The following is a 72089-nucleotide window of genomic DNA, read 5'->3' on the forward strand; positions in this document are numbered from 1 at the left end:
GCTCAAGTGGCCCTAACTTTGCTTCATCACTAGACAAAGACTTCTTTTATCTTCCTTTACATTCTTTCTCCCTCTTTGTTTTGCAAAAACAATTTTGTAAAGGAAAGGAAAAGAAGAAAGGTAAGGAAAAGCATTCCAAGTCCATTCTTTGGTTGTTGTTGTTTTGTTTGTTTGTTTTTCGAGACAGGATTTCTCTGTGTAGCCTTGGCTGTCCTGGAACTTACTCTGTAGACCAGGCTGGCCTCGAACTCAGAAATCCGCCTGTCTCTGCCTCCCAAGTGCTGGGATTAAAGGCGTGCGCCACCACAGCCCGGCTTCCAAGTTGATTCTTACACAGATCATGAAAGAATTTTCATTTCTGTCACAGAGGTGGAGCTTGAGTCTATCTAAAGAGGCACTGCGGGGCCATGTACATGGGCCAATAGTTTAGGAATCCGTGTGGGTGTTAACAGGTAAACATAGCTGCAGATGCCTCTGGAGAGGGTAGGGCAAAGAATTGCAGGTCTTGTTGTGAAAGTTAGTCAGCTATTTTTCTGTTGATGTGATAAAACACCATAACCAACATCTCCTCAAGGAAGAGAGAGTTCATCTTGACTTAGGGTCCCACAGGGAGTTTCCGTAATGCTGGGGAGGCGTGGCAGCAGATGGCAGAACCAGGAAGCTAAGAGATCACATCTTCAACCTCTAATACGAAGCAGAGACAATGAACTGGAAACGGGGCAAGGCCTACGCACAGTGACATACTTCTGCATCTTAAAGCATCCATAACCTTCCCGTACTGCACCAAAACTTGAGATGAATATTGAAATACCTGAGCCTTGCATGGGGGGGAGCGCATTTATTTTGAGATCACCACAAGGAGATATGAGACATCCTTCAATCTCTAGTTTTTTAATGTTTTTTTTTTCTAATCTGTGGATAGAATAGGGTAAATATAGGTAGCCAATCCTTTGGTGAGTCAGAATCTGCTTTTGAAAGTCAGTGCCACTTTTCTGGATGCTGTGGCTAAGAAACAACTTAGAGGAGGAAGAAAGGATTTATTCTGGCTTGCAGTTAGAAGGGAAACAGTCCACCACAGCTGCTTGTTTACATCTTAGTGGGTCAGGGAAGCAAGGTGTGGGCTAGAAACAGACTGGGCTGAGCCCCTACTAGGAGCCCACATCTACTTAGCAAGGCCTTACCCCTTAAAGGTCCCAGCACCTTCCCAAAGAGCTTTACCGCCAGTCAACCAAGCATGAAACACATGAGGCTACTGGAGACATTTCACATCCAGAGTACAATGTCTCCTTTTGAAAATTAGTTCTCTATGTAGAGAACCCACATTATAGGTTAGTAGTAGCTAAAGGCTTAGAGAGCTTCGCAAATGCAGCTTTATGTTGTAGTTGTTGTGTGTGTTGATGTTATTTTATGGAGAGTTTCTGCCTCACTCTTTCCAAATTTAGCTCCCGAATAAAAGACACAGAAACCTGGTATCTTATTTACAAGCTTCTGGCACTGTGCTGAGAAGATTCTGAGCTATTCTAACCTGGCTAGGCAGTTAATAACCAGATAAGTGCCCTATTGTTTGACAACAACTGAGTCTTCCTCTGCTTCATGTGTGTCTTCAGTGTGAGCTTTCTTTGGTCACGTGCTCATGGTCCATCCTCATGATCCGTTCTACCTCATGGTGATCTCCTTCTTCCCCGTCTCTCTTCCCTTTTCTGGTCCCTACCTGGAACCCCCTACTCAATCCCCAGTCCCACTTTCCTCTCTCTTCTGCCAAGTCACAGGCATTTATTAACCAATCAGGGACTATTGGGGAGCATTCTTTACAGAACATTGGTTAATACAGTGCACCAAGATTAGACTGCAGTCTGGACAGGGGCACAGAACTCAGCTTCTGAAAATACAGAACACAGGACTACCCCAACATCTTCCTCATTTTAATCCAGTAAAAGGCTCTTTCTCTTATAATAATAAACTATATACAGTAAAAACAATTATGAAACAACTATGAAAACTATAACGTAAGAGTTTCATTCATAATGTCCAATCCAATTGTATTTGGCAACTTAGGAGAAATTACACTATTTTCTATTTTATCTTAGAGAATTTAGAGTTCTTTATATAAGTCAATCTCTATCATAACTTGCATTACTAACATAAAACATCTTCTTAGACTTTAGAACATTTTCTTAAACCCTAAACAACATAAATTTTTATGCGAGACTATACTATCTATTTTCCCACCCCATCAGAGACTTGAGAAGGGATATTATCTGAGTATATAAGAAGTGCAGAGCAAGAAGCTTCCAACAGTATAGAAATGACAGAGAAAGCTGGCTGCCTGAACAGTTTCTCTCAAATCCTTTGTAACATTGGGACACCTATCTTTAGCCCTCTTGCCCAGACTTTTCTATGAAGCAGGAATTATGAAGGGCTTACCTTACTTTGCCCTTGCAAAGCTCAGAAGTTGATCTTCCTGTGACCAGTTTTGTCCATTTTGGACAGCTTTTGTGTGCAGTTGAAGCAAGAACAGTTTCTTGCCCAGTGGCAGCTTGCCACGTTTGAAGCAAATCTCCATAAGGAGAGTCTTTGATGCTCATCATGGTCTTTGAAGTGGAATGGGGGGTACTCCCAGGAGCTGACATGTCTCATTGTCAAAAAATCCTTTTAATAAGAAAACATCTTGCAGTGCCATATTCTGTAGGCCTGAATACAGAATATGTATTCATAGTCTGAGGTTTTGAAGACCATTTATCTATCTAGTATATCTGAATTGGCAAACATTGCTTGTCACTAGCTGTTTACTATCTGTTTATTCTAGGAAACCTATTTCTGTAATAAAATATATGACCATGAGTTTGATTGCCTGACTGCTAACTTGCATTTCTTAATTATCCTAAGAAGTTTGTAATAGCAACTTTTAAAAGGATTGGAACTTGTGGTGGTTTGTATACGCTTGGCCCAGGGAGTGGCACTATTTGGAGGTGTGGCCTTGTTAAAGTAGGTGTGTCACTGTGGGCATGGGCTTTAAGACTTTACTCTTAGCTGCCTGGAAGTGTGTCTTCCACTAGCAGCCTTCATGCTCTTGCCTTGATGATAATGGACTTAACCTCTGAATATGTAAGCCAGCCCCAGTTAGATCTTGTCCTTGTAAGAGTTGCCTTGGTCATGGTGTCTGTTCACAGCAGTAAAACTCTAAGAGAGAACTTAACATTGCATTTTAAAGAATGATATAGGTTCAAACCTCAAATGAAAGTTGAAAACATATGCATAATATATTGTAGCAAAATATAACCTCAATTTTGTATTACTATACAAACATCTATATCACTGTAAGATTTTTGGCTTGTTAATGCTTTCTAGTTTAAAAGTAGATTCAATAATCTACCTTTTTATTCCTAGTATTTCTATATCATCCCAGCAGCCCCCTTTTATTTATTCTTTCTCCACCTACATAAGAAAGAAAGGATTCAGAAAATAAAAAAGAAAGAATAAGAAATCTCTGAGTCTAACATCCTATATCTTGTTTTTTTCCCTAATCAACACCATTTAACAACTTGCAGCCAGACCCTTTTTAATGACAACCATCTATCACCAATAGAATGACCCCAAGCCATCAACTGCTTTTGGGAAAATGGGGCATCGTTCTTTTAAAAATACTTTATGCTGTTTGGAGGGCAAGATTTCTTTTAGCTCCCCCCCACACACACACACTTAATATTGGGATATTGGTCAATCTTAAGAAAGCTAGCTGCAGCATTTGCTGTCCAGTCTTTGCATGCTAAGAGAGTTCAGGGCTTAGCTGAAGTCCTGACTGGAACAGTCTGTGATGTTGGACCAGTTGGGGTCAGTAGCTTTCTTTGAAGCTTTCCTGGAAGCAGGTTTTGATGAAACAGCTATTAAGGCAGTCAGTCTGAGGTTGAATCACCCGGGTTACTTCTCCTGTCTGCTTTGGTGTCCAGTCCTTTTGTTCGGCAAACATCTAAACTTTCAAAGGTATTACACATTTCTGCAATAATACACGCATGGAAAGTGCAGAAGGCACAACCCAGTCAAAGGTGACTCTCTGCTATCTGTTTGAGCAGGCAAGGCATCTGTCTTTCTTTATAAATTAGTTTGGATTATATGACTAACTGTGATATAAATTTCCATCTATGTCATTTGAAAGGACAACAAGTAATAGTAAGCCATGAGAACTCTGTAGCTAACAAGACTTATTGGCTGTGTGTCGCTGAAGTCCTGGCTGAAGACACTTTTATGTCTCAGCCAGTCTTGAAGCTATTGTAATGCAGAGGGATCAGTGATATTTGCCTAGTTTGTCCTTTCTCTTGATTTTCTTCTCATCTGTAGCCAAGATCTTCAGGTCTCCCCCCACCTCCCATCATATCTGATTTTTATCAAGTTGGAAGGAATCCTTAGCTTCTCATTTTCTGTGAAAACATATACAAAGCCTTCTCCCCAAAGTAACATCTTTTTCCTTTCTTCCATTCCAAAATTAGGATTTCTATAGGCTGATCTAATTCAGTAGTCCTTTCTAAAACAGTGCTTTTTCTTCCTTCCTTCCTTTCTTTTTTTAGCGGCTGTGCTACCTGTCTCATTGACATTTAAAAAATTTAACAAATCATTATTTAATCTATCTCTGGAGATCCCCATTGCCCTCTGTTTTATGGGCATTTCTTTTAAAGTCCTGTCAGATCTCTCCACAATTGCTTGCTCTGTATTATTGCAAGATATATATGTAAAATGTCTAAAAATTATTGTTGAATTATAATGGTTACACATATTGAAGGACTATCACCCTCAGTGTGTAAAGTCATTTATAAGATAGACATCATCTCGGATAAATGCGTAGATCTCAGAATCATCTTTTTCAGAATTCAAGGCAGAAGGCCATTGGAATTCTGAATATGCATCAATAATATGATGCATCAACATATGTACGTATCTTGATTCTCCAAACTCTTCAAAATGCAATACATAATGTGTTTATGCCATTGCTCTAAGGTAGCATCATAAGTAGAATATGGATTCTTAACTCAATGTGTTGTGGTTTTATGGGCTGTCATTCTAATTCTTGATGAGTCTGTGGATTTTTGCTTGTCTGGAACTATCCTCTCTGATGTTACTGTGGATTCCAGTTCCTCCAATCTTTGTTCTAATTTAGCATTCCATCTTTCAGTCCTGTCATCATCTAAGCCTGTTTTATTTTGCTCTTTCTTACAAAGGATATATAAAATTGCAATTATGATTGAGAAAAATAATTGGGATCCAGATGCATTGTGTTATTGAAATTTCCTCCATGTTTAACATAGAAAATATTTTACTTTTTAACCTCTTCTCCTTTCAGAGATTTTATTCTTTTATTTTTAAAGGTAAATATCTCTTTCTATGATTTTTAATACTTTTTTTTTCTTTTATTGCTTTCATACTTAATACCTTACAAATCCAGAAGTCTGAGGCTTTTCGGTCTTACTGCAGCTCCTGAAGGTGCATAGTCCTCTCCCCTTGGCAGATAGCTTTTTCTGTTCTGCTGGCCTTTGTGCATCGTGGGTTCTCCAGACTTCCTTGCTTGTCTCAGAGACTGTGTTGTTAGTAAGCAGCATCTGTTCCCTGCTTTGCCTACTGTTTTGGCTATTTTGTCTGGCTAACTGGTTGGTCTCCGACCCTATGCTTTGATTGTTTTGCCCAATGTTGGGTGCCAGATATTGATGTTATTTTATGGGGAATTTCTGCCCGACTCTTTCCTGTTTAGTTCCCTAATAAAAGACACAGAAACCTGGTATTTTACTCACAAGCTTCTGGCACTGGGCTGAGCAGGTTCTGAGCTATTCTAACCTGGCTAGGAAATTAATAACCTGATAAATGCCCCATTACTTAATAACTGAGTCTTGTTCTGTTTCATGTGTATCCTCAATGAAAACTTCTTTTGACCATATGGTCATGGTCTGTCCTGTCTCATGGTGACTTCTTTCTTCTTCCTCTTCTCTCTTTCTCCCTGGTCCATACCTGAGACTCCCTACTGAATCTCCAGTCCCCCTTTCCTCTCTTTCCTGCCCAGTCACAGGTCCTAGACTTTTATTAACTAATCAGGGACCAGTGGGGGAACATTCTTTACAGAACATCAGTTAATTCAGAGCACCAAGATCAGTCTGGTGTGTGTCTGTGTGTGTGTGTGTGTGTGTGTGTGTGTGTGTGTGTGTGTGTGTGTTTGAGATAGTCTTGCAATGTTGGCTTAGTACTCACCATGTAGGCTAGGTTGGCCTTGAACTCATGGTAATCCTCCTGCCTCAAGTTCCTAAATAATGGGATTACTAATGTGTGCTTTTATACCTCAATACCTGTGTGTTTTAAACAAGATTCTAATTTTTTTCTTTCTTTCCTTTCCTTTCTCCTACAAACCAATCTACCCTCAAAGTTACTATGTAGACAAGGGTGACATTGAATTCTAGTTCTCCTGGCTCTACCTCCCAAGTCCTAGGATTATAGGCATGCACGATGACACCGGTTTTATGGGCTGCTGGGGATGGAACCAAGAACTTCACTTGAGCCAGGCAAATACTCTCCCAGAAGAACTATATTCCAGCCTCAAGTTTCAGTGTTTATGCAACTTACCTCATAATGACAAAATCTAAGTGCAGAAAAGTTTTTTGGATAGATTCCACTGGTGCACAAAGTTATAGCTAAGGAAAAACTCGAGTGTGTGTGGAAGGGAGGCTGGAGACATTGTTCGACAGTTAAGAGCATACACTGCACCTGTAGGTTCAGTTCCCAACACCTACAAGAGATGTCATACAACCTCAAGTTCCCATGGAATCTGGCCTCTGGCTTCCACTCAGGTACACATACCTACACACACATAAAAACATACATAGTTAAAAAATACAATAAACAATTTAAAAGATTTGCATGTAGAGATTTTCTTTATATGTGTGCATGCTTACCCACTCTTTTTAAGACACTCAGAGTGTGTTTTGTTGGGCACACTTCATTTCCCCACCATTTGCTCTGAGCTGCCTAAGGTCAGGGGTCATGTGTGGGGGAAACAGAACCCTGGGTGTCTCTTGGCATTATTAGGTGAGTTTACAAAGATATTGCTGCCCCACGGCACCTCTGGAGACTGATGTAATTGGTAGGTAGAACATTCTGGGTTTGGGGAACTGTAAAGAAGAGATAGGGAAGGACAGGTGATTCTAATTTGCAGTCAAAATTAGGAACTACTGATTTCAGGAATCAATTCTGCAAGCACAGGAAAGTTGGTGGCACTTTTCTGAGACATTATGAGTGCAGGGCAGAAGAGGAATGCGACAGACACAGAGACTCTGTGGGACTTGCTGGTAACCCTGGGACAATCACAAGTGGCATGGGTGATCCAAACTAGCTAGCCACAGGTCAAAGAAGCATATGAGGACATTAGCAAGTTCTAGAACTTATAATCTTTGTCATTAGGTTACAATCATCACATAATTTATAAAAAGAGAAATAAATGTGTGTGTTTGAGAGAGACAAAGAGAGGCAGAGAGAGAGAAAGCAAGAAAGAGACAGAGAGACAGGGAGAGAGAGACAGAGAGAGTTATATACAGAGGCCATAGTCCATTCTTTTGCTAAGGAACACAACCATTAGTGAATTATTGTTAGTCACACAGCAAACCACACCACAGCCAAACAAACAGCCAGTCAACATTTGCTGAGATAGATGCAGATTACATTGTAGCAGAACACGCTCAGTTTACTATTGGCTTATTATTAGAGATGATTAAAAGTTGAGGCTAAAGAGATGACTCAGTGGTTAAGAGCACCTGGGTTCAGTTCCCAGCACACACTTGGCAGTTCACAGCCTCTTAACTTTACTTCTAGGGCATTTGACACCCTCTTCTGGACTCTGCAGGCACTGAATGCATATACGCTACACATAAATAAAAGCAACACATAATTTTAAGTTATTAAACTATAATTTAAAAAGTTAGTCCAAGTTTTCTTCTACGTTGTAGACTGAAATTATAATGAAAGTGGAGATGGCTTCTTTAGGATTCCTTTCTATGAGAGAGAATGGAAATGCTTTACACATATGAATGCAGCCCCTCAGAATGTAGCAACCAGACCGTGGACCTTATGACTAATTTATATTCATGTGTGTATGAATATATGTGAATGAATGTGAATATATGTGAATGAATGTATGTGTTATGTCTGTGATTGATAAAGAAAACATAAAATGTATCAGCCTCATCTGCTACATATAGACATGCTGTGTAACATGAATAGCCATGTATACTATGTTGCAGGACTCCAGAATGAGCCTGTGATTCCTGGGACACATCAAGCCTTCCTCCTCCTCCTCCTTGTCCTCTTCTTTTTCTTCCTCTTCCTCCTCTTCTTTTTCTTCCTCTTCCTCCTCCTCCTCCTTCTCCTCTTCCTCCTCCTCTTCTTCTTCTTTATAACTTATTTGTAACGGATAAGATAAGCACTTATTATTTCTTTCATTACTTGTACTTTTCACAGAATTGTGTTTCTCCCAGTCACTGGTGGGGAGAACCCTGGAGCTGCCTTTGTCTTGCATCTGTGACAGAAAGGACAACCACATCACTCTCTCCACCTTTCCAGCATCTTTACCACAGTTGACTCTAACCCTCTGGGGACCTGACTTACATGAGAATCTTTTCTTCCAAGGCCCTGGAGCCTCTTCTTCTGACCTTATTAAAATACAGTTTATAGCTCTCGGTGCTACTTGCATATTAAAATCAATGGGGGAACATTTTAGAAATACTCCACTCCCAGGAATTCTGATTCACTTACCCTGAGGGTGAGCCTGAACATCTACATTTTTTTCCTTCCTAAAGGATTTAATAAGTGGCCAGGATGAAGAATTGTCTACCCTGGACAGTCATAGCTTCTGCCAACTTGACTGCTGTAAGAGGAAGACACCGTCTATGGAGAAGAGAGACGGTACCAGAAACTCCCCAAAGAGCAAAGAGTTCAACAGCTTTGCAAGAGGAAATATTTCCCTGAATAGAAAACTCAAACTCTGAGGAAGATGCAAGACTACAGGGAAGAGAAGGCCATAACATATTCCCTATATGGGAAGCCAGGGTTAGAGGGAAGAAGATGTCTTTCATTCACTTGTAGAGTTTGGTAATTGCCTGAGACTTTAGCCACAGTCATGAACATACCTCTCAGGTACCCTCTGTCTCTCCACAATCCATCCTGACTTGCCAAGTATAGAGCCAGCTTGCTATCCCCAGGTCTGAGATATTTGGAGATGTCTGCAAAGATTCTGTTGGCCTTAAATCCACACCCTCTGGTACTGGCTGCAGCGATTCTCAGTCTAAGGTAAGCACCAGTGTCCAATCAATTTCCATGCCCAATGCATGGATTCTTCAGCCTTGAAGACTAGACGGCTCTGAGGATCTGAGTTACTGTCAGACTCCCAGATGCCCCACTGCTGGTCCAGGACTACACTCAGAGGAGCCCTGTGACTTCCCTTAAATACAAGCACCATCATGTGCTGCCCATAACCCTTGACTGTTTTACAGGATACAGCTCGACCACCGAGCACAGTTCTTTGCCATCTCAGCATCTCTGCCACACCTCATCCCTGGTCCCACAGACACTTCCCCATTCTTTCGGCTTTCTATGTCCTTCACATCTCCAGCCTTTGTGCACACAATCCTCTCCTGGGGTTTTTGTTGTGGTTGTTGATTTGGTTTTTTGTTTTTGTTTTTTGTTTTCTCCAGTTTCTATCTTGGGTAAACTCCTATCAGCCACGGTTCTGCTTAAATGTCACCCTCTCCGTGGAACCTTCACAGAGCCCTCACTGGAGTGCAGTTTCTCCCTCTTCTCCCTAGGCTTCGATTCTGGGTGCCTTTCCCTGTTTGCCTTGCTCTCTCCTCTTTGAATAGATGCTGGACACCTACAAATTAAGTCAAGTTTAATTGTTTTTGTCTCCATCATTCCTCCATCTCCAAGACTCCCCACAGTGGCCAACACACAGTACTTGCTAAATAAACATTTATTCCACGAAAGACTGGATAGTCAAGACCAAGCTACATAAAGAAGGGGTGGCTGCCTTTTTCCTTAAAAAGCAGATCCACTCCTTAATCAATTTAGCTGAACTGGATGTTGCTTTTAAGGCCGGGTACTATAAAAAGGATGACTGTATCTCAAAGCAATTTCCTTAGGCCACATATCTCTATGTAGAATGAATATGAGTTTCCTATTTTCTATACCATTCCCCTCCCCAAATGCTAAGCATTTTAAATGTATTTACCACAAGAGACAATATGGCACTCTTATGAAGCAAATAAACTGGCATGTCATTTCACCTGACAAATAGCAGAGCAATGACTTAATGAAACTCTTCAGTTCTGCAACATAAGACACACTGTAATTTGGAGGGTGGAAAACGCAAGGCATCTCCTTTCTATTAAGATGGATGCAAGTATCTTAGGGCACAGTCACAGAAGAGATCCAGCATGATTAAACATATAAATTACTGCCATCCATTTCCAAGTGTCTAAAAACCAGGATCAGGCTGAGGAGAACTTAAATTCATGGGTGATTCTGAGCATTAGAAGTTTTGCTCGGTCTCCAGATGGCATTTTATAAAACACATCTTTCATTTTCAGTGTTGAAGAATTTAAGGCATTAGGAGTTGTACATTCAGATAGAAATTGGCTGGAGGGAAGGCACTTGTTGGCAGTGCGTATGTTCGTAAATGATTTACAGAAGCATATGAGTTGGTTTATTCTGCATTTTAATCTTCTCCTTCAATAAAACATTGACCAAGGACTTGGAGATCTGCCTGTGTTGTTCTTTGGAAAGACAAGGCTCTGCATGTCACGGCAGGAGTGATGGGTGATGTTGTGTGTGCCGAGAAGACTCCTGGGATCCAGCTGCTAATTCAGTGTGGTGTAATCCTTCATTAATTCATTCACTTAACAGGTTTGCATGAGGGTCAGTGCCATGTGGGTGCTCTTGTTGGCCCAGGCATGCAGCCATGAACAAAACAGACACCAGTCACTGCATGGGTCCTGTTCTCTAGTTGGAGAGGGATGGGCAATGGGGCAGTGCCGATGACGGTGGAGAGATGTGAATTCAGCTAACAGAATCATGGTAGAAGTGAGCTCGTGGGCAATGGTTGGAGTGTTTTTGAGGATGGTGGCGGTGGTGAGATTGTGGCCTTAAACTGGATGGTCTGAGAAGAGTGCCTTGCTCCAGAGGAGAAAGAAGAATAGTCTGTGAAGTCATCTGGGGAGTGTGAACCCTGGTGTGAGCAAGGGACATGAAGGCTGGAGTGAGTGGCCATGAAATCTGTCCAAGCAAAGCCCTAGAACAGGGGCTGGTCATGCATGGCCATATAGCACGAGGGCCATTCTGGCTTGACCTGGGAAACTCTGGTCTTCCAGACATTTATATTTCAATAAGATGCTGTGGCTGTCATATTCAGAGTAGATGGAAGGAAGTGAGGCAGGGTTGGCAGATGAATCAGGAGACCCTCGTGATAGGCCAGGAGAGAAAGGGTGGTGACAGGCACAAAGACCAGAGGTTGGAGGTGGCTAAAAACACGCATTATGTGCAAATACAATTTTGAAAAAGAGCCCTGGCAAGATTTACTAAAGCCAGAAAGTGTGGGAGAAAAGGGGCAGGGCTGGCTGCTCAGTCGGCAAAGGGCTTGTCCTGAGGTCCATCTCTCAGAATCCACATTCTGAAATTAAAAATAAATAAAGAAATAAAAAAAAAAATCAAGAAGTCTGGAATGGTGACAAATGCTTCTAATCCTAGCAGGAGAGAAGCAGAAACAGATTCCTGGGCAGACAGGCCAGGCAGCCTAGTCCACTCTGTCAGTCACCAGGCAATGAGAAACTATGTCTCAAAAACAAATAAGGTGGACCATACTCAAGGAATGGCATCTGAAAGTTCCCTCCACTCATTCGTACCCTCACACCCAGGGCAGAGAACATGAGAGTGAAATCAAAGACAGCATCAAGGTTTTGGTCCTGAACCAGAGGGAGCTTCTGGTTGTTATTTGTTGTGAGAGAAAAGCCTTTAGGAGAAGCAGAGAGCTGTCCTACAGGCACATTCTATTGAGATGCTGATGAAGAAGCCAAGAGGAGCCTGGGCAGTATGTGTGCAGGGTCATAAACAGCAAGGAGCCATTGTTGTGTGAATAGTCTCTCCCATCACACTGCTCCAGCTTGGGTAACTCATAGACAGAAATGGGGAAATGGAGTTCAGGGAAGTTCAGGGGAAGGGAAGTTTGCGGGCTGATGACCTGGGACCAGTGAGGGGCGGGAGGTGAGTTTTCTCTGGTGGCATGAGCAGGGAGGAAGGAACAGAATGAGGTCACAAATACAGGCAGGTGGGTGGATGTGGGGGTGTGAATGCCATCTTCCAATTGCTTCTGTTTTCTCTATGAAGTATGAAGCAAGACCATTGAGCTCCAGGTCTAGTGAGTCTCAGTAGAGTGAGGGGTGGCAGCAGCTTTGAAGTCTGCACCATTCTGCAAGTAACATGGATGGAGTTGTAAAAGCAAACTAGGGAAACAGTCAGGCCCTGTTAGGACCCACTGGCCTTTAGCAGTAATCAATTTAATGTGATATCAGTCCGTCCAGGGAAGCCTTGGAGAGTTGACAGGAGGAGAGGATATAGGAAAATTCAGACAGAGAACTTGGGACAGGTCATGTAAGTACTAGGACAAAAGAAGTGTTGGTGACTGTTAGCAGTGGTCCAGGAGCTGAAGTAATCTAAGGATGGACTTAACTAAGTGAAAAGACTTTAAATGCTCTCCTGGGGGACTGGCTCAGTGGGTAAGAACTTGATGTGCAGACGAACAAACCTGAATTCAGAGTCCCAGAACCATTGTAAAACACAGAAATGGGACTGTAAGCACACTGACTGTAAGCACACTACTCCTATAAGACAGAAGGCAGAAAAAGACGACTCCTCTGAGCTCTCAGACCAGCTAACCTGAGGTATGCTACAGTGAGGAAGAGATCCTGTCTCAAGCAAAATGGAAGGGGAAGGACATCTAAGATTGTCCTCAGGTCACCACACATGTATTTACACGCATACGTGCTTACACACACACACACACAAGCAAGAAGAAAAAGAAAGAAAGAAAAAATGCAAAATGCCACAAAAACCAAATAATTTTTAAATGTATTTATTGTCAAACCACAGAACTGATTTCTATTCATTGTCCTTTGGCACCACCTGCTGGAGACAGATCCCAAGAGCTAACTGCAAGGAACATTTCTAGTCGCTGACTATATCATCACAACAAATGGGGACAGAGAGTAAATCTCTCCATGGATTGGGATTCGTCAGAAGAGTCACTTGTGAATTTCACTGTATGGGATTCTTTCCACAAAGCTTGGTTTTTCAATGGTCTATGGAAAACAGAAGAAAACAGAAACTTGTAGAAAGAGAGAAATGGAGTTATAGGTTTCTTTGAGGAATGGTAGTGGTGTTCTGTACCTCCAATGATGCTGGTATTATTTATTTCATCAGTAGGCCAGGGGAAAGTGGCAGCAGGAAGAGGCAGACATGCCAGCACACACCTGTAATTCCAGTGCTCAGGGGCAGAAAAAAAAGAATCTGAAAGTTTAAGACCAGTGTGGGACCTCTAGAAAGATCTTGTCTTAGAAAAACAAAAGAAGTGAGAAAGAGAAGAAAGAAAGGGAGGATGGAAGAAAGGAACAATATGCAATATAATTACTCTGATAAACACTGAAGATGCATTGGGAAAACTCAAATACAAATGCTGTCGTTAAACAGCAAACAGAAAAATGTTTCTAAGCCACCAGGGACATCTTTAGCATTTGTCCTTTGGAATACAGTGATTTCTCTCTATCCCCGTCTTGGCTAGGGTTTCATTGCTGTGAAGAGATACCATGACCACAGCAACTCTTATAAAGGAAAACATTTAATTGGGGCTGGCTTACAGGTTCAGAGGTCCATTCCATTATCATTACAGTGAAAAGCATGGCAGCATCCAGTCAGGCATGGCACTGGAGGAGCTGAGAGTTCTACTACTTGTTCTAAAGGCCAACAGGAGGAGACTGACTTCAAGGCAGCTAGGATGAGGATCGTAAAGCCCATGCCCACAGTGACTCACTTCCTCCAACAAGGCCACACATCGTAATAGTGCCAGCCCCTGGGCCAAGCATATTCAAACTACCACAATCCCCAAATACACCCCATATCTTCTGAGCATATGATATTTGGGGTCCATAGAATATGGATGAAAGCAAAGTCTTAGGGTTACCTAGACCCTAGGAAAGAGACCAGGACAGCTTGCTCTTCTAGAAGCTGGGTGATGACAGCATAGAGGCTAACATGAGATCAGAATCTAACATTGATGGATATCACAGTGATGAGCATCACAGGAAAAGGAGCTCTGAAGAAGAAGCTGAAGAGGCCAGCTAAGTGTACTGGACTGCATGTGGGGTTGTTGAGGTAGAGAGAGAAAGAAGTGTCAGGGCACCTTCCTCCATGAACACCAGACAGAGACTGGCAGACTGACTTCTCCATGTTAACTGCTTCCAAGGGAGCTTCATTTGCCTCCTTCTTTCCCGAACAACTACATTTTAGGGAATTTAAATGACCTTACCTGGTACTCCAATCAAACATCCAACAACAAAATTACACTATGGAAGATTCATCCATCAAAGGATGAAACTGGAAATGGAATTTTATGTCCTGAAAAATGGAGGTTCCAGCAGAAATAACATTTTAGTGGGAAGAATGATCAAATATAAGGAGTCTTTACCATGTGGAGAAAATTTTTAAAATGTAATGCAGCTCCAAGAACCAGGAGCTATGGCACATGCCTATAAACCCAACACTTGGAAGGCAGACCAAGAGGATTAGATGTTCATACCAAGTTTGGAAAAAAAAAGCAGAAAACAAGAGGTTCAAGACTTAAAGATGAGGTTTAAAACAACAGCTTCAGGATTAGAGATATGGCACTGCAATTAGAACATTTGTTGCTCTTGCCTGGGACTGGGGTTCAGTTCCTAGCACCCACACACATTCCTAATTCCAGAGGATCTGATGCCTTCTTCAATCTGTGATACCAGCTACTTGTGTGATGCATATACATAAAGGCAAAACTCGTACACATAAAATGAAGCAAGTAAAAATGTAAAAATCACAACAATTAGAAGAAAAGACAGCGTATCAACATACGAAGACAAATGACTCTGTATTTGGAGAACAGGCTAAAAATCAAATCCAGTAATCAAGCTTTAGGAGGTCAGAAACAATACTTAAAAATAGTACAAGGTAAGTTTAAAAATAGTGGCCTTTAGGCTGAAGAGCTATACTGATTTCCATATAATATTGGTGAAATAAGATCTGGGCAAATCCCAATACAATTCTTGAATTCAAATAAAAAATGTCGTAAAATCTTCAGGCATAAAGAACAAATTACCTCTTAAAGAAAAAGACACAGATTGATATGGAAATTCACATATCTGGCAATAGAAGCTGGGAGAATTGGAACTGTATATTTCTGAGAGAGAAAGAACTACAGTTTTAAACCCAGCCAAGTTATCCTAGCTCAAGTGCAAAGAAAGTAATGTGAGAGAATACCACAATCCATGGATGACTACAAGAGAGATTTGTTAAAGGATATATTGCAACCAAACCACGAACTCTCACAGATGTTCAACAAGACTAACCTAAGCATGGTGGCCTATATATTTAACCCCAGAAATCAGGTAGCAGAGAGAAGAAAATCTCAGTGAGTCTTAAGCCAGCCAGTGTTACATAGTCAGACTCCATCTCAAAGGGAGGAAGTAAAAGAGAAGGGAAGAAAGAAAAGAAGGAAGGAAGAGGGGGAAGGAGTGAGAGAGAGAGAGAGAGAGAGAGAGAGAGAGAGAGAGAGAATAAGGCAAGAGAAAAATGAGAGCAACAAAATGGCCAAGCACTAATATTATAATACTATCTGAAATTATAAAAGTAGATTGTTGAGTCATTGCAAATATAGTTACTAACTGACCTCAAGGAATAAAATAGATTCTATGGGTACTTTAACAGTGTTAATGGGACTAAGAGGGTTGGTGTTACAGTTTCATATATGCTGCTGTGATAAAAAAGTACCCAAAAAGCAACTTAGAGAAACAGGAATTTATTTCAGCTTAGAGTTTTGGGTCTATCAATGATGGGAAATCAAAGGAGTAAGAACTTAAAACAACTGGTTGGTTCTTTAAAACAGAGAAAAATAAATGGATGTATCTTTACCCACTTATAGTTGGCTCAATTCATCTCTTCTTACACAGTCCAGGATTCCTTGCCTAGGGAATGGTGCCTCTCATAGTGGGCTGGAATTTTCCAAATCAATTATCTTAATTAAGACATACCAACAGGCCAACTCTATATAGACAATCCCTCATTGAGACTTTTCCTAAGTGATTCTCGATTTCTTCAAGTTGACAAAGCTAACCATCACAGATAGTAGATGAAATAATTCCAAAATTTTCAACTAAAATAAAGGAAAAAGAATAGTTAATTAGTAGTCACTTGTGGGAGAACTCATGCTGGCTTGTTGCTAGAAGGCTCTCTAGGGGTACATCTAGGATCCTTATATTCCTCAATAAAAGCCTAAGTTTTCTTCCTTTTCTTCCAAATCCCAGGAGTAGACAGCTTATATGGGCCTTGAAATGCTCCTGGATAATGTAAAGCAGCAGGCAGTGATTAAGGTGAGCAAGATGCAATTGCCAATGTAGCATTTCAACCAAAATGGTTCAAGGATATTACTTTTCCCATTTTCCATGCAACGTGTTGTGATGGAGATGCGCATCTTCCCTGTGATGATGATGCAGACTAGAAAGTGCTTCCCTTAGCCTAGATGCTTTCTTGGAATTTACCTCAGCTGTAACTAGTGATGGTTCCTTACTCTGTTCTTTGTGTGTTTCCAAGGACCTTGCTGCAGACAAGTATAGAAGGACAAAGGCACAGATATCCATTTCTTGGAGAACTGAAAGGATAATAGCCCTATATTTCTACATTTCTCACTTTTTACCTACCTGTATCCAAGTACCCAACAAGAAGTAACTAACTTAAATGAAGAAGCCTTTATTCTGTTACATAATTTGGAAGTACAGTCTACCTTGGCAGCTGGGCAGCTCACATCTGAAAGGATCAGGAAGCCAACTGGGTGGAATGCTGGTACTCAGCTGTTTTCCTACCTATGGTAGGTTGCTGCTTGCAATTAGGGGTATCCATGCCTTTCAGTTAATCCCTTCTGGAAACATCACCCACCACAAGATATGTAACATCAATGCCTTGAGTGTTTCTTAATCCACTCAAATAGCAATCAAAATTAACAATGACAGGTTCCATGTCATCTGGGCTAATTGGGCAGTCACTCACACTGCCAGAACATTTTTGTGAGGATAAAAATTCTCTAGCAATGGTAGACATCAGAGTTCAAATTAAAATTTCCATTTCATTTACCTCATAGGGTCCAGAGGTGTGTACAAAACTCTGGGTCTTCAATTTATTTCCATTGATCAATCTGTCTGGGGTGTGTGTGTGTGTGTTTCCATATGAAGCTGAAAATTGTCCTTTCAAGATCTGTGAAGAATTGTGTTGGAATTTTGATGGGTATTACATTGAATCTACAGATTACTTTTGGTAGGATGGCCATTTTTACTATGTTAATCCTACTGACCCATGAACATGGAAGATCTTGCCATCTTCTGACATCTCCTTTGATTTCTCTCTTCAATGTCTTTTAAAGTTTTTTTTTTTTTCCCATATAATTCTTTAGCTTGCTTGGTTAGAGTTACCCTAAGATATTTTCTATTATTTGACGCTATTGTGAAAGGTGTTGTTTCCCTGTTTTCTTCAATCATTTGTCATTTGCATATAGGAGGATTAGTGACTTTTTTGAGTTAGTTTTTTATCCAGCTACTTTGCTGAAAGTATCAGTTGTAGGAGTTTTCTGGTGAAAATTTTAGGGTCACTTATATATACTATCATATCATTTGAAAATAAAGATACTTTGACTTCATCCTTTTTCATTTGTATCCCCCAATCTCCTTCATGTGTGTTGTTAATTTACTAGTGTGAGATCTCTCCATTTTTTAAAAATGTAGACATTTAGTGCAAAAATCGTCTCTTAGAGCCACCTTCATTGTGTGTTCTATAAGTTTGGATTTGTTGTGTATTCATTTTCATTCAATTCTAGGAAGTCTTTAAATTCTTTCTAAATTTGTCTTGACTCATTTTTCATTCAGTACTGAGCTTTCAGTTTCCATGAATTTGTAAGCTTCTGTTGTTTCTGTTGTTGGTATTCAGCTTAAAATCATGGTCATCAGCCGGGCAATGGTGACGAACGCCTTTAATCCCCAGCACTTGGGAGGCAGAGGCAGGTGGATTTCTGAGTTCGAGGCCAGCCTGGTCTACAGAGCGAGTTCCAAGACAGCCAGGGCTACACGGAGAAACCCTGTCTCGAAAAAAAAAATCATGGTCATCAGATAGGATAGAGGGTACTATTTCAGGTTTTTGTATCAGTTGAGACTTGCTTTGTGTCCAAGTATGGTTAATTTTGGAGAAAGTTCAATGAAGTACTAAGAAGAAAGTATTTTTTTTCTGTTTGAGTGAAATGTTCTGTAAATATATTAGGTACATATGGTTTAGAACATTTGTTAGCTCCAGCATTTCTCTGCTTAGTTTTTGTCTAGATAGCATGTCTATTGGTGAAAACTGGGCTTAAAATCACCTACTATCAGTGTATGAAGGTCAGTACGTGATTAAAGCTGTGTTAGTGTTTCTTTTCTGAGTTTAGGAGCCCTTGTGTCTGATGCATAGATGCTTACAATTATAATATCCTCTTGGAATATTTTTCCTTTGATGAGTGTATAGTATCCTTTCCTATCTCTTCTGATTAGTTCTGCTTTAAAGTCTATTTTGTCAGATATTAAAATGGCTACCCCAGCTTGCTTCTTAGGTTCCTTTGTTTGAAATGTCTTTTCTCCATTTTACCTTGAGGGGATGTCTATCCTTTGATGTTAAGGTGTATTTTTTGGATACAAAAGAGGGATGGATCCTGTTCTCACATCACTTTGTTAGTCTTTATCTTTTATATTGGGGAGTTGACCATTGTTATTGAGAGATATCAGTGAGCAGTATTTGCTGAATCCTGTTATTTTGTTATTGTGTTGTGTGTTTTTCCTCTTTTGATTTGCTGATCTGGGATTATATTCCTTGTGTTTTCTTGGGTGTGATTAACCTCTTTAGTTTGATGTTTTCCTTTTAGCACTTTCTCTAGGTCTGGGTTTGCAGATAGATACTGCTTAAATTTGGTTTTATCTTTGAATATCTTTCTCTCCCTATATTTTGTGATTGAAAATTTAGTTGGCTATAGTAGTCGGGGCTAGTATCTGTAGTCTCTTAGACTACAGGCTTTTCTGGCTTTTAGAGTCTATATTGAGAAGTTGGGTATAATTCTATTAGTTCTGCCTTTATATGTTACTTTATATCTTCCCCTTACAGCTTATAATATTCTTTCTTTGTTCTGCTTGTTTAGTGTTTTATTCTGTGCCAAAGGGACTTTCTTTTCTGGTTCAGTCTATTTGGTGTTCTGTGTGCTTCTTGCATCTTGATAAACATCTCTTTAGGTTAGGAAAATTTTCTTCTATGATTTTGTTGAAAATATTTTCTGTGTCCTGTGTTTCTTCTCTTGCCTCTTTTTATATTATTTTTAGATTTTTTTCATAGTGTCCAAGATTTCCTGGATGTCTTGTGCCGGGATTATTATTATCATCATCATTATTATTTTAGATTTAACATTTTCTTTGAGCAAGGTAGTCTTCTATCATGTCTTCAATGCCTGAGAGTCTCTCTTCCATCTCTTGTATTCTACTGGTGAGATTTGCCTCTGAGGTTCCTGTTTAAGTTCCTAATTTTTCATTTTCATATTTCCCTTAGTTTGGGTTTCCTTAATTGATTCTCTTTCCAGTTTTGGATCTTGAAGCATTTTATTCATCTCCTTCTGCAGTATGTGTTTTCAGAGATTTCTTTAAGGGGCACATTCATTTCCTCTGTAAGGACTTCTATCATATTCATAAAGGCTATTTTGAGGTCCCTTTCTTATGCTTCAGCTATGTTGCCATACTCAGGGAATGCTGTGGTAAGGTTGCCGGGTTCTAGTGGAGACATACTGTCCTGGCTGTTGTTGAATATGTTTTTGTGCTGGAGCCTAGGCATCTGCATTTGGGAAGACTGTAATTTTAGGTACTGATATCTGGTCTTGTCTTTGTTGAGTGGTATTTTGTTCCTTAGTTTCTGTTGCTTTCTCTGGTTCTTAGAAGAGCTTGGTGACTGTGTGTTGCATGGTAGGAAATTGTTCTGGGATTGGTGTGGCCACTGGGGGTCCCAGGTAAAAATGTGTTTCTTGATTAAGAGCTGACAGGCAAAGCTGTGGATGAGCTAGGAATGGGGCACTCAGGGGGTCTACAGGAAGGAGGAAAGCAGGGGTTTCCACCACAATCTGCTTAGTCCCCTGGGAATGAGGTCAGAGAGTGAGGAGAGGCCAAATGCAGCAGGCAGTCTGCTGCAGATCTGGAAATGAGTCCATGGGATTAGATTTGGAGGAGCTGAAGGAGAGGTGAAGATTTGCAGTTATCCTACCTGCTTCACTGGCTGGAGGGGCCTGAGGATTCCAGGTAATGGCTACTGGGGTTGGGGCTGGGATAAAGCAATGAGCAGAGGGAAGGAAATTTGGAGGGAAGATCTGTGTGATGGACTGCAGATGGAAACAAGGAGGAAGGGGAGGGCCCAGCAGGTTGTCTTTTCCAGAGCTAAGGATGAGACTGGGGGTTTGATTGCATTTGGAGGGGCTGAGGGAGAGGTGACCATCTACAGTCAGTCTATCTGCTTCTCTCACTGAAGTTTCAAGAGCCATTTATTTAAACACAAACTTTAAAGAGCAGATAAATATAAGAAAATTAAAAAAAAATTTTTTTATTTTTTTGTCTAACAGCGGTTGGCTTGAGAGTCTTAAGACTGGAGCATCTGTACCTTAAATGTTTACTGAAAATATTTACAGATAGTTTCTCTATTGGGTGTTCCAATCAACTCTCATCCCATCTTGCAGATGTGAATGGTACCATTAAGAATATAAAAAGTTGTTATTCAAGAGTCTTTACAGAGATGCAAAGTTCACATGTCTCGCCAAGTTCCCACTAGGAGGCATACTGACCATAAAGGTTTGGCTTCCGCTACTTTTTTGCATGATTGACTTTATGTTAAGTAGAGCGATTTTCAAGACAGGGTGACAATGACGACGATGTTCACCTTTCCTCCACATTGTCATCCCTCTGCATCCATGGGACTGCTGGATCCAGAGCCACTCGTGGGTCTGGAAATCTAAGGATGCTTTCTCCCTCATGTAAGATGCATGCATCCCCTGGTATTTTAAAAATCATCTCTAGATTACTTACTGTGACTAATTCCACGTAGATGCCCTATAAACATCTATAATACTGTATAGCTTAGGGAATGAGGGCAAGAAAAATGGCTGTATGTGCTCAGCACAGATGCTATTTGTTTTCTGAATATTTTCCCCCCACAGTTAGTTGAATCCTCAGATGAAAAATCCACAGGCACAGAGGAATCGTTGTCGTATTTCAATTCAACAGACATGTCATTCAAGCCTCTTAAAGGATTGCAAACCAGAGCACAAAAGTTCAGGAAAAAATGATTATTTCAATATTTATGGAGTTTGTAAATTTAATTTGCAGATACCACATGCTTGGCTGAATATAGCATGTGATGATTTAAACATTATGCATAGATATGAGAGCGATACTCAGTTTGTCCTGTCTCCTTGTGCAATTGTTTCAGCCACTCTATTGTTTTGTGAGATAAGCAGCTGTCACTATGGGAACACTCTCTCTCAGAAGAGTCCCAGGATGGATAATAAAACATTGTGTTGCCCTTGTGTAGCTTTATTGAAATAATACTATATAAATATTAGGGCATATCTTAGTTTACAGTGTATTGCTAAATACACCATTTCATTTGATGCATCTTTCTAATGGAGATTATCTGCAATGAACAGACAAGATAGAGACACAAAGTATATATACCTCCCAAGGTCATACTGAAGTAGCTGCTGACTTGACTGCTATTGATTCTAAAATGACTTTCTTGCCTGCTACCTCAGTGGCCTGAGGATATCCAAGTTCTTGAACAAAGAGAAACACAAAGTTCTCTTCTGCAAAACTCCAAAGGAAAGGCAAATGGGAGATGCTAAGAAGTCCCCAGTTCAAGTCAGGAGTGTTCCCAGCTACTGGATTCCAGTGGGAGAGGCCACTCCTGATTCTAGAAGATGTATTTGTCACTAAACAATGTTTACACCTCACTTGCTTTGTACCAAAAATTCTTCAAGATATAAATGACAGAAATATTGTCACAGAACAACCACTGCTCTGCCCTGCAGGAACTGAAAATAATCTACTGTCAAAGATAGACATCTGTCATGCATTCTGACATGGAATGTTAAGTGTGAAAGTGAGAGACAGAGAGAAGGTCAAGAACTGACCAGGGGTTGGAAAATGACCTCTAAGATAACACAAGAGAAACAAGAAGACATTCCTCAATAGCCATAAAGGGAAAAGGAACACAGGGTATGGCATATGCAAATATCAATAGGCTAGTGTGTGTGTGTGTGTGTGTGTGTGTGTGTGTGTGTTGATTCCAAGGAACTAGGAGAAGTCCAATTTGAGTGAACTGTAAAATCTAAGTTCCTTACCAGCAATTCAGAGCCTGTTTTGTTTGTTTGACAGAGTCTCACGTAGCCCAGGCTGGCCTTGAATTTATTATATAACTGAAGTTGTCCATGAACTTCTGATCCTCTTGTTTCCACTGTCCAAATACTCAGATTATGGGTATGTATTACCATACCTGGTTTATGTAGCGCTAGAGATGGAATCCTCAATTTGTACATGCCAGACAAACACTCTTCAAACTAAGCTAAAACCCCAGCCCAAGAGTGGAAGCAAACCATTGTTCTTCCAGTTATCAGTGGGCCTCTTATCCAAACGAGCCGCAGACACAGGCAATGTGTATTTTCAACAGTTTAGGTGTAGAGGCTGGAAATGGTGGATCAGAGGTCTTAAAACAGACCTCAGTTGTCTAGAGGCTGAGAACTGTTGGAGGACAGATGAGGTAGGGATAGAAGAAACGTGTGAAAAAAATGGATGGATAAGATCTTCAGAATGTAAACTTAGAAGACGGGGTTCTTGACTGGATGTAGGTGGTTGAGGGAGGGGAGACCCAAGAAATAATTCCAGTAAGATGAGTGTAGCAGGCTCCTGAGCTCAGAGAGCCTGTGGGGAAGAGTGGGAGCACAGGGTTGACCCTCAGCCCCCTTAGCTCCTCTAACTCTTACCCTAATCAGAGATTTTCTCCTTCAACATGAAGAATGAATGATGCTTTAGACAATTCCATGTTACTTTGTTTTCCCTTGTTTTTCATGGGAAGGGTGACCCAGGGCGGCTCCCATGAGGGACAACGCTCTCCCATAGGGCATCACCCCCACTCCTCACACTTGACATTACTTTGACCACTAGATATAGATTACTTAAATGATGCAGATAAAACTATAAATGAACCGACTTCAAGGCATGGCTTTATTCTGAAACAGCAGAGAATTAAAACATAAGAAGCACACAGAATATTAAAACATGTAAGATAATCTCTGCAGTTTGTGGTGAAGGACCGAGTGATCAGCAGGTGCAGCCAAGGTCAGAAATGAAAAGGGAGGATTTCTTTTGGCACAAACATAACGCAGGTAAGCTGGCGTGGACTTCCGAATCTAAGATCTCTAGTGCTGGAAGCCATCCTGAAGCTACCCCTTTTTGTTAAGTATAGCCTTTAATTTGCTCAACTAAAGTTCATCCCCTGATGCTCACAGAACCATCCCTAAAACCAGGGTAGAAGTCTTTACAAGTAGAGACACAGTCCTTTTTAAAGACTGTGAGACACACTAAAACTGTTGCTACTGGAGAGCACGGACAAATGTGAATTTTTTTTTTCAGAATGGAGTATTAGAATATGTTGTCCTCTTGATTGTAATACATGTCTGACTCCACAAGCTCCAAACCTGTACAGGAGTAGTTCCGGTTCATCTGGGCCACATCAGTTTCGCTCTTCTTCCTCTTCAGTGGTTCTCCTTCCTGCATGTAGGACTTCTCCATAGCAGGGGCGCCCATAGCTGGAAGGCCTTTTGTAAATGGAACCTCCACCCTGTCAGGTGGCTCAGCCTCATCTGAAGGGTTAGCGGTGGGCAGAAGCCGGTCACTTCGTAGCCTTTTTCTTATTTCCTCCTTTTTTGTCTGAAAAGTAATATTAAAGAATGAAAAGGACCCTGGTGATTTTGCTTTGTATATGTTCTTTTCACATTGCTTGTCATGATCACTTTCACTTTTCTTCTTTGGCTACTCAGTCTTGGAACAGACGGTTGCTCGGGAACCCATGTTGAAAGAGGCAAACATAGGGCTTGCCCTCATAGCCAGGGCTGCCAAGCAGGGAGGCAGACGCGAAGGACACCAGCCTAAAGCTGTGTTCTTGAGGAATGGTGGGCCTCCGGTTGTGGGTTCAGGTGCTCAAAACTGCTGGAGCTGATCTGATGGTCTTCAGAACCCTCTCTTAGCTCAACTCCCACCCCTGCCCTGGTTGTCCTCATTCCTCCAACTCCAATGGTAAATTCCCCCAAACTTGACTTAATTCAGAATAATGACTAGTATTTATTTAGGCTGTATAGATGAAACAACAAATTTCAACCGAGTTCATTGTGCTGCTTCATTACCACACAACTCAAAAGTAATTTTTGAGAGGGGGGAAAAGAAAGCAAAGTATCCAGTGCAAGAAGCACACGGGTCATTGAAATGCAGAGTATCCACGCACGCATTCTGTCTCAGGCTGCTGATAGGCAAGGTTTGGCGCATGCTCATTCGAGCAGGCTGGCGGCTCCTCAGAATCAGCACCCACCTTTCGGCGCTCCTCTGCCGCCTGCATCTTTTCTTCTATGTCTTGGATTGTGAAATCTTTCACCTCCGTTTTCACCTTAAGCTTTTTTAGTCTGGCTGGTGGCTTTCTCAGTGGCTTTTCAGTAGTGTCCACCTGGAGGAAGACATTTCGTTTTTAGTGGAGAAGTGATTTACTGCCTTGTCCCGGGAGAGAAACAGGAGCGAGAAACAGTTTAAAACACATATTTCAAAATATAAACTTTCAACTGGCAGATAAATGCAGTAAAAACTTGAAATCTGTTAAGATCAGAATTATTTTATTATTATTACTATTACTAATACATGTGTGTAGTGTGCGTGCGTGTGCGTGTGCGTGTGTGTTTAAGGGCACGTCACTGCACGTGGATGGAGGTCAGAGGGCAACATTCTGGTGTCACTTTCCCTTTCCACCAGCTTAGGCATCTGCACAAGATGCCTAAGACACAGAGACCTCTTGGAGTCCCAACCACAGAAGTGTCAATGTAAAATGTATTTCATGCCTTCAAAACACCAGGCTATTAGGACAAAGGCCGAGAATGCACTCCATGAAGCCAGATGGCAGAGGACTCATGAGAGAGATCTCAAGGCTGAAACCTAAACAAAAAATATGGAGGTGTGGTATGTGAAAGTCTAACTCAGTGTAAGAAATTCAGTTTGATTGATTCATCTATAATCTTCAATAAAGGCAATTGATTTTATAATCTTCCATGTTTTATACATTATCTTCACTTGGCTAGAGATTAGCTTTTATTACTCTTTGATCTTATGATGGAGAGGGATCATTAGCTGTTATTGAACGCCAATGCTTTGCTAGGCTTTGCTATTGATATTTGACAACAGTAAAAAAAAAAAAATCCCATTTTATATGGATGACTACTCTTTGAGTGGTTCAGAATAGTGATAGTGAATTTCTAGTTACTTATCTAGTTATGAAAAGTAAGATTATAATAAAGGGTTGCAAAGTTTTAACTTGCATTGTTCTTTAAAAATACAGCAAACATAGCATGCATTTACAATGGAAAATTAAAACAATATACAACTTCCTAATCTTCTCCTCAATCACCCCAATCCTGCTCTTCAATAGGAACCCAGTTTTTTTATGTTGATTTTTATTGAATATTTTATTAATTTACAGTACAGATGTCATTCCCTTTCCCCCTTTTCCCTCCCTAGAACCCTGTATCCTATACCCCCTCTTCCTTTATGCTTTTATACCATTTTGATTACATGCATGTAATAAGGTCAGTTCTAGGTTGAGGGTCTAGCAATACAATAGATGCAAATAATCGAGGAACAAGCAATACAACAAACACAAATAGTCAAAGAAAAAGCAAGCCATTAAACCCAGTTATGTGAACACTCCCATGATCACTGTTTCTAAGGGCTTATCAGGATGACCAAAGTATCTGAGCCTACTTCCCTATCCTAGCCCAAGGTCATTTTCATGTCTGAAGCCTACTTCCTTGTTTTAGCCTAAAGTTTAGAAACCTGTCTGAAATTACTTCTTTGTTCTGGCCTAATCTTTAGAATCCTGCCTGGGATTACTTCTTTGTTTTAGGCTACGATTTAGACTCCTACCTGAAATTACTTCTTTGTTCTAGTCTAATGTCAGATTCCTGCTTGAAGCCTACTTCCTAGTCCTTGGCCAATGTCATATTCCTGTCAAGCAGCCCCTTTCCCTGTCCTTGGCCCATGTCAGCTTCTTGCCAAGCAGCCCCAAAGGCTCTCCACCTCTCCTCATTTTTTATTTTGTTAACAAGACTGAGCCTGTTTTAGGTCATTCTGACAAGAATGCCTTCCTTACCCATCATGGAATATGTATTATCAAAGGCAATGCACTTCTGTCTTAGGTTGGTAAGGCTCTGTGCAGAATCTTACCTGTCCTTGGCTTGCCAGCCTGTTAATTTAATAACTTTGTCTGGGAACCCAGTTTTTAAATTTCTCCTTCCCTCCATTCCTCCACTCCCCCCCCCCTCTCTCTCTCTCTCTCTCTCTCTCTCTCTCTCTGTGTGTGTGTGTGTGCAGGTATGCACATGCTATGGTACATAGATAAAGGTCCAAGGTTAACCTCAGATGGCTGGCCTTGCTCTCCACTGTGCTTCAGAGAAAAAAACTTAGTCATTACTGCGTCTGCAGGATTGCTGGCCCTAGAGAGTCATGGAATCCACCTGTCTCCACTTTCCATTTAGCTGTTGGAGAGCTGGAATTATATAGACATGAATGACCATGTCCAGCTTTATGTGGGCTCTGGAGAGCCAAACTCAGGTCCTCAGGGGTTGTTTTCCCTGCTAAGCCATCTCCACAGCCCCTCCTTTTAAAGAGTGTGTTGTGTCTTTTTGGGTGTTCTCTGTAATGCGTGTCCATATATACTCATTAAAGGTAAGTGGATACCTATACATATTCTATATACTTATATGTTGCAAAGGCTAGAGAGATGGTCCAGTCAGTAATGTCCTTGCTTCACAATTATGAGGACCAAGGTTTGACCCCACCCCCTCACAACCCAAATAAAAAAAGCAAGACAGGATGGCATGCATTTGTAATCCCAGCAATGAGAAGTTGGTAAAATATATATATATATATATATATATATATATATATATATATATATGCTTGGAATCTGCAATACTAAATAAGATCTAAGTATGATTGTACCATACACACTGCCCACGTCCGTTGTCTTCATTTAATATGGACATCTTTCTAGGACAGTGTATATAGATTTATTTTGAGTTGGGGGAGTTCTTAATGAACTCCAAGTCTTCATTCTAAAATGAACCAATATATTGTTCTGGGTAATCTTTATAGAGATTTTTCTTTAAAGACAACAGAGCTATTAGTATTTATTATAATTTCCTAAAGACTGACTCATCAGAATAAGAAAAATAGTTCAGGCTAACAAAGAGAGGCCATTTAACATAGTAGAGAAAGGCTAATGATGGGACTCACGCTTGCCTTCAGATCCCCAAAGTGACTTTCCATGAGTGGTTAACATGCTCTGGGAGCTTGATATCCTCATCAACAACACAGACTAACAAACTTTCACAGGATCCCGTTTTGTTTTTATTGCTTTCAAGAGAGGAGAAAGCCTGGAATTTCCACTTAGTAAAGGCAACTACTTTTCAGTGAGCCCAGTGCCTACTTTCAGGGGCAACACATAACATCACAATCGATGGCAGAATAATCACAGTGATGTATGCAGACAGGAAGGGCATCAGGAGCAGATGACAAAGGGAACAGGAAGTGCTGAAGCAGTAGGCTCTGTTACTAATGGCCACAGTGTGTCTGAGGTGAGCAAGTCTTTCCTTGGGATACAGTTCTCTTATTTATATAATCATGACAGACAGAGGACTGCTACATTTCCATTTTTAAGATCTAGGATTCTTAGGAAGTCCTTAAAGTCTTTTTCATTTTATTATGGGTGTTTTGTCTGCATGTACCATGTGCATGCAGTGCCCAAAGAGTCTAGAAGAGGGTGCTGGGTCTCTGGGAATTAGAGTTAGAAATGTCTATGAACCGCTGTGCTGAGAATTGAACCCAGGACCTCTGAACGAGTAGCCAGTGCTCTCAACCAGTACCCAACCTTCCAGCCCCATCTCAGAAAGCCTTTAAAAAGGAAAACTCTCACTAAACTCATGGCTCTTTATAACCATTGGAATGATTTTATGTAGTATGAGGTTTTTCACTACATGAAAACTGAGATATTCAGTAAAGCAACATCCCCCATCCCCTGGCCCTCATTTTATGTTATTTTTATGACATCGGGTTCTTAAGCTTCTTGCTGGCAAAGAGGGACATACTTGCTATGGAGGCTCAAACTAGAGATACTTTGAAATTTACACAAACCCTTATTATGGATGTTCGCTGGTAGGAGGTTAAAAGAAATTGGCAACCCAAGAGCCAATGAGGGAATGGCAAGTCAGACATCTCAAAGCAGCCTGAATCTTGACAGAAATTGTGAGCCAATAAAAACTCAGAGAGTAGTTTGGGTTTTCTGATTGGGGAAGATGCTTCCTGTGACCATCCCCAAACAATGCCTATGGTTCGACCCTCTGCTTCCCTTTAAGACGTGGAATCTACCTCTGAAACTCTTGTTCTTTTTTTGGTTTGATATGTTATGCTAAAACCACCACCACAGCAATCTGGCTTTAGGGGTCACTCACTTTGTAGTAGAGTGTTTGCCTAGCGTGAATGAAGATCTTGGTTTAATCTCCAGTCCTGTATAAATCAGGCATGGCGGTACATGGCTGTGAACTCCGCTCTCAGAAGGTGGGAGTAGTGAGATCATCCTTGGCTAAATAGTGAGTTCAAGGCCAGCCTGGGTGACACGAAACCTTGCTTCAAAACAGACAAAGAAAACAGAATGAAAAGACCCTTATAAATGGATTTGTATTCTTTACAAATGGATTTCAGGTAGGCAGAATCTTTGAAACCACACACTTACAGGCGATAATGATGTTTATATTATGCACAGAGATGTCTAGACTTGAAATCTCAAATACCTTGAAGTCAAGAGAAGCTATCAGTTAAATTGTGTTCATTGGGAATAGTGTCAGAAGACTGACCATGCTAAGCAGAGCATTAGGTGCTAGGAGATGAATCACAGTTTTTTGGCCATGCTACGTGTGCAGCTCTGTCTTACAACTGCTGCTTGTTCCTTAGGGCTTTTCTAATTAGCTGTTGATCTACAAATAAACCCACCTTGGTTATGCTTCCTAAGGGAGTCTCCTGCACAGAAGAGGCCAAAGCTCCCTGCAGCAGAGATGGTCATTCCTGTTCTTTGGCTTCCAAGTCCTCAGTGAGGGAAGGCACTGTGATTGCTGGCATATTACTTGAGTCCTAACTCAACCAGCTTCCTCCACACCTCTCCATGAGGCTCAGTACATAATATTAGAGACTCTGCTGCAATGTGAATTCCTTAACTACGGCGAAGGTGACCCAGTCCAGAAACAGAGATAACAATAAACTTTGACCGGACAGAAGGAATTAATAAATAATTCACCAAGTTTGTGAAAAGCAGCCAGGGTATGCTAAGAGATGCAGGGGTGTGAATTTGAGATCAGAGCCACCTGAAGGCAACAACATCTGTGAATGCATGAAAGTCAGACACGCATGGATGCAAAGCTTGATCTCTACCACGGCACACATTGACCCAGTCACATACAACCTATGCACGCTTACAGTCCGGTCACTTCAGGTCTCATTGTAATGCTTTAAAGTACCTGGGAGATTCCTTTTCTGAGCTGAAGTTCAGCTTCTTACATGCGCCCTCTTCATACGTGGATGTGGATGTGTTTGTGTGTGTGCACATGTTTGTGTGTAGGTATGTATGCATATGTGTGCATGCATAGTCACATGTGGAGGCCAGAGGTGGATGCTGAGTGTCTTCCTCTACTGCTTTCCATGTTATTTATGGAGACAGGGTGTGTTAGTTAGGGTTATTATTGCTGTGTGACCTGGAGGGTCTCCATGTAGAGGACGAGGAGAAGGGCTAGTTTTTTTTTTTTTTTTTTTTTTTTTTTTCTTTTCTTTTTTGGCTTGCTCTTCATGTCTTGCTCAGCTTGCTTTCTTATAGAACCCAGGACCATCACCCCAGGCTTGACACCATGCACAATGAATTGGGCCCTCCTCCATCAATCACTAATTGAGAAAATGAATTGCCGACAGCCTAGTATGACGGAGGCATTTTCTTAATTACAGTTTCCTCCCTTCAGATGACTTTAGCTTGTGTCGAGTGGGCATAGAAACTAGCTGGCACACAGGGTCTCTCATTGAACCTGGATCTCACCCATTCTTGAAGACTAGGTCCTCAATGCAAATGAGCGTGGCCTTCTCAGGGGCCTTCAGTTCAAAGTGCAAACATGGTTGAAAACTGTTTATCCAGAGAGGACCTCATAAGTGATAAAATAGGGGAAACAAGTAAAAGGGGTGCTGTGGTGGGCACAGGTGTTCCATGGACAAGTGGGGAGAGACTGGCTTCCTAAGATGCTCCCAGATTAGTGTAATGAAGGCACCTTGCTTCCAGTATCGTTTATTCTTTTACACATCAAAGGAAAATGCGGTGAAGGATGAGAAGTGAGCCAGGGGAGGACAGACCTATGTCTGGAATTCCCCTGTGTTTGTGAATGTCAGTGACCCACACCATCAATCTGATTTTTCAAGCATTCTCACACTTATCCTAGGTGCCTGTAACATGTATTCATTTTCTCCCAGCTAGGGATGGTGGCACACACCTGTAATCCTAGCCCTCGGTCAGCTGACCCAGGAGGATGACAAGTTTGAGAGAGATTAGGCTATACAGCAAGATTCTGCCTCAGGAAACAAAAACCGACAAAGCTGAAATCCCCCCAGAGTAGGGGAAGAAGCACCATTTGCTCGTTTGACTGGATTCATTGACTCGTGATAACCGCTGGCATTTGTGTCTGTTTTTAAAATTATTTCCTCTGTATTTCCCATGGTTCCTCGGTTTGATTTTTAGTCAATTATGAGGCTTTCCAGGAATACTATCTACTCCAAAGTATGAACAGTGTAACTTCTCAGACTTGATATGACTCTGTCCATCATTCTATTTTAACTGTGATCTTTTTATTTTAGTCCCCAACTTTCTGCCAACTATCTAAGGCTTATGCTGTGCACACACTCAAGCTAATACAAGATGGACAAGACTTTATCTCTGGACACAGCCCTTACATCGCTTCCTCCTCACTTCTGAGACTTTCTGTGGGACAACCTCAGTGTCTTTTCTTTCCTGAAAATGTATCTTCAGGGATCTTTTAGAATTCTCTTTCACAACAAACAAAGGGTTATGGTCTACAGCTACAAATGCTCCAGCCATTCCCAGCTGTTGATGAACTCAGCTTCATGTGCAGGCTTATGGCCAGAGTGGTGGTTCTCAGGCTGGGCTGCCCATGGAGTCTTCTAAAAGATTCCAAAAGCATGAAAGCCATGTCTTATGCTCAGGCACTACTCCAAGGTGGGATCTAGGTCCTGGGAGCTTAAAATCTTTCTGAGTGACTTACACCGATGTCAGGTTAAAAAGCCAGGACATTGGATTATAAAATAGTCAGGGTTGTGTGTTGCTGCTCTGGTCTGGAACATGCGAGCTTAATAACATTGAGGAAAACAATTATGGTATACTTGTGATCTGTGACATAAAGTACTTTTGAGAGCATCCTATTCATGCTTCTTATTCTATTCTATTCTACCCCATCCCACCCTACCCTACCCTATCCCACCCTACCCTATATTACAACAGAATTTACTTTCAGTTCACTTAATGATATCAAAAGTCAAGCCCATCATTGTCATAAATAGATGGATTTCTTCCTAGCCATCCTGTGCACTTCCCTGTTAGATAGAAGTCAGGGCTCATTCACCTCTGGTGACTAGCTCACTAATGTAAGTAGTAATTCTATTCCCACCAGTGTTAGCATCAACGAGTTACTGCCTTTCCCTTAAGGAGGCATCGCTTAGCAACGGAGTGTTTCCATATGTCTTCCTCCACTGGAATTGCTCTCCCACCTTTTGACATGGTTTCTTTTTGTTCCCCAGAGACTCACCCATAGTTAGAAAAATAGCCTCTCCCCTTCATTTCAGAGCTGTTTTTTTTCTAGTAGATTCAAATACAGTCAGATATTTATCACCCTCCAAACTGCACTGAATTGTGGCAATATTGTAGAAATGTCAAATGACATTCTACTTTCTTCTTGCTGTGATAAAACAACTGATGAAAGAAACTTCAGGAAGGAAGTTTGTTTTGGCTCATGGTTCCAGGTACTGACTATCATGCCACTAAGTCTCTGATGGGACTCTGGCCAGCTCAAGCATGGCAAGGATGCCTCTGGCAGAACTTGCCCTTCTCCCCCATTCTCTCTGCCTAGCTAAAAATCATTAGATTACATTCCTAAAGCTAGTCACCAAGGTCTATTCCCTTTTTTGGCTACTTCCTCCTTCTGAGGCTAACTACTAAAGTCCAGCTATCAAAGTATTGAAGTCCAGCAATCAAAAGCCCCCCATTGGTTCACTTAATCAATATGCCCAATCAGAACATACCACCACATCCTAGCCCATTCTAAAACTCTTAGGCTATTGGAGATGGGAAGAACTGTGGGTGGTACTATTCCCTAGGCTTTGAAGAACAGGGTGGCACCATTCCCTGGGCTGGAATCCTAAACTGTAAGAAAAAAGGGAGGTGAGCTGAATGTGAGCCTTTAACATGCTTTGCTTTGATTGTGGATGCAATATAACCAGCTACCTCACATTCCTGCAGCTGAGACCTAGGGGGACTCTCCCCCACAGCAGGGGGTGTGCCTCCCAACCTGGGATTAGGCATAAACCACACTCAAATACCTGTTTTCTCAGAGAGATCCTTCCTTAAGTGGGGAAGAAAAGTTAGAGTGGCTGCTTTCTGACTCAAGCAGAAAAACAGCAGCCAATGACCTCACAGGTATAATTTTTAAAAGAAAAAAGAGAGATCTGTGTTAGGTTGCAGCATTAGGAAGGTTGGGAACCACTGTTCTAACCTCTCATTTGAGTCAAGTGATAGCTGGGAGTCTTGGCTTAAAGACAAAAAACAAACAAACAAACAAAATATTTACTTCTCATCAGAGTTTTAAATAGAACTCACTAAAAACCTTAGGGCTGCAGGCATGACTTAGCCTATGTGACCATGAAGAACCAAGAAGGTTACAGACATTGTCCTGCTGTTACTTTTCTTTGTTGATTCATCTTGTTTTATTTATCATTCTTTGATCTTTTTGATCCTCCAAATTCCTGTAAGAAAAGCATGTGTGTGCTGTGTCCCCGGACACAGTGGGACACACCTGTAATCCCAATGATGAGATGAGAAAACAGGTGAAGCCCTGGAAACAGGTGAGGCAGCCTATCTGGCAAAGTTCCAGGCTTAAGAGAGACCTTATCTGAAATAACAGGTGGGAACCATCCAAGGGCTGGCATCTGAGGTTCTTCTCTGATCTCCACATGCATACATACACATACACACAAACACACACTACATTTCCCACATGAATGAATATACACACATACACACATTGTATTCTCTACATGAATGAATACACACACACACACACACACACACATACACACACACACTCAAATAAAAATTTAGAGCTGGAGATGTTCATCAAATCAGTTAAAATCAGTGGAAAAAATATTTTTCACATTAACGCCAAACAAAGACAAAAGGAATGAAGAAGAAAAGTAACAGTCACAGGGTGACAATTTCTGGAATCTTCCTGTTTTCTCATGATCACACCTGTTCCCATGTAGCTTGTCTGCTGGAGCTTCGGTGTTTTGCTTTGTTGTTTTTTCTTTTGGATAACCTGCACTTTAGTTTTATAATCTACAAGGTGACGCTTAATAAAAATTGCTGATAGTATGAAAGCTCGTTATTTACTCAGACTTATTATGTCCAAATTTAGTAAAGCCTGAAGAATGTTTTATTGGCCTCATTAATCATTAATGATCAGGGTGATTCTGAATCCACTGAGAATCACAGTGTGCATTGAAATAATGGAATTTATGGAGGACAAATCTGGCTTAGATAAATGCTATCATTTATAGCATAGGTCCTATAGACTGGAAATAATGAGTTGTGATTAATCATATTTTGTTGCTAATTTTAACTATAAGCAAATGTTAATTATAAAAGCACTTGCCATGACGTCATACGACTCTCCATTTCTAAATACTTTGCTTCGGCTCTGTATGATCCCTTGGTCAATTAGCTCTTCCAGGATGTCTGATGACTTTGGTCGCTCCCAACTCTCCAGGAGTTGGGACTTGTTGGTCAATCCATTGGCCACTGGGTCTTCTAAAAGGAAAAGCATAAAGAAAGAGAAATGTAAGAATAAAGAGCTTATCACTTAAATGCTAAATGGGGGCTGGAGAGAAAGCTCTGTGGCTAAGAGGGCTTGCTGCAAAATCATCAAGACTGAGTTCAAATCCTCAGCACCCATGTAAAATGTCTGGCATAGTCATCGTACCTACAACTCCAGCATTTTGCAGGGAAACAGAGGATTGGGACAAGAGGATCCCTGGGGCTTGCTGTCCATCAGCCTAGCTCCAGATCCAGCAAAAGAACCCCATCTCCAAGGAACAAGGTAAGAAGTTATAGATCAGGTTACTTGGACATCCTTTTCTAGCTCTGTGCTCACAACCATGTGCACCTGCACACACTCTTAACAGCACACACATGTACCATAAACACACATACACACACACACACAAAGTAAAGAATTAAAAAATGCTAAGTGCATGACTTATACAAGTTGCTGAGTAAAATCTTATTTCAACAGTTTTCTCTAAATATCTGGGTTTTTAAAAACACTTTTAACATCTATCTATCTATCTATCTATCTATCACCCATCTATCTATCTATCCATCTATCAATTATCTACCTATCTATCTATCTATTTATCTATCTATCACCCATCTATCCATCTATCAATTATCTATTTACCTATCTATCTATTATATGTGTGTGTGAGTGTGTGAATGTGTGTGTGTGTGTAGGGAGTTGGTCTTCTCCTTCCACCATGGGCATTCCAAGGATTGAACTCGGGTTGGCAATGCCCATCTCCAGCCCTAGTATCTGGTTTTCATTATAAAGCTCTGTGAATTTTTTGAAGTTCCAGTTTCTGTTGTCTTTATAGAGGAAATGAATCAGCATAATCTATTCTTTATGGAGCAAGTCTCATGTGACCACAGTCAAGTCTTGTCTCTGGGCTGCTACGTGCGGCCTTTTTGTTGTAACAACGTTCACACACTCTGGTCGGATGTCACTCACTGATCTGCTCCACTAATTACAAGGCTCAACTTCAGCCACAGCTTGAGACATTCTTCTGGTGACTCTTATGAGCTGCCGCTTGGTTTCTATGCTTTGTATACAAAAGGTAAACAGCATGAGGTTGCCAAGGGCTGTCTGGTTCTGCAACCCTGGTATACAGTTTCACCATCTGCTAATTCTACAGAGAGAAAGCATGCCTTTTTGGAAAGAGTCCTTGAATCAGACCAGAATTGGAGTGAGAACACTATTGGCTCAGATCTTATAAATGATTTTAAAGATGAGCCCTGGATGGGGCCAGTCACAGGAAAGAATTTATGGACTGCACTCTCGAGAGAGGCCTCCTCACTGCAAATCATCCATGTGAAGAAACAACCACCTCCACACCACCACATCATAAAATAAAGGGCGCCTGCCTGTTGTCCCAAAGATGGCCTTGCTTCTCACGTCAAAAATGACACTGTGCAGAACCATCTGCAGTAAGATCTCTTCAAAAAGCCCACTGTCAGTGGACGGAGGTATTCACCGCTGTTCCTGACCTCTGTGGTTACAAAGACAACTTTCATGAGTTTCTGTGGTTTGAAAACATACGCAGGGATGGCTACACATGCTGACTAGCTGTTTCTCATTTCAGACCATTAATCCACCTGTCACGAGAGAGGGCTCCAACTGACCATCACACGGCACCAGTAAAGGGCCAGTCAGCTCAGTATTTTCCAGTGCTGGCTCTTTAGCCTCATTGGTGTGTAAAATAGAGCCCATTCTTACTGAAAAGTGCTCTGCATGGTCTTATAGAAAGCGTTCAAATGTGTTAGCAGAACTTAGTAACATAGAGGACAATTCAATGTGCAGGTTGAAAGTAAATACCTCCATAGATTCAGAATGACTTTATTGTTATCATTATTGTTAAAAGGTGGGCTTGCCTAGAATGGAGCACACGCCTATAACCCTAGAACTCGGTAGGTTGAGGCGGGAAAATCAGGTGTTTCATGTCATCTCTATTTGAGACCCCATATCAAAACCAAAACCAAGCAAATAAAAAAGGTGAACCTACTAAGAAGGGTTATCATAGTAATGACCACTGTTTACTGAGTGCTCAGTCACCTTACAATGCTAATTACTTTATAATCTGTATAGCACCCAGTTCAACACCAATCTGTGAGAGAAGAACTCTAGTCCCTATTTTACCAATAACTCCGATGCTGTGATAGAAGTTAATTGCTCAAGGGGATGAGACTAGTTAGAGTGGTAACTAGGACTGAATTCAATTTCAACACCAAGTTCTCAACCTCACTAGTCTCTTTCCTAAATATGATACAGGAGTAGTTGCATCACAGGTATCCCATCTCTCCCAGATGTTTCCAACAGGTATCACTAATGTAAAGAAATGAACGTAACCATAGCAACCCAATGTCTTGTGAGTCTACTAAAGTATTTGCCTTAACAAGTAGAGTAGTGACCCTAGACAGAGATTCTTAGGAAATGCTAGTCATTTCAACTTATTCTTCCGTTTTTGTCTGTTTGTTTGTTTTTGTTTGGAACATTGGAATGTATTAAGTAGGGTAGGGTTAACAATAATCCTGTGTTTCTGTTTTATTATGAAGTACGTTCATGACTTCTCTCACTACTGTGACCAAATAGCTGACAAAAAGCAATTTAAGGGAGGAAGGAAGGTTTTATTTTGGCTCATAGTTGGGAGTCTTCATGGAGATGAAGGCATGACACTGGGAGTACCTTGGTTGGACACTGACCAAGAAGCAAAGACTGTGCTCTCATGGGTTCCTCCTTTTTTCTTTTTAAATCCAGTCTGGGACCCCAGCTCATGGGATGGAGCCACCCACATCCACCATGGGTCTTCTTTCTTTGGTTCATCCACTCTGGTATCATCTTCACAGACACAATTGAGCTGTGTCTGTCTCAGGCATGTCTTAAGTTTTTCTTAATCTGATTAAGTTGACAATTGAGACTTAAAGGGGTGCTCAGTTACCATGGTAAATATAGAGAGTATAAGAACACCCAAATGGAGGAACAGTGTAGGAAATAAAAGGCCTGAATATATTAAGGTCTGAAAAAGATAGAAAAGGGGTGTGGCAAGAGAAGCACTTGCTGTGTAAGGACTGGAGTTTGTATCCTAAGAATCTGAATAAAAGCTGAGTGAAGGGACTGGCAAGATGGCTCAGTGGTTAAGAGCATGGACTGCTCTTCCAGAGGTCCTCATAACCATCTGTAATGGAATCTGATGCCCTCTTCTGGCATGCAGGTGCTCTAGCATTCATATATATAAAATAAATAAATCTAAAAAATAAAATAGGCTGGGTGAATGTGAGATTCCACCTGGGATCCCAGCAGGCAGGAAGCAGAGAGATGGACTCTCCAGAGCTAGCTGGCTAGTTAAAACAGTAAGCTCTGGCTTTCTCAAGACACTCTGCCTCTATATCATGTAGGCATCAGCTGAAGAAGATACCTGATGTCAACCTTAGGGCTCTGTACACACACATGTACCTCTACCCAGATATGTACCCCATATAATGCAAGCATTATTTTATCAGTTAGATCTCCTAGAATTAGAGTTGCAAGTGGTTGTGAGCTACCTGACATGGATGCTGGGAACCAAACCTAGGTCCTATGTCCCAGCAAGAAGTGCTAGTAGCCACTAAGCCATCACTTTGGCTCTATTTCTGGCTCTTTTCAGATTCTTACTTGTAATCAGAGGAGAAACAATGGGGACGTGGAATAAACATTTTTCCTCTAAACTGAAACAATGTTCATTCCCTCCAGATCTGTGCTGTTCATTTTGTTCTAAAAACTGACCAACTATAAATAAGATGTCATCACTCAACAGCAAGAAAGAGCTCAAAGGAGGAGAAACCACAGCCATTGCCTCAGAAGGGCCACAGATAGCTTTTAAATAGGACACTAGGAAATAATTACTTCTTTTATGTTTTTACTATGTATTCTCTGATGTTGTGGATAGGGAGAGGTTGGGGGACAGTTTAATGAAGGTTTTATTTATTTTTACAAATGTAAACCTTTCCCTTAAGACGATGACAACATTGTGGGGTTTATATTCCCTTAAGTCCTGTGGTTTCTACTCCTAAAATGTGTTTTCAATTCTCAACAAGGGTTCTTGTTTTTTGTTTTGTTTTTTAAAAGATGGCTTTTTTATCCACAAGATTAATGACTAGCAGTATTTACACACATGATAAAGGCCTAAGACTAAATTTTAATGTCTTGGAGATAAGAATCTTGACATATAAAGTACACTATGACCCAAAAAAGAAGTGATCAATGGGCCGTCAGATACTTGTAGTACATATTTAGAGGTCTACCAGATGTCTTGGGGGGACAGCAACAAGAACAGAGGCAGAGGTTACCTGAATTTATTTTCCTGTTTGCTTTACTAGGAGTTGGAGAACTTTCTGGAATAGTCCCAGGCAAGCTTCCCATCTGCGCTTGTTGGTCCAGACTTTTGGCATTGTCTACGGTGTCCTTGGGCCATGCAGCTTCAGTTTGGGGACTGCAATTCTCTTTGGAGGAAGTTACTCTGATATCAGCCTGTGAAAAGAGAACAGCTTGGTGAGAGTCAAGATTTCTTAGGAAAAGGACAATATCGGACTGCTTTGTGAGCATTTACTAGTTAGTGTCTGTAGTACTCTCATTAGTAACAGCCTGTGGTTGTTATGTTATACAGCAAAGTGAGCTAGCAGATGTGATTAAGTGATCTTCCCAAGATGGTAAAGCTATTGGAATTTTTCACAGGAACCCTAAATGCAATCACAATTGTTCTTATAAGAGACAGGCAAGGAGAGAGAGGGTTATGGTTTAAATACAAAATGCCCTTAAAGGTTCATGTATTAAAGGCTTGGTCGTCAGCTGGTAGCCCTGTTGAGAGTTGACTGGATCACAAGAATGATAATCTCTCAGTGGAATGACTTCTTGATGAATCGTAGCTGAATGGGATTAGGGTAAGGTACATAGTTAAAGAAATAAGACACTGAGGAATGTTTTCTTGTCCTTAGATCCTTGCTTTTTGCTCTCTTTACTTCCAGTTTGCAATAAGATGAGCAACTTTTCCAACCAAGCTCTTTGCTGTTATGCTTTGCTTCATAGCAATGGAGCCAAGTACCCATGGGTGGAGACCTCTGAAACTTCTAGCAAAAATAATTTCCACTTAAGGTGTTTATCTCAAACATTTGTCATAGCAACAGAAAACTTACTAACATGGAAAACTATTGTTACTACAAATCCCGTTAGTGTAACTACTACTGATTGTGTGATTCAGAACCTTATGGACTTGGATTATGGGAGAAACTTAGGAAAGTCTGGAGATACAGGCTCCAGAAACCCTAGAATAATGTAAGCCAAGTTCAGTGGAAAATCACAAAGAGAGTACAGAAGTCACCATTATCAGTAGAACTGCTGATAGTAAAAATGTTCTCATGAGGTTTCAAATGGAAATAAGAACTTTAGTGGGGATTGGACAAAGGGCCATACATGTGGATTCTGGCAAAGGACTCTACATTTTACCTATGCCCTGACAATTTGTGTAAGGCTAAATTTCAAGTTGACAGACAAATTTTCTAGAGAACATCTTAGGAAGAATATGTTTACATTGTGGCATGGATATTGCTGGCTTCTTTTAGCCTAATTTACAGTGAAACCTGTTAGCAAAAATCAGAGCAAAAGGAATAGAAAAAAAAAACCTAGCCATCTAGACAGAAAAGGACTATGTTTATAGTTAGTAAGGAAATTACCACCAAGTACTTGGCTTTGATATAATAGAAAACGTACCTAGAAGAAACATCAGAGGTTGGCCTGGCGGCATCCATCAATGGCTCATTGCAACTCACAGGGAAGACTTTGCTTTGAGATGAGAGCTCTGGAGAACCTGCCTATACATGGCTATCTGGAAGGTATTTTTCTGTGTTTAGTCATCCATGTACATAGAGGCACCAGAGGATATTTCCCCCTAGGAACAGTCCTTGGCATCATTCACATGATTCTAGTTTTTAAGGCATTTAGAATGCAAGAGTTCTGGGATGATTGAGGCTTCCATCAAGATTATTAAGGAAAGTCTAAGGAACCAGGCAGAGTTAATGTACTTGGAAGTGTGCCCCTAAAAGGGCATAGCAAGAAGTTGTAAGGGTGGAACCTAAGCTGCAGCGGAGATCCTGCCATGTCATGGAAAACAGGGACAAGGAACATCTAACTGAGGAAATTTCTGCCAGTGATCACAGCCAGCTGGGAAAAGGAGTATGGGCTTTGACCAGCAAGGCTGTGGTGGTGGGGTTCACCAAGCTCTTGAAGTCTGCATCTTGCCACCACATGTATCTGATGCCCAATGTGAAGAAGAGAATTTGCTGTTTGCCCTGCTAAGTTCCAGTCTGGTTTGGCCTCTTCTTCCCCATTCCTCTTTTTGGAACAGAAGTGTTTGATCTGGGTGGTTGCATTTTAGAAGTATATAACTTTATAATATTCTCTTATTGTTTTTATCATTGCTAGAGATCAGGTTTAGAGCCTTGTATGCTAGCTGTAGGCAAATGTACATACTTACAGCTTTTGTTATTTTTATGTGGACTCACAGCTAAGGGTTTGATGCAAGTCTTAGTCTAACCCATACGAAGGGGTTGTGCAGTAGGGCTCAAAGCCACCATTTTGAACCCTACCATGGACACCAAGATGAACAAGTTTACAGTCATTGATCAGGTATGAAACTAGAGATACCAGTGTATTAAAAAATGAATATTTTTAAAAATGCAGGTTTTGTAGTTTAACATGTAATAAAACCCATTAAAATAACCAACTACTATAGAAGAGAATCATGGCGTTCAAGTCTGTATCAACTGAGATAGGCTGTAGTAGCCAGTTTTCCAGTCAAACTATAATCTCAGCATTGTGGAGAAAGGATTTTGTAGATATAATTGTACCTACAGCTCACTGACTTAAAGTAGAAAAGATTCTTTAGACCATCTGGGTGAGTCTACTAATCAGTTGAAAGGCTTCTGGAGTAGACCTGAGGTCTACCGGAGGGAGGAGAAAGTATGCCTATGGGCTGCAGTTTCACTTCTAGCCTGCCCCTTCCTCTCCCACCCTGTAAGCATTCCTTTGTCATATATTTATCTTTCTATCCATCAATCTACCCATCTACTCGTTCATCCATTCATCCTTCTAGATCTGTTCCTCTGGTAGAATTCTGACTGATACAGAGACTCAATAGAAAATGGTAAACACCAACCCCTGGACAGAAGCATTATCAACATGTTGGTATTATCGTCTCCTAAGTGTATTTGCTCATAGAATATTTAAAAAGATAAATTAGAACTGTCTAAAAAGCCAATGAAAAGAAGTTCAGAATCATTCAGTACTTGGGGAACTACAAAATAAAATGTAAAAGTTCCTGCAGAAAGTTAATTACAGAGTAACTTTGAGACATGGAAACTCCACTCCTTAGTTTATGCCCTAGCAAAAAGAAAATAGCATTTAGGTAAAAATTTGTGCATATTGCCTATAATTACTATTCATAATGTTCAAAAAGTGGAAACAACTCAACTCAAATGTCTATCACCTGATGGTTAGGGAAAGAAAATGTATCATAATCATGCAAAAATATTATTTAACAATAACAGGAGATTAAATACAGGCATATGTCATAACATAGACATTGAAAAACTTCCTTAAATGAGAGGATCCAGTCACAAAGACTGTTCATGCTCAGACCAGGTCTGAAAGTGAAACTGCAGGTTCATACTCAGTCACAGTAGGTAGGTTCAGAGACTATGTAGAGCAAAGGGATTTGGGGGAGCGGGTCAGTGAGGAGAAGAAGATCAACTGCTGATAAGCAGTCATTTATCTGGGGAAGGATGTACCAAAAATAGATGACACAAATGGCTGTCAACTACATATTTTAAGGATGAACTATATAGTGCATGAATTATACTACAATTAAACTGTTATTAAAAATAAAATAGATCAGATTCTCTGTGAAGTCACATATTTGTGTGATTCATCCGCCCCCAACACACTGACAATATATTAGAGACATCTACCCAGTTTGACATCATTCTACTTAATGGCGAAGAGTAGTTGTTTATGGAAAATGGTGTTAGTTTTTATATAGTTGACCATGTAACTGCACCATAATTTATTTAGCCCATTCCTGAGACTTCTAATTTTCCAATATTATAAAACAGGCTAGTTTATATACATATTTGTTAGCTGATTTTGTTACAGCTCCTGGATATATACATTCTAGCTGAAAGTCTATGCACTTTCAATACTCTATATATTTCTAGAGGGTTCTCCATAAGCACTGCACCAATTCATAAGTCCCTGCTCCATTGCTTATATAGTCCGCAAGCCACTAATGCAAGACACAGGTCCCTGTGAAACTTCTCATAGTCTCATACCAAAGGAATAAAAATGTAGTGTGTTTTCTTCTACCTGTTCACCATCATAGGCATCATCACCAATAATGAGAAATCAGACTCCTGAGAAGTACTGTCTTAGTTGGGGTTACTATTGCTGTGATGAAACACCATGATCAAAGCAACTTGGGGAAGAAAGGCTTTATTTGGCTTACATTCCCGTATCACTCACTGTTCATTATCAAAGAAAGTCAGAAACTCAAAAAAGGCAGGATCCTGAAGTCAGAAGCTAATGTAATGACCACGGAGGAGTGCTGCTTACTGGCTTGCTTTTCATGGCTTACTTAGCCTGCTTTCTTACAGAACCCAGGACCACCAGCCTGACCTACAATAGTCTGGGATATCCTCCATCAATCACTAATTAAGAAAATGCTCTATAGGCTTGTCTTTAACCCAGTCTCATGGAGGCATTTCTCAACTGGATTTCCCTCTTTTCAGTTGACTATAGCTTGCATCAAGTTGACATAAAAGTAAGAAACACAAGGGCCTATCCATACAACATACTTTTTTTAAACCATCAATGTGCCATGAGACATGTAAGGAATGATTTTGTCATTTAGTATTTCTAAGTAGAGATATTGGAAAACATAAGAGGTTTAGTGACAGCCACACTAAAATAATGGCAACACACCACTTAGGAACTGAGTGACAATTTGAGTGTTAGTAAACCGGAAGAGCTGGCTTTCTTCCCCACATTCCGCTGGGAATAGACTCAAATGACCTTACAATGGCTTCCTGTCACAGGAACTGCTTGGTTTGGGATGGGAAGCCCAGCAAGGATCTCTCCTCGTTTGTGTTTACAGACACACACTTTTGAGTCCTGGCAGTGGATAAAACTTAATGTGTAACAGACAGAACACGATCTTTGATCTTTTAGCATCTCCTAACATATACCAGCCTTCAGTTCCTAGAAAGAGATGAAAGGTTTTTCTCTTTGGAAAACTAAGAACACCTTTCAAACGTCACGTCAATTTGTAACATATTTTAGGAACGTTGGCCCCATTTCATGATCTAGATTGAGGTAGCTGTAAATCAAAGACACCAGCATCACTGACAAATAATTGAATCTCATTGGGGATGTTGCCAGCAGTACTCAGATCTGTCTATGCATGCAAGGTTTATATTTTTACACTAGCATGTATTACATATCGTATTGACCTATCTATATTACATAAAAAAAAAAGGGTACTGGGCATGGTGACAGAAGGAGGGTGGAAGGTTCTTTTTCTCAAGATGAAGTTGTCAAAGTATATGGTTAATGTATTTATATATTTTGTATATTTCAATGCCTTGGAGATAACACTTTTTATCAAGTTTAGCATTAAAAACTTAGCATTAAAAATAGCTTGCCCCAAGCTGACAGCTGTGAGAGTCACCAGCATTCTGAAAAAAAAAATCAGTGAAAAAAAGACACTGGTTTCACTATAGACAGGTGTCTGTTGTTTGCTTTTTATGGTTGATGTGTGTGTGTGTGTGTGTGTGTGTGTGTGTGTTTAAGTAGTGTAAGTACTGTATGTACTGCTGTAGCTTCTTTTGGGAAATATATTTTCCAAACAGCTTGGCAGAAATTACTTGTTGATACTCCCTGAGCTGAAATCTTCAATCACTTCACAAGCAGAAGCATGTATAAATACATTTTCCTGTGGACCTATGGGAAGACTTTGTTCTTCAGAACTAGAATTTTTGCTAATTTACTTTTAGTAATTTAATTACAAATAGCAGCCCCTCAAAAACCACTCAGGAATGACTACTTAACAAGATTTAAGAGGGCTGAGAAATGGCTCAGCAGGTGAAGCTCTTGGTGTGCAAACATGAAGATATGAGTCTGGATCTCCAGCACCCACACAAAAATCTGAGTGTGGTGTGTGCCTGTATTCCCAGTGCTGGAAGACAGAGACAGGGAGACTCTCAGGGCTTGTTGGTTAGCCAGTGTAGCCAAAGAATGAGTGCTAGGGTCAGTGAGAGGCAGTCTCTTAAAGAAATAAGGTGCAAGTCAAGGAGATGGCTCAGTGGGAAAAGCACTTGCTGCCAAACCCACAGACCTAAGTTCGATCCTTGGGACCCACATGATGGAAGAAAAGAACTGACGTCCACAGGTTGTTCAGTGACCTCTACTGGTGGGTACGTACAATACATAAAATGTAATACAAATACCATAGTGAGCAGCAGAGGAGGGCACCCAGCATCGACCTCTGGCTTCCACAAATGCATGGATGCACTCACACTTGCTCCTGGCACACACATGTGTACCCACACAGGCATGCTTGCACACACACACACACACACACACACACACACACACACACACACACACCATTTTAAGACGTAACTTAGTCCTTTTGGCAGTCAAAAGCAAGGCTTTTATCAGATGTTAGAGAAAACCTATGAAGGGTCCTCCATGATCACTCACTAAGTTCTAAGCTCTCTGTCTCTTAATTTTAGGTCAGGAATGTTAAGTTACTCATATAGAAAAAGAGCATTTCTTCTACTGAGAAAGCTGCCCATGCTTTTTCTGTTAGGATGCATTATTTTTCTGTGATGCCTTCACACTTACTGAGACAAAGGTAAAATCGAGCCGGAAGTCCATAGACAGCTCCCAAGGAGTTTAATTTAGAATATGTTTTAAAGTAAAAAAAAAATGCTAAGAAATGCAAATGCTTCATAGAAGCATAGATGTTCATTTCAGTGTTTTATTTATTTAGTTTTTGACATCTCTGAACTCCTAAACTGGAGGGAAAGTCGTGGACACATTGCTATTGTGATAGTCACTGAATGTTTTAATTAATAATAATCATACCCTTCCCAGCTCAGATGTGCAACGTCAAGTGCACAGGAAGAGAAGATGAGTTCGGGAGTCAAGTGAGTCTGTCTTCCAGTGATTTTAATGTTGAGCTTCCTTCTAGTCGCCATCATGAGTCTCATTATGCTTCTGGAAGATAAGGACACGGTAGGGAATCTGGGGAGCGGGAGATGAGAAAGCATTGTGGTTGGTTTGTCTGCGTCAGTGTGCTATAGATAAAGTGACAAAGACTGTTTCTGTCTGTAGGGACACCTCACAGTGGGAGGATACAATAAATGAACAACATAAGTTCTCTCCTCCAACAGGAGAAGGTAGATCAACCTCACCAGCATGGTGGCCAGGAGCAGGTATCCAGAAGCATCGAAGGGAGGAGTGCTAGGAATTGCCTAAAAGATGGGATGGGTGACCTGTACAGGAAAAGGGCGAAAACGGTGGGTACAATGGTTCCTTGGGGTGGAAAAGGAAGTACCCACTGAACATCAGGAAGGTTTTCTTAAAACATGCATGTGGGAAGGAGAAAGCTGGAGAAGGTGTCAGGGTCAACTCAAGGATAAACATGGACAACTAAGCTAAGACTGGTAAGGATTTTATGTCAGGATAATAAAAATATTGTCCTAACTTATTTTCTGCTGCTACTGTGTGTGAAAAATAGGTATGAGCACTTTATGTGAATTAAATTCACTCAATTCTCATAAGAATGCGACAGAAATAAATATTACCATTTCCGTTACTTTATAGATTAGGAAACGGACACTGTAGAGGTTAAAGGATTGGTTTATAAGCATGTCCGTGGGACACTGTCTTGACTGTCAATTGATGTAGGAGGTGCCAGTCTACTGTGGGCAGCACCATTCCCTAGGCAGGTGGTCCTGGGCTGTATAAAAAGGCTAAGTAGGCTTGAGCCTATGAATGAGGCAGCCCGCAGCCTTATCCATGGTTTCTGCTTTAAGTTCCTCCTTAAGTCTCTGTGATCTGGAAGTGTGAGCCAAATAAATCTCCCTTCCAAGTTACTTTTGGTGGTGTTATTTGTCACAGCAACAGAGAGGAAACTGGAGAAACATCCAGGACCCCTTATAAACTCCGTGATGGCTTGACAAATACACTAAATCTTCTGACTTGTGTATTTGACACTTGGAAGGACTTGACTTGTGGCCCTGACACCTGGTCTATTTAATAAAACCATATTTGGTGATAATTCTATGGTCGAGCAAATGAAAGTAGCTATAAAAGAAATATGAATAGTGAAAGATTTCCTATGTATAATCTTACCTGACAAATTAATTTAAAAAGATAAGGAATCTTAGCTTAGTAATCTAAATTTCATAAACGTATTTTTATTTTTTTGGATAAGAAAGGAGAAATGTGGAATCAAAGCAACAATAACTGAGGTGGCCAGAGAGCTCCCTTAGAGCTCATGAGCCTGTGGAAGAGAAGGGCCTTCAAAGCAGAGGGTAATGCTGTGTCAACTGCTGGGAGTGGGGCTCTGCACTGAGGGATAGATTGGAAGCTGCTTCTCAGCAGGTCTAGGAATGACCTTCCACTGGGCCAGGGAACAGCATGGGAAAGGCAGGGAGGTGTGGGCAGGCCCAGAAGCAAGCACTGTAGGCCATTTGCCTTGTAAGAGCGGAAGGGTAGTACAGAGAACATGACAGGAGCAAATGAGGATAGAGGGTTAGTACCCGATGAGGAGGTCTTTCTTGAGAAGACACGAGGCAGATCACTGGTGGAGCGGGTAGGTTGTGGCAAGAAAAGCAAAAGACCCTGAGCCCAAAGTCATCCTTAGCTATATAAAATCCTGCCTCAAGGAAAAAAAAAAAGGATTGATGCCTTAATCAAACCGAGACAATCACTGTTAGGAACAGGAAGCAGAACACAACATTTGCCTGGGTGGCATCTGGACACAGGCTTCTCTCAGAGCACTAGGGACTGAGCTATGGAGCCCTATAGCACAGCCCAGTTGGCTATCTATCTATCTATCTATCTGTCTATCTATCTATCTATCTATCTAAAGATAGGGTCTGGTCTTATGTGTCCCAGGTTTGCCTTGAACTCGCTCTGTAGCTGAGGATGACCTCCCCCTGCTTTCTGAGCACTGGCATCACGGGCGTGCACTAGCACACCTGACTTATGCATTGTTGGGATGAAAGCCAGGGCGTTATGCGATGCCAGGTCAGCACTCTACCCACTGAGCCACAAGCCCCATCCTTCCAGCTTGCTTTTTACATCCACTCTAGGAACTCAGAGGTGCCACACATGTGCGGGGTGCTATCGCTGGCCCCTGAGCATGCTCACACCATGAAAAGACAGTGTTCGCCTCTCACACGACAGCCTAAAGAATGCCCTGTGGAAAAACCAGCCCTGAGTGGCTGGGAAAGGGGGTTACAGGCTCTCCTCCACCCTCCAAAAGTTCAGTTTTGATGAAGTGTGTGGTGGATCTACTCCTTGGGTCACCTCAATGAGTTGAGGTCTTGATACCAATGAGACGCCTATTCTGTTGGTGAAATTATAACTATCCTGACAGAAGAGAAGAATTCTAAAGAGACTCTTGTGCCTTCCCTCTAGCCATTAGACGAGTGAGACAATTTCTCCCCGAGTCTCAGGCTAGGATTGAGAACAGCCGAGTTTGTGTCAGAGGCAGGCCTTGGCTCTTCCACACAGGTCTGACCGACTACTTTTGATGGGAAGTCTGGAACTGAGACCGTGGTCGAGTTCGTGATAGGCAAGACCACACCAGGATCAGGACTGACTAATTTATTCTTCGTGCCCTAAAAAAATTTTAATTACATTTGTGTGTGTGTGTGTGTGTGCGCGCACGTGTGTGGAGCTCAGAAAACAGTTTTCAGGAGTCAGGTCTTTCCTTCCGCCATGTGGCACCAGGGCATTGAACTTGGGTCTTCAGGCTTGGCATAAATACCCTTCCCCAGAAAGCCATCTCTTCCTCAGTTTAGACCTACACTTCACATCAGGACCCCAAAGACAGATTTAGAGAGTCTCTGAACCTCTGTTTTTGTTCTTCCTATGTGGCCACATTGAAAAAAAAAAAAAACTTAAAAATTTCACTGCTTTCCTCTATTTTTTTTTTAATAGGCTGATGGAGTATAAATGGTCAAACCTAACTTATTAAGGTCTCTTGGGGCCTAACTAATATTGTAGAGTCGGGGAAGGATGATAAACAGCCTAGCCTCTGGCCCCCACTGCCCTGTGGAACTTCCCCCAATATCTCCAGATAATGATACAAGCTGAGGTACAGTGGATTAGAAGGGGAAATCTTAAAAACCAGATTCCCTCTATCTTTGTCCCCCAAAAGCTGAACAACCCATGTAGCTGGATGGTTGACAGAGCTCTGTGTGCGGTAAAGAAAAACAGAGGACAGCAGTTCCAGGACCAACGTTAGCTGGCAGCGCTCAGGAAACTCCCACCTTCCCATGAGACATCAGATGGCAGAAGCCACTACTCCTCCTGTTAACCTGCATCTGCTGGGGCTGTGACTTCATGCGTGTGTCTGCAGACACAGATACACAGAGGCATGTACACTGTCTTGATTTAGAGACACCAGCCAACAGTGGCAGAATAAACTTGCCGCCTCAATCACATACCTATTAAGAGGGCAGTGAACTGCCCACTGGCTACAGATCAAGTCAGAGCTTCCTAAGTGTGGAAGTGTGGTAAACCTCAGTCTCTTCTGTCCTTCCCTCCCCTCCCCTCTTCCCCCCTCCCCTCTTCCCCCCTCCCCTCTTTACCCCCTCCCCTCCTTTCCCCTCCTCTCCCTCTGTCTTCTCTCTTTACTCCTCCTGTGTCCTCCCTCCCTTCTGCTCTCTCTGACAATATTTTGTTATGCAGCTCCAGTATTCACTATGTAGTCCAGGCTTGTGCTCCCACAAGCTCTGCGATTGTCTGTTACCTTGGATCCCTCTTCCCAGCCTTTCCTGGGAGAGGGTATGCGGCTCTGGCAATGGTCCTCTGTTTGCTGGGAAGGTCCACAGCCCATCGCTCCTCCTCTTTAGGCTGTGCCCCCCAGAGCTTCTATCTTGTCCCGGAGTCTTTGTTCTCCAGTCAGGGCCCAGCACTCCCTCCTCCCATACCTCCGGGCTCAGCATCTGGGTAGTTGCTGGAAACCTGTTGCCATAATAAACAGGCGTCACAGTCACACAGACTTGGGACCTGAACGAGTGAGGATGTGACTTTTGTAAGGGAAAACTAGAAGATCTGAGAAGCTATCCAAATCTCTACTAGGACGGAGGGGAGGGGGAGGGCTGAGTCTAAACAACCTGCTGGAAGCTCTTTTCTTTTTCTTTGCCAGGACCGAGGGACACGCCCCCATGCCCCTTATCTGGTCCAGGCATCAGCAACAGCCTGTGGCAGGCCAGGATGCAGACAGCCAGCAGAAGACAATGCCACAGGATGTGCGATCTCAGAAAGGATGGTCACACAAGAAATAAACCCCACTTCATTGATGAAAATCACCCAGGACAACAACTAACTTTGTGGCTGCCAGCGGGTCTTGAAATCATTTTTGACTTGCAAAGTCCACTTTAGGAGTGGTTGCGCAGCGGCGAGTGGGTAGAAATGGTATATGTACCTTGTGCAGAGAATGAAACAAACAGGGTGTTTTCCCCCGCCCCTCCCCCCCCCGTGGGTTGCTCACACAAGCAACACAAGTTTCAGAACTTTCATCCTATTTTCCGACTAAGAAGGTGAAGTCGAAAAGATGGTTGATGCGCCGGGTCTCAACTCTTTGTTTCCAAGGCTGTAAATTTAGGCTTAGGGAAGCAACGTGACTATCCTAAAATCTCCAGGGAGCTAGTTACTGAAGGAGCTGTGACAAGGACCCAGGGGGCTTGCTCTGTCCCTCCATGTCTCCAAACAACTGGAAAATGCAACCCAGGCTTCTTGGAAATGCAAAAACTCCCATGATCTTCCCAGTGGATCCCGAGGCCAGCTTTGCTGTAGATAGCTAGATTATATGGCTGCTTTATAAGGTACATGTGTTTACTGCAGTCCAGGCTGGCCTCAGCTTACTATATAACTCAGGATGATCTTGAACTCCAGATCTTCCCGCCTCTGCCTCACAAGTGTTGCGATTACAGTGTATGAAATTACTTTAAATTTTTTATTTTTGCCCTTTTTGAGACAGGTCTTCCTCTGTAGCCTGGTCCTCAGTACAGAACACAGGTCTGTCTCTGACTCACGGAAATTCCCCTGCCTCAGCCTCTCAAGTATTGGGATTATAGGTGTGAGTCACCATTCTGGGGTTTATTTTTCAGCCATTCTGTTGCTCTCTTACTGATCAAATAAGGATAGGTTCTATGTTTTTAAAGGGTTGAAAGAGACCAAGAGACAACCATTATTTAGCAATTTAAAAATCATGCAAGATTTGAAACCTTATGTCTATAATAAATTTTACCAGAATATGGCCCATCTGGCCTGTTTACATACCATCCACGGTGCGTTTGTGTTACCACGAGCAGAACTAAGTAGCTACTGCAGAGAACATATGGTCTACAGAGCTTAAGAGGGTTATTATTTAGATTTTGTAGAAAATATTCCAGGCTCTTGATTTTATTTGTTTGTTGTTTATATTTTGGTTTTCTGAAACAGGGTCTTTCGGTGTAACTCATCATTCTCCTGCTTCAAACCTTCTCTGTACCATGATAATAGGGGTACACCACAGTGCCTGCCTGGGTCTTGACTCTGGATCTTGACTTCGTCTTTACCCTTACACTTAAAAGGGTGTGCATGCATGTGCACGTGCAAACGTTTGTGCATGTGTGCATGCATGTGTGTGTACATGTGTGTGCCTACTTTTGTGTGTGTGAGTGTGTGTGAGTATGTGTGTGAGTGTGAGTGAGTGAGTGTGAATGATTGAGTGTATGTGTGAGTGTGTGTGAGTGTGTATGTGTGTGTGAGTGTGTGTGAGTATGTGTGTGAGTGTGTATGTGTGTGAGTGTGTGTGAGTGTGTGTGTGTGTGTGTGTGTGTGTGTGTGTGTGTGTGTGTGTGTGTGTGTGTTGGGCATAGGAGTAGGAATAGGGAGATAGGTAGGACTCATTAAACAGGCTTCTGGCCTGTAAGACACTGAACGAGACTCCATTCAGCCAAGCAGTCCTTTCTCCCTCTTTGCTGGAGCACTCTGCTCCACAGGAGGGCTACACAGTATGAATAAAACCTTGCTTGGTTGATTTGCTGGTTTTTTATCAGAGCTGGAGTGGGAGTTTGGGGGGTTGCGCATTGCCGTTTCTTGAAACAAGAAAAGAAAGTAGCAGACTGTCCGATAGGGGTAGCAGTTCAAGTGTCACCTTAACTTCTAAGATCTCATTTTATCTGTCTGTCTATCTATCTATCTATCTATCTATCTATCTATCTATCTATTATCTATCTATCTATCTATCTATCTATCTATCTACCTACCTACCTACCTACCTACCTATCTATCTATGTGTATGTTCTGGTGTTTTGCCTACATATATGCCTGTGCACTATGTGTATGCCTAGTGCATGTGGAGGCCAGAAGAGGGCACTGGATCCCCTGAAACTGGAATTATGAGTGGCTGTGAGCCACCATGTGGATGCTGGGAATTGAACCTGGGTCCTCTGCAAGAGCAACAGGTGCTCTAACCATTGAGCAATCTCTCCAGCCCCCAAAGATCTCATTTTAAAGTTGCACGTTTCTGGTCTTCCCATCCCTCTTGTGATCATTTCAACCTGGTAACTGTGGTTCTGAGGGCATGTGCCCTTGTGACGTCCATGCGCGATACTCAGAGCTGAGCTCTGTCTCTTAACCCACCCTACCAGAGTCCACCCCCGAAACAGCCCACAAAGCATTTTGTGATGAAGGGAAATATCATCACCAAGAAAAACTTGCATCCATGCACCTCACACAAAATGACACAAAGCCCAGGCCGGCCCTCAATAATACCAGCCAAAGATTTAAATAGAGTTGACCCCAATGCAGAATGCAGGCATGTTTGCTTTGTCCCTTTAAGGGACTTGGTGTGACAAGCACAGAGCAACCAGAAACAAACAAGCCCATAAACAGGGGAACAATTGTTTGTCCAGCCTCAGCCTCCTTGGCGTTAGGCCAACAATCTTTAATGTTTGCTCACTCAATACAAACTGGGTAAACACAGAGAGAAAGCACCAATCTTGAGACACCAATCAGAGAAGGGCAACCTAGTAGGAAGTGTTGCTGAAATAGTCCTGTGGAATTATAAGGCTTCCATTGAAATCTGCCCTTGTGACTCTGGTGTGAGCTGAACCCTGCTTAGGCATTTAAGTATGCAGAGAGCTCAGTGGGGGGTGCAGATGAGGAGGTGCAGTCTTTGCTGACTGACATCTAGGAAGTTGAGTTTGCCTTTCAGAAACCGGCAACAACTCCTTCAGGTTCCGCATGGCAATTTCACACACTGATACCCTCACAATGAAAGAAAAGTAATATTTAAGTGATTTTTTTTCTGCTTCTAATTTTGGCAGTACATGGGCACAAAGTGCTGAGACTTTTTGAATTACTGGTGTGATTTTCCCATGCTGGCCTTCATCATATTGTTTGACGCTCCAGGGAAATTTGGCTACTTAAGGAACTGGGGGGGATGGGGGGGAGATGAAAGAAGAAAGTTCTCTAAGAGACTTGATTTTTTTTTTTTTTTTTAAATTCTTGTGCTTCGAATGTGCCTGAAAGAACACAGCCGATGAGAGGTGAGATTCTGGTTCCAGCGCTGCTGCTCTGGACTGCAGACTGGCCTCTTGGGAGTCATCTAGGGTGGGAGGGAGTAATGGCTCCTCCCTCTTCAGATGAGGGCGCTGTCCCAGAGAGGCTGGGGAACCACCAGCTCTCGGAACTCTGATTCTCAAAGCTAGACCTGTCATGTCTGTTCTGGAATCATCTCTGATGCTCTCCATAGAGCCAATTCTCAGCAACATGGACAGATAGATTAAATCTCTGTTTGTAATTCCTTTGTGCTGGCAATTAAACCCAGGGCCTCATCGACCCTTCAGATATACCCACAGCACCAGAATTGGCTTTTCTAACACATATTCTGATAATTCTGATACAAATGGATGCCTGGCACATCACGGAGAGAAAATACCTCAGCCTTCAGAAAAAGGCATCTACTTTGACCTTGGGAAACGAGTTCATTTTCCCCTTTCAGTTTTTCTGTAAGATAGGAAATAGTAGGCTGGTAGAGTAATCATTATGCAAGCATGAGGATTCCCTGAACTCATGTGATAGCTGGGTATGGCATCGTGCATCTATGACCCCAATGCTTGGTAGTGGCCAGATAAGCAGTTCCCTGGAGCTCACTGGTTACCCCACCCCCATAGCCAATCAGTGAGATCCAGGTTCAGTGAGTCATCCTGTCTATTAAAAAAAAAATCAAGGTAAAGAGCCATTGAGAAAGGCATACAGCACTGTCATGGTTTGAATATGCTTGGCTCAGGGAGTGGCACTATTTGGAGGTGTGGCCCTGTTGGAGTACCTGTGTCACTGTGGTCATAGGCTGTAAGACCATCCTAGCTGCCTGGAAGTCTTCTGCTAGCAGCCTTCAGATGAAGACGTAGAACTCTCAATTCCTCCTGCACCATGCCTGCTTGGAAGTTAATGGACTGAACCTCTGAACCTGTAAGCCAGCCCCAATTCAATGTTGTCCTTATAAGACTTGCCTTGGCCATGGTGTCTCTTCACAGCAGTAAAACCCTAAGACAGACACATATACACATGCACTCTCCCTCATACAAATGCACAATACACACGACACACACACAATTAAATACACTACACAACACACACACACACACACACACACACACACACACACACACACACACGAACAACAGTAGCTACTTCCTAGTGTTGTTGATCCACTAAGTTAAAGGGGGAGAAATGTCTGCAAAGGCCTTCCCTCACTGTCATTATGCAAAGTAGGGCACTGAGGTAGCTTAAACCACACTTGGCTACTTAAGGGGTTTTGTTTTTAAATGGGAAAGTTCAGTAAAATCGTAAATTCTGGCTGAATGCCCATAAATGATTAAGTTCTCTTTCTTGCAAGTAAACTAAATGAAGTTTGTAGTTAAGAGTGGTTTTTTTTTTTTTTTTTTTTTTTTTTTTTTTTCCCACAAGCTTAATTCCATCGCATTTTAGAATGCAGTCCTTGGTAATTTCATAGATGAACACATTATACTTAGATCATATCCAACCCCTACCTCCCCCAACTCCTCCCAGACCCCACCCCTATCTCATCTTATACCTGACACAGCCCAGCTATCCTCTGGCCTGATGTGTCAGCTAAAAGCTTTAAGAAGATCAAACCATGGAGCCAGTGTTGCCTCCTCTCATCTCATGGGACTGCAGCCCTGCCCTTCTTTCCGCTCAGGAGCTCCACTCTAAGTAGGGATGGCTCCGTACATCTTCACAATCCTCTGCTGCTCTTTACCGTGCCTTCCCATCTTCTGTTTCACCTAACTCCACAGTTACAGCAGCAACAGCAACCTGCCTCTTCTCTGTTCTCTTACAAAACAGCTGCAGCCAGGGCCTGAGAGCCAGAATGACCTGGAGGAAATTAGGGGTCTTCAAGAAAGCCAGCTGAGCCTCACATGGAGGCCTCTACTGATTTCTCTCTCACTGAGAACTGGGAAACTCAGGGATAAATGTGGTTTGCTGTGGAGGAGAGAGGAAGGGCACACACACACACACACACACACACACACACAGAGAGAGAGAGAGAGAGAGAGAGAGAGAGAGAGAGAGAGTAGATAGAGACAAAATTAGACAGATGAATATAGGACATAGGAAAGTATATGGATAAATAGCTATATGGATAGATAGGACAAACAGGAAAAAATAAATTGACGGCAAACAGGTAGTTAGATAGATATGATAGACAGTAGATATAGAAGAAAAGAGAGGGAGAGAGGGAGAGATAGCTAGATAGATAGGCAGACAGACAGACAGACAGACAGACAAAGAGAGTTAGATATCAAGGCAGTTTATGGGGGTGAGTATTGAGGCACTTTTCCTAAACAGGCAAGGGTACATAGGTGTGGTGGTTTGTACATGCTTGGGCCAGAGAGTGGCACTATTAGGAGGTGTGGCCTTGTTGGAGCAGGTGTGTCACTGTGGGAGTGGGCTTTAATACCCTACTTCTAGCTCCCTGGAAGTGAGTCTTCTCTTAGAGGCCTGCAGGTGAAGATGTGGAACTCTCAGCTTCTCCTGCACCATGCCTGCCTGGATGCTGCCATGTTCCCGCCTTGATGAAAATGGACTGAACCTCTGAACCTGTAAGCCAGCCCCAATTAAATGTTGTCCTTATAAGAGTTGCCTTGGTCATGGTGTCTGTTCACAGCAGTAAAACCCTAAGACAGAAGTTGGTACCAGGAGTGCCCTGGAAGAGCATCTTCTCTCCAGCAGTCATAGAACTTGAGTTGCAGAAAATCAAACTGAAGCCCTCATTGTAAGGTTGGTTGAATTACAGGAAAAATTCAAGTCCCAGCCTCAGTGGGTGTCAGCAGTTAAGTAAGTAAAGTAAGTAAAGTAAGGGCATTAATTGGCAAAGAATGGGACCCTGCAATTTGGGATGGGGCTGTGTGGGAGGACTCTACTGAAGCTGCGAATGTTGAACCCTCAGATTCTCAAGGGTTCACCTCACCCGAGGAAGTAGTACCCTCAGCCCCACTCTTTGAAATAATGCCTCTTTCACATGAGGAAATCAATCTTTTAGAGCTGATAAACCAGCATTGATTTTCTCTGAAGAAAATGCCAGGCAAGACAATACAGATGTTCCTCAAGGCCCACCAGTAGTTTCTTCTAGACCTAGAACCAGACTCAAGGCAAAGCAGGCCCCTGGAGGGGAGGTAGAAAGTGTGGTCCATGAGGAAATGCTTACACTACTAAGGAGCTTACTGAGTTTGCTAGTTCATTCAAGCAGAAGTCTGGGGAATATGTGTGGGAATGGATTCTAAGGGTGTGGGATGATGGTGGGAGGAACATAAAACTAGATCAGGCTGAGTTTATTGACATGGGTCCTCTGAGTGGAGAGTCTAGGTTTAATATGGAAGCTCACACCATTAAAAAAAGGTGTTAGAAGTTTGTTTGAATGGTTGGCTGAGGCAGGCGTTTATCAAAAGATGGCCTAGTGAAAAGGAGTTGGAGATGCCTGATATCCCTTGGCTTAGTGTTGATGAAGGGACTTTAAGGCTCAGGGAAAACGCAACGCTAGAGTGGATGTGTTGTGTAAAACCTAACCCTCCACATTGGGAAGATGAAGGCCAAGAAGACAGGCCCTCCATGAATCCTCTAAGTCGCAACCTAGTGAGAGGGGCACCAGCACGTTTGAAGAGTTTTGTTCTTGCTCTTTTCCTTGTGCCAGATAATGGGGTTGGAGATGCTGCTGTTCAATTAAACAAATTAAATGCAATGGGTGTAATTGGGCCTGAGGTAGCAAGGGCCAGGTAGCAGCATTGAGTCGCCAGAGACAAGGTGATCATAGTTATTATAATGGGCAGTATAGACAAAACAAAGTTCATAATGACCTAGCCCATAATGGTCAGTCAGTACAGAAGAGGTGAAATTTAGAATCGCATGACTTATTTGGACCTTTGGTACTGGCTAATCAGTCATGGTGTTTCCAGGCATGAAATAAATAAGAGGCCTACTGCAATTCTGTTTGGTCTGTATAAGCTAGAAAATTCTCAGACAAATGAAAGAAAGGCTACATTGGATCATGGCAAAAGGCAATCTGGGTCAGTGAATCGATTTTCAGACTGGAGCCAGTTTGCAGATCCAGAACCCCTTGAAGGAAGGGGTGGCCAGGTTCCCCTGAGGAAGGATCTTGATCAGACACCTAAAAGTTTTGCTGTTAGCCTTTCTCCAGTTCGTTCCTCGAGGGACCTACGGCTTTTTACAAGGGTAACTGTACACTGGGGGAAAGGAAATAGTCAGACTTCCCAGGGTCTATTGGATACTGGTTCTGAACTGACGCTGATCTCAGGAGATCCTAGGAGAAGGCATTTGCTAGATCAATAGCTGCATATCAGGTACCAGGAGATGTGTCAATAAGAAACACCGTGGCCCTCCAGTTAAAGTGGGGGCTTATGGAGGCCAGGTAGTTAATGGAGTTTTGACTGATGCACAACTCACAGTAGGTCTACTAGGTCCCTGAACACATTCTGTGGTCATCTCCCCAGTTCCAGAACGTATAAGTGGGATAGATATACTTAGAAATTGGCAGAATTCTCACATTGGTTCCCTGACCTGTGGAGTGACGGCTGTTATGGTTGGAAAGGCTAAACGGAAGCCTTTAGAGTTGCCTCTGCCAAAAAAAAAAAAAAAAAAAAAAATAGTGAATCAAAAACAGTATCGTATTCCTGGAGGAACTGCAGAAATTGCTGCTATCATCAACAACTTGAAAGTTGCAGGGGTGTTGGTTCCCACCACATCTCCCTTTAACTCTCCTATCTGGCCATCGCAGAAGACAGATGATGGATCGTGGAGAATGACAGTTGACTATTGAAAACTAAATCGGGTAGTAACTCCTAGTGCAGCTGCTATACCAGATGTAGTTTTGTTACTTGAACAAATTAACACATCTCCTGGTACCTGGTATGCAGTTACCGATCTAGCGAATGCCTCTTAAGGACCACCAGAAACAATTTGATTTCAGTTGGCAAGGCCAGGAGTATACCTTTATAGTTTGCCTCGAGGATATGTTAACTCTCTTGTCCTGTGTTAGTTAGAAGGGATCTTGTTCATCTCTCTTCCACAACATATCTCATTGGTGCACTGTATTGATGACATTATGCTGATTGGACAATGTGTAGCAACTACTTTGGACTCATTGGTAACACATGTGTATCAGAGGATGGGAAATAAATCCAACTAAAATTCAAGGACCGATATGTCAGTGAAATTCGTGGGAATTTCAGTGCGTGTGCCCAGTGGTGTGGGGCATGCAGAGATATTCCTTCTAAGGTAAAAGGTAAGTTATTGCACCTAGCCCCTCCCACCACCAAGAAAGAAGCACAACGTTTAGTGGGTCTATTTAGATTCTGGACACAGCAGACTCCTCACTTGGGTGTGTTACTCAGGTCCATTTACCAAGTGACTTCGGAAGCTGCTAGCTTGGTGTGGGACCTGCAGCAGGAGGAGGCTCTTCAGCAGGTCCAGGCTGCTGTGCAGGAAGATTCACTTTGACTGCTTGTGCTTCCTTGCCAGCACATCTGTTGGAACCTACTTGTACAGATGACCAGCTGAACCCACTAGCTTCATGAGACTGAGCAACTACTAGATTCTTGGACGTCCCATCCACACTTGCCCATTGTTGGGTGGATTGCACTACAGACTGTAAGTTATCACAATAAATTCCCTCAATACAGAGGCATTCCATGAGTTCTGTGACTCTAGAGAGCCCTGACTAATACATTAGATATTATAGATATGGCCCCTGAACCAGCTTCTGCTGGAGAAGAATTCAGTTCTTCTGTCTTCTGTGGCTCACCCGGCTGTGTTCACACACCTGTTGGCAACACCATCATTGCTTACAGAAATGGCTCTCCTAGATTTTATTCCTCAAATAATTATTGAGCATCAATTTAATAGTCTTCTGGGCCACATTTTGGTCCAAGCCACTTAGGATCAACTTTTCAGCTGTGCTGCATTATCATCATCAGCAGCAGCGGAAATTGTTGTTATAGTATTGCTTGTGATGCTAGCGTTGGAATCTAATACATGCTAAACAAGTGCCTCCATCCACGCACCCAGCTGCGCTATACAGCTCTGCTCACCAGGCAGGATTCATATAATGACAACCATTAACAGAGCAATGGGGACTTGCAGATTCTGGGGGACCAAAAATGAGAAATTATCATACATTCCTTGTTCAAAAACAAAACGAGAATTCAGTACTAGTTTGGAAGGGGCTGTGCTAATCCAAGGCTCCAGGTTGGTTTTGCACACAGCCCAAGTGGCTGCAGGCGGTGTGTTAGCATTAAGTAAATAAAGTTCTAAGGCAGGCTTGAGCTGTGATCGCTCCTAATGGCCTTAATTCTACCTCATCTGTGTGAATCCCGGAATCCAGATTTCTTAGCACCCAATAGAGGAAGAAGCTCAACACACACAGGTGCTGCGGGTGCTGCGGGTGCTGCTGGGAAGTGGACTATATTCAGATGTGGATACTTCCCAGAAAGCATTGCAGTGGGGAACGTCCCTCTCCCTGGCAGGTTTTGTAGGCAATAACCCCACTGGTACTCAGCCGCACAGAACCTCCAAAGACTTGAAAGGAGTAATTGGAGAAATATCTGGAGTAGGCTAGCCTAAAAACTTTCCTGCTGAGTTATTACTGTCCGCGTCCCCTCTTAGAGTTAATTCCGGTGGACTTGCAATTAGACTGAGCGAGCGGTTACACATAAGCGCTGAAAAGGTAAGAGAGACAGTTATCTGCTGTGATATTAGCAAAGACGGTCTCCAGCAGGGAGAATCTTAATTGCAAAGGGCTCAGAATAATGTGTTAAGATTGTGCTTTCAGTTGTTCTGAACAGATAGATGGATAGATAGCTCCTCCAGGGGCAACAGGGCATAGGTCAGATTTACTAGTCTCTTATGCTTTTAGTTTTGGTTGAATGAAATTCAACAAAGATTTAAAGATATTTTTATTTCTTACTCCATTTCCCCCTTCCCCTCCATCTGTTTTATAAGACATAGCATGTGAAACCTGGTGTGGTTGACACAGGCCTGTGATCCCAGCACTTGTAAGGGTGAGTCAGGAGAATTGCCATGATCCTCGAGGTCAGCCTGGGCTACATAGTGTCTACAAAACCCAACCTACCAAACAAACAACAAACAAAACTCTGGGAATGGTAGTCCATGTCTGTAATCCTAGCACTTGGTGGAGGTAGAGATCGAAGAACCCAATAATTCAAGGCCAGCCTGGGCTACAAAATGAGTTAGAAATTAGCCTGGGCTAAGTAAAACTCTGTCTCAAAAAAAATCAATACATATATACCACATACACAAAACAGAGCAATCAACAGAACAAGGAAAAGGCAAGGTTAAGAGGTTAAGAGTAAAATTACCTCAACTGTACAATTACCATATATCAAGATGCCATGATAACTTCCTGTAGCCTTATCTCCTGATACATCATGGTCCAGAGAGTTCAACCTTCTGTCCTTGTGGTATCATGGAGAGAGATGTTTTCTGTCCTTAAAAACAAATAGCAATATATGAAACCTGGCTGACAAGTCCTTAGACCTGGAACACCCGATAGCATGGGACAGGGAATCCCTGTGAAATGGCCACCAGCGGGGAGAACCTCTACCCAAGTATCTGCCCAGAGAAAGTCTCCAGGCTATAAATAGTGCTGAGAGAACACACCTGAGTGGAGTCTAGGAATGGGCGAGGGACTCAGCTGAGAAGAGAGGCTGGGCAGGACCAGTATGGCCAGGGTTTGTAAGAGGGAGGATTGTGGAGAGTTTCAGAGGCCTGAGTAGTGAAGACTCATTTACATTAGCACAGAAGAAAATGACCCAAAGCAGAGAGGAAAATTACTAAGAAGAAGCAGAGAGGAGAGGGCACAGAGTTGTCAGCACCCGTTCACACTAGTCAGACTGGAAGACACTCTTTACTGTGCGATCTTCCCTGACGTACGGTAGAAGAAAGGCCCAGCATTGGCATGCTGCATGTTGCATGACAGCAGAATGATTGCCTCGTGTGCACGCATGCAAAATGCACCAAGTTCCATATCTAGCGCCAAATAAGAGAGAAAGAAGAAAGACCTGAAACAGAGCCCAAGCAATGAAAATGCACACCAAAAACCCAGTTCAGAAACACTGGATCCCCTGTGACCCCCAAAGTGAAAACTGATTAAATCTGACATCTACCTGACGTCTTGCCAGGCAATGAAGCAGAAAGCATGGAACCTTAATTCAAGATCAGTCAGGCCTTATCCATGAATAGCATAGATGTTTGAATTCTAAACAAAGACACTAATGTTGTTCTAGTTTCCTTCCTGTTGCTGTGACAAACACCACAGCCAAAGCAATTTAGAAAGGACTTTTCTGGCTGGTGCTTCCTCATTGTCATGGTCTGTCACTGAGAGATGTCCCGGTGGGAACTCAAGCAAGATCTTAAAGCAGAAGTTGTGGAGAAACACTGATGGCTGGCTTCCCTTAAAATACATGTTTCACCTGTCCAGAGAATGTCACTTCCCATGTAGGCTGGTCCCTCCTACATTAATTAATAATCAATTATAAATAATCAGTCTCCTTGACCCCAGACATGTCTACAAGCCAATCAGATCTGGCTATTCTTGAAATCAAGAACTCTTTCTCAGATGGCTCTAGGCTATGCCAAATTGACAGTTAAATGTCACCATTTTTTATTATTGTGTTGCATACACTCATAGACTCATAGAATCAAAGAGAATGAATAAGAGAGTGAGAAACAAAAACATCCGAATGGGCTTTTCTTTCTTTTTTTTTCTTTTCTTGTTTATTTGTTTTTGTTGTTTCTTTAAAAGACAGGGTTTCTCTGTATAGCCCTGGCTGTCCTGGAACTCACTTTGTAGACCAGGCTGGCTTCAAACTCACAGAGATCCACCAGCCTCTATCTCTCAAGTTCTGGGATCAAAGGCTGGATACACCCCTGCCAAGTCCAAGTGAACTTTTCAAACTGAAAATTTCATGACCTACAAGCTTCTATTCTTTTTAAAGACCGAAAGGCTTCTCATCTATGCCAATTGTTTATTGAGACCGTGCCGGAGAAGGGACAACAATGTCTTCAGGTCTCCTCTAAGGAAAGGGTGCTGACTAGGGTGCTGCTCCTAGAGAGACTCACTTTCTGCTTTTACTCAGAGAGAAGTGAAGGTGGCTACCCTCTCCTAGCCTGCTAGGAAGCTGGAGGCCTTCTGTGCTAACAGTCGCTTTTGAGATACTGACGCTGAGGATTAAGTCATTAAGAACCACAGGGGGGCGATATCACCGCGCCAATACTAAGTGCTACTCTTACTATGTCCAAGGCGCCTATGAATAAACTTAGGTGGATGCTCGGATGCTACTGTCTACGCTACAATTAAGTGCTAATCCACTAATTATGTCTCCTCTCAAAGTAACAGTGATAATCAGTGGAAGCAGCCCATACAGCAGGGCAGACTTACGAGCTTGGAGTGTTTACTCCCTTGTCTTGTTTTCCTTTTACAGGGGAATCTTCTGAAGAAAGTGAGAAATGACTGGGCAGCAAGTGGAGCTGCTCAAGAGGCAAGGTTATCAATAAACAAGAGACCAGCCACAAGGTGATCCTCCCAGCATCTTTTTCAAAGAAACATGACTGGAGTCAGACGTTTGGAGTCCTGTCTCTGAAGAGCTCTGACTGTCCTTCAGCTAGCTCCTCCATGAGTCTGCTACATTTAATATAGGCTTTTAAAGTTCCTAATATAGGCTTAGGCCGTGTGTCCTGCAGAGATAGTAATAATGATACAATGTAAGCAGTAAGGATACAGTGTAGTCCCTACCCCAGGGTACCAGAGTCTGGTGGGGATGCAGACAATGGATTATTATCAAGCCTTTGTTTGCAAACCCCACAGATGATATGAAGAAGAGTCTAAGTGTCTGTGAGATGGTCTAACATGGAAAGAGATGGTGAGGGACTGATATCTGAGGGACAGATGAAGGAGCAACTTGGAGAACAGTGCTTGCTCTAGGTTGACCCCTAGTCTAGGAAACCTGGACTAACTAGAGAGATGTGATGTCCTTTAATGACAGGACACTCTCCAGATAATGTTAAGAGTTTGAGTTTTTTTTTTTTTTTTTCCAGCAACATTTAATGTCAAGCGATCCGTTAATGTTTTTGTAAGGTCAGTCTGGTTTCTGTTTTGGGAAAATGCTTGGGAAGAAACTGGAGGCAAAGCAGCGGAAATGATGAGGAGACAGGGAGACAGTCTCATCATCAGGAGATACGTGACAAATGCTTCACAGAGAAGAGAGGATAAAACAGATCCCAGACACACAGTGAGCAAAGTGGGTGAGGCAGGAGCGAGGTGTCAATGGTGACCCTTTAGCATCTGACATGGGATGTGGTGAAAGGAGGAGACATTGACTGAACTGGGGAAGGTAGGATAATTGACAGAAGATCCAGGGCTCTCAGTTTTAAACATGATCATTTTGGATACCAGGAGAGGGAAGGAGCTGAGGGAGATGATGTGAGGTAGAGACTCAGTTTTAGGAACCACCAGTGAAAAGCCCCAGAAATAGATGAGATTACCTCTAGGGACAGTACAGCAAGTGTACTAAGAACCAGACAAGAGCCAGCACATGGAAAGAGGGAAGATCTTTTCAGATGGAGTCACTTGTGTCCAGAGAACTTACACGTTACACTGTAGAGCCCCTCAGTGACTCAAAAACATTATCAGTTAAACTAAAGGATGTAGAATTCAGCTTAGAGTTTGAAAAGGAGATGGTACATGATAGTTAGAAGTAACCCGTGGATGTTATACTGGATTTCCACAGCTGCAACTGAACGCTGGTCATATACAACCAAAAAGTCGAAGGGCTGATTTGGGCTCACTGCCTCAAAGAATTTTCGTTTGTGGTCATTTGACTTCATGGGTTTGGACAGAAGCGCTGGGCAATGGAATTTCTTCATTACATTGTTGACAGGAAGTACAGGGAAGCAGACAGGAAGAGGTCAGGGAAAACATACCTCAAAGGGCTGGGATCCAGTGACCTACTTCCTTGTAGCCAGGCCCAACCATCTAAGGTTTTCAGAAATTCCTCAAATAGCACCACTAGCTGTGCATTTACTCATGAACCCGTTGGGGGAAGATTTCATATTGAACCGTAACAGATGGGTTATGGATTTAGACTCGAGAGGTAAAATTTTAAGACTTGGAAGGACACTTTCAGGATTTTAGAACACTAAACATATTTTTAAACACACAAGTAGAGAACAACTGTACAGGATAAGAATGATGACTAGAACTTTTAGTGTTTAAAACTAAGAACTGTTTCATGGGGGCTTGTGGTTCCACCTTGCAGCTGGGGTGTGTGAACCCTGCTCGGGCAGTCGAAGGGGAGGGGCTAGGCTACAGATCACCTTCATCACCATCAGCGTGCAGGATGGCGGCATGGAGCCTAAGATGGAGGGCCCAGCCTGGGTGAGAAACAACACAGGCTGGGGATGAAGATGGGGTTCCCTAACTCCTGGGCACCCTCGAGGAGTCAGGACAGCAGGCAGGAGGATGGGAGACTCCGGCTTAGCTCAGGGTGACTTTCTGGAGTGCTAGGAGCCTTCTGCAGGAGACTTAGAGAGACAGTCTTTATCTGTTTATTGGTAGTAGAAAATAGACACATAGTTACTCAGGGTAGACCAGAGATTAAATACCTTTTACAGATAGGAATGCTCGGGAAGGGAAGCTTATTAACCAAACCCTCAGGGCCCATCTAGATCCCTCATTAACATGGAGAACTCTGCGCTCTGTACTGTGTCACTAGTTGAAATGATCCTCATGAGGGTGTTGTGGTGATATGCTCCAGGACAGGAACCGGGTCAGGAATAGATGAAACACCTACCATTCTCAGATACAAAAATTACCGGGATTTCTAAATCCGCTCAACCTTCCTAGTTTTTGTCTGGTGACACGGCTCCACTGGCCCCACAGGGGCTGGAACAATTGCTTAGCTGTTAAGAGCTCACACTGCTCTTGTGGAGGACCAGAGTTAAGACTTCCAGAACCCATATCAGGCGGCTCAAAACTGCCTGCAACTCCAACTCGAGGGGACCCAGCATACTCTTCTGGCCTCTGTGGTACCCAAATCCACACACATACCCCCACGCAGACACACACTGTCACAAAAACCAAAATGAGTTGACTATCTCCACCAGGAAATCTCTAATGCCACATCTAGGGATGTAGAGAAACACTTGCCTGTCTGCCGAGAGCTTTCGGATGGTCACAGTATCTGTGTTTAAAACAGAGAGAATCTAGAAACAGCTCAGATAACTGTCTCAAGATAAAGAAATCGTGGCATGTTTACTGAAACACAACACTACACAATACAACCTATAATGGGAAGGGATAAGGGATTCCACTGTCTGATACATTTTAATGGGCAGAAGATTTCGTGCCGTGTGTCGAATCACAGAAAGTTGGAGAACATTGTTTAGAAACATGAGTGCGACTCTCCAGTGAGATAGCCAAAATCAATCTAGAGTGTCTGTCCACTGTCAGCAGACTTGGGCTCAGAGAGCAGAGAGGGGACATGAAGCTTGCAATGAGCATGCTCTGGTTATTTAGCCAGTACAGCAAGAAGCAAATTATGTATGTCTTTTTCTATGTAGAGAGAATCTTAAGTGGGCTATAGAGATGACTCAGTGTGTAATGCTCTGGTCTTGCAAGCATGAGGAGTTAACTTAGATCCCTAGTCCTTGCATTGAAAGGCTGGCCTGGTGGCTGCACTTGCAATCTCTGAACTATGGAGGTGAAAGATGGGCAGACCCCTAGAGCTAGGTCACTGGCCAGCCAGCCTGGCACCTTTAGTAAGGTCTAAAGCCAGTGAGAGATCTTGTCCCCACCCCAACCCCTCAAAAAAGGTAGGTAGCACCTGAAGCCTAGACACACACGCACATGCACATGTCCACACACAAAGTGGAGATTGCATGAGGAAGAACAGTTAGTGGTTTTCATTCTGGTAGAAAATGTTGTAAGGTTAGTGAGCTGAAAAGGGCCATGGGTCTCAGGAGGGATATTTTATTTTCTACTTTTTTTGTTTTCCCTTTAAGGTGGAAAGTTCTAAAATACATTTGGTTTCAATTTCCTCATCTGTGTAATTGCTCAGGCTAGAACATTTAGATTTAGGACACAGTTGCTTCAGACTCCAGGTTGGGACAATGTCTCAGTAAACCCCACCCACTGGAGGTTGAAAACTCTGTAGACAGAACTTATATGGAATCCACCTGCACACTGGATAGCCTGGCATGCCAACATGAGGCTGTGTTCACTAGCCTGTGCTCCCTCTGTGATCACGTGGTTGAGGGGGAGCTGGAATTCACTGCTGTTGTCCAACACATAAGGAGAGTTTCTTAAAAATACATATTTCTAGCTCAATGAGGGGAGAAAAATCAAAGTTCACAATTTGCAGTGCCATTTTTACAGAGTATTGCGTTATGCATATATAGAGTGTGTGCACACACAGGTTTGTGTATAAGCCAGTGCATGTGTGTGTCTGTGGAGGCCGGAGGTCAACTTGGAGTGTTGTTCCTCAGGAATCCACCTTAGTTTTAGAAATAGTCTTTCACTGGGAAACTGGGGCTCTTCAGCTAGCTTGGACCGACTGACCAGCAAGCTCCAGGGATCCACCAATCCATCTCTGCCTCACCAGCGCTGGGATTACACATGTGCCTGCCCCCAGGACTAGACCTTTCAGTGGGTTTTGGAGATTGATCTCAGGCCCTTGTGCTTGCATGGCGAGCATGATGCAGATTAAGCCAGCTCCCCATCCCCATGCGTCATTTTGTTCAGCTTTAAAACAGAAACATCACCAAATTAAACCATCACCATTTAGAGTTCACACATTCCTACTCCCCCTTCTTTCATAACCTGGAGATCCAGAGAGTGTTTCAATGGGAACGCAAAGCCTCAGAGTATGAACACAGGTTCTAGAGAATAAACTATAAAACAATGGATCAAAATCACTTTCATTTCAAAATGAGAATCACATAAAGCAGACCCAAACACAGAGTTCTGTTTGATTCTTGCAATCAGAGCATTTTCATGGAGATGGCTATAATTATAAGATATCCCTCAAATGCTTGGGCATGGGACTTCTTGCTTCTCTTTGCAGACAGGGATACTGTGAAGAATTTGAGAGGTAATGACTGAGGCTTCAGTGGGCGTGAGAGTCACATAGAAGCCAAGCAGAGAATAGGAACCATATTTTGGGACTTGGAATCATGCAAATTTTCTACCTTCCCACATGACATTTAACTCTTAAAGACTGTTCATTTTGGTGCTAGAATGTTCTATTCCATCGTGCTCTGAGCGGTGCATGCAATAAGAATGTATCTATTTGATCCAACAGACATTGCAAGTTGCTTCAGAATATAAATAGGACTATATTAAAACCAGTGGCAGCATCAGCCTGCTGCTGGTCTGGTGGACCACTCTACTTTTTTAGGCCATTTTCTTGGTGAAACTCAGAGCTGTACAACTGGACTCAAGATTGCATTGATTCTGACCTTGCCAGGGAAGACACATTCCCATCTACTTGCGCGTTCGGTTTGACAGATGAGTAAAAGAGGGTTGTGGAGGTGTTGCTTGCTTCCAGAGCCTAAACTCACCAGTGGAGTCTTCTTGTTTCCTATTCCATCAGAGTAAATGCTGCTACTATTTTTGGTTCAGTGTTCTTTTCCATTTCTGGTTATCATGATCAGAGACAGAGGTGGGGAGGAGGGGAAAGAGAAAAGAAATTCTACTTTGTTCCTAAGATACTCTCTGATCTGTCAGGCAGCTTGCTGGTTATTATCCCAGGATCTCTCACATGCTATGTCCCTTGGCTGTTGTTGGTGTGTGCGTGTATGTGTGTGGTTACCTGTGAAAGCCCTGTGTAGTAAAACAAATATAAAGTCTTACCCCAAAGTCTAGGCTAGGAAATATTTTAAGATCTATGAACGTAACACTTCTTTAATAGTTTGTCAAAGCCTGATCCTCCTTATGCTATGGTCTTTGAAAGGGACCAAAGGGGCTCCACCTTATCAGAGCATAGTAACAGTCATTGAAAAGGCATGAAAAGGTGATCACCAGGGCAATTTTTTAATTCTTTAGAATAAACCTCCTGAAAAATCCCATCATATATATACATATATGTGTGTGTGTATATATATGTATATATGTGTGTATATATATACATATATTTATATACACACACACATATATATGTATATGTATATGTGTATATATACACACACATATATATGTATATATATACACACATACATACACATATATATATACACATATATATGTATATATATACACACATATATAAATATATACATATACACATACACACACATATACATATATATACACACACATTCCATATATATACATATACATATATACATATATACATGTATATATGTACATATAGAAGTATATATATATACATATATATATATACATATAGAAGTATATATATATATACATATATAAGTATATATATATATGTATATATACTTCTATGGAGTATATATACATGAGGCTTCTATGGAGCTGGCCCTCATTGCTGGGGTTACTGGTGACCCAGCCCCAAGGGTGTGAAAGCGTGACCCCACAGATTGACCATCTCTGATTCCTCTCAGGCCCAGACCCAGGGCTTTGAGTTGGTCCACCCCGACATCTACCTCACTGATGAACTGCTGGAGTGCATGAAGGAGGCCAGTCCTATAGATCCAAACTTCAGGCTCTCCGTGACACAAGACAACAACAGGATATCCTAGAGGAGTCTTAGTGAGGTCCCAGTATTGACAGAGTAACAGAAGCCAGAGGCCTGGTGCCAGACCAACGAGTCAGTGCTATAAACATGTGCAAGAAAAGAAGTAAGGGCAAGAGGGTAAGCTGTGGGATACACCGTGACGCACTACAGCTTCCACAGTGAGATTTTTTCTCTGTTTTGGGGGGTAGGTTGAAGGGTAGAGAGTGAGTACAAGCGAGGGGGAGATGGGTGGGACTGGGGTACATGATGTGCAGGATATGGGATGCGAAGAACCCCAAAAAAGTTTAAAAAAAGATGAAGATCTAAAACATGTGAAGTTTAATTCTAATAAACAATCTAATAAAATGAAAACTTAAACAAACAAGCAAACAAACAGAGTCTAATGACATAGCCATAACCAGGTTAGGCAGAAGCATGTTTCTGACAGGAAACGGCAAACTGGGAGACTGAGCCCCTGGCATTCTAGAGTTTGCCACCCTTGGTACAAGACACACGATTTTTTTTTTTCAGTGCTTCAGAAAGTAGATGAAAGACAGTTTAGGAGACTTAGAGGAGTATGTGTGTTTGTGTATGTGTTTGTGTGTGTCGGTGAATTTGTTTAGCTATTTTATTGAGTTCCAACCCCGCAACGCGAGGTAGGAGAGAAAGAAGGTTAGAGGGAAAGGGGTGTAACCCCTTTAGATGACTTCCTGCTGATTAGGGGCTTTGAGTTCCTTGGGGGCAAGTTCAGTCTCGATGGTCAGGATATCCAATTTCTTCTTGTCTCTTTGCTCAGGGCCACTTGGCAAACTGCAACTATAACCAGGAGCAGCAGCAGAGACCAGCATTAGGGGGAGCAGGAGACACCACACCCCTTTGGGGATTCTCCCATTTATACCCTCTCCAGAGTCTCCAAAATTAAACTATCTGCAGAAATCATGACCCTCCTAGAGCATGAGACAGACAGTCATCGTTAGTGGCTGTGGACAAACGGAAGCAGCACAAATCGCACACCTGGAGTTAAAACAAAAATATAGTCACAGAACACAACTGGGCTTTAAAAGAACCCCAAATCTCATTGCATGTGTGAATACATGAGTGCACTCATGTATGCCTGGTATACTCACACTTGAAGATTTGGGTGCACTCGCCCATGTAGCATGAGTGACTGAAGGCCAGACCTTGACATTTCGATGTCTTTGTCAATTCTTTCTCCATTTTCTTTTTTAAGACAAGCCCTCTCTTTCTCTGAGTCCAAAGCCTGTTGCTTCTGGTAGATTGGCTATCCAGTGCATCTCTAGGATCTAGTTTTCTCTATCCCTTATCAAAAGCGCTATGGACATGCCCCTCCATGTCTGTCATTTTACAAGTGTGCTGGAGAGCCAAACCGAGGTCCACATGCTTTGCTCAGCAAGCATTTTACCTACTGAGCCATCTCCCCACGTCTCCAGCCTCTATCCATTGTGTTTTTCATGAAAGAAGAGGCATCCTATATATGTAGGGCATATGGGAAAGGTCACCAAGCTCACCTCAGACTTAATACTGACTATTCTTGAGTGGGAAAAAATGAGAAATGACAGTTTGACAAGGGTCCTCAGCATGCCCCTTCCAGGTGGATGAGTCCAGTATGGTCTCTCAGACTTCAGTATCTTCATTCAGCTGCCCCTTCTCTCAGAAATGTCTGACTTCCTCATCTACTGAGGGTGGGAGATGAGGTGGGTGGATGTGGTGCTAGGTGGCAGAAAGTGGGGGATGGGGAGGGGACTCCTGTTCTTTCAGTGGTCGGTCAGTGATGGTTCTTTTTTTCCCTCAGAAGGTTTTATGAAGAGCTAGGCTTCTCATCTATGCTTTTTTGAAGACTTCTTGCCCTCCATTCACACAGCCTGCCTGGACCCTGAGAAGCTTGAGAGCAGGGATGTATGTGCCCCTCCACAGGTGTTTGTTCCTTACTTCTCTCATTGCTTGATGCAATGCCTAACAAAAGCAGTTAGACAGACAGACAGACAGACAGACAGACAGACAGACAAGACAGAGAGAGAGAGAGAGAGAGAGAGAGAGAGAGAGAGAGAGAGAGAGAGAGAAACACAGAGAGAAACAGAGAAACAGACAAAGAAAGACAGAAAGATGGAGGATTATTTGGTTCACAGTTCAGCAAAAACATTCCATTATGGCTGAGAAATGGGGTCCTCTCTGAGGCTGCATGAGGCTGCTTGCTCCTGTCTCTGCCAGTCAAGAAGCAGAGAAAGGGACGTGTACCCAGCCTTCCTTCTCCGGTTCCTCTTTTGATTCAGTCCCATGGGATGACATCACCTACCTTCTGGGAGGCTCTTCCCCATCAGCTAGTCTTCTTTGGGAGCAGCTTCATGGACATATCTAAAGCAGCACCTCACCGGAGACCTTCACATCCCAGTGAGGGTGAAATGAGCTGTGATCAATATCTTTCTGAAAGTAGCTTTGATGTTAATATCTAACAATTGAATAAGGAGTATTTAGAAGGAAAAAATCAACCCACACATCTTGCCTTTGAGAATATCTATCTCATTATGTTCAAATCTCGTTATGCTAATTTAAACAAGCAATAGATCCCCCAGCTTGTGCTGGTA

At 42.2% G+C, this 72089-nt stretch overlaps 1 protein-coding gene across 1 annotated transcript; it reads right to left on the bottom strand.

Annotated features, from left to right (window-relative positions):
- Window positions 1–23613: 23613 nt before the first annotated feature.
- Stmnd1 (stathmin domain containing 1) lies at window positions 23614–50233 on the bottom strand. The gene is made up of 5 exons (XM_034510677.2): window positions 49935–50233; window positions 39184–39364; window positions 34682–34836; window positions 24988–25119; window positions 23614–24332 (listed from the first exon to the last, which is right to left on the bottom strand). Exons 1-5 carry the CDS (start codon window positions 50019–50021, stop codon window positions 24045–24047), a joined length of 843 nt encoding a protein of 280 aa, XP_034366568.1. The 5' UTR covers window positions 50022–50233; the 3' UTR covers window positions 23614–24044.
- Between the last annotated feature and the right edge of the window lie 21856 nt (window positions 50234–72089).

This window comes from Arvicanthis niloticus, chromosome 8 (genome assembly GCF_011762505.2).
Source record: "Arvicanthis niloticus isolate mArvNil1 chromosome 8, mArvNil1.pat.X, whole genome shotgun sequence".
NCBI lineage: Eukaryota > Metazoa > Chordata > Mammalia > Rodentia > Muridae > Arvicanthis > Arvicanthis niloticus.

Bases quoted from the DNA above. Each gene is read 5' to 3' on its own strand.
- Stmnd1 (XM_034510677.2), bottom strand. From the start codon at position 50,021: ATGGGCTGTGGACCTTCCCAGCAAACAGAGGACCATTGCCAGAGCCGC. The intron at 34,837-39,183 runs GTAACCTCTGCC...TTTTCCTTTTAG, and splicing joins AAACAGGAAAATAAATTCAG to AAGACCCAGTGGCCAATGGA. The intron at 25,120-34,681 runs GCAAGTGCTTTT...GTCTTCCTCCAG, and splicing joins GAGAGTCGTATGACGTCATG to GTGGACACTACTGAAAAGCC.